The sequence below is a fragment of the Tachypleus tridentatus genome, chromosome 4, assembly GCF_004210375.1.
Source record: "Tachypleus tridentatus isolate NWPU-2018 chromosome 4, ASM421037v1, whole genome shotgun sequence".
Taxonomy (NCBI): Eukaryota; Metazoa; Arthropoda; class Merostomata; order Xiphosura; family Limulidae; genus Tachypleus; species Tachypleus tridentatus.
In genome coordinates, this window is record NC_134828.1 from 58,383,447 (window position 1) to 58,438,068 (window position 54,622).

General features: G+C 33.3%; 1 protein-coding gene across 2 annotated transcripts; it reads right to left on the reverse strand.

Moving 5' to 3' along the window:
• Positions 1-9,637: 9,637 nt before the first annotated feature.
• Positions 9,638-44,809, reverse strand: LOC143248352 (uncharacterized). Of its 2 annotated transcripts, XM_076496714.1 has the most exons (7): positions 44,548-44,809; positions 39,089-39,196; positions 33,004-33,289; positions 30,259-30,564; positions 17,566-17,690; positions 14,982-15,449; positions 9,638-10,908 (listed from the first exon to the last, which is right to left on the reverse strand). In XM_076496714.1, exons 1-7 carry the CDS (start codon positions 44,575-44,577, stop codon positions 10,612-10,614), a joined length of 1,620 nt encoding a protein of 539 aa, XP_076352829.1. In that variant the 5' UTR covers positions 44,578-44,809; the 3' UTR covers positions 9,638-10,611. The 2 variants fall into 2 exon arrangements, with proteins under 2 accessions (XP_076352829.1, XP_076352830.1); XM_076496715.1 differs by lacking the exon at positions 39,089-39,196.
• Between the last annotated feature and the right edge of the window lie 9,813 nt (positions 44,810-54,622).

Genomic DNA, 54,622 nt, shown 5'->3' on the forward strand with positions numbered 1-54,622 from the left:
GCGGTGGGTGGTGATTACTAGCTGCCTTCCCTCTAGTCTTACACTGCTAAATTAGGAACGGCTAGCACAGATAGCCCTCGAGTAGCTTTGTGCGAAAGTCAAAAACAAACAAACAAATGTTTCTAGCCATCTAGTGGTAGACTCAATTTTCCAAGTTTTTCATCTGGGACATTTAAACGTTTCTTGACAAACATATTTTTATTTAAACCTAAAATACGTTGCAATCTGCTGTTAAATTTAAAAAAAACTCTCAAATCAATAAGTTTATTTGAAAAGTTTATACAATTTATATTACATTTGTAAATATGCTTGTCGGTATAAAACAAGGTTACTGACGGTGATGACGAGAAAACTTTTTTGTGAACCTGACGATGACCGAAGAACGTCGAAACGTTGTTCGCTCCTCCACATAAAAAAATTTTCTCAACCTAAACTAGCTGTTTTTACATAAATAAATGTTACTGACAGAGTTTGTTTAGAAACGATCCACTCTACTTGTTTTGTGCTATAACTTTTATTCGAATAGCTTGGTATATGATGTTATTTATAATGTTATTTAGAAAGCCTTTTTTCTTCAAATACATTTTAACGTCTTCAAAGTATTTATTAAGACCACCTTACACACTAGTGATCCTACAAGTACTATAAATCAGATTCTTAATCAAAATTGTTTGAAACAAATATGAAATCAAACAATTAAAATAACAGTATCAACCACCAAACATCTTCCTGTGATAAACTTTAATGTCATCATCTCTAATTGTGTTCTTATTAATATATTAAGATCACAGCTCCACGAAACATTTTATAGAGTTAATTTGTTTTTTCGAATAAAATGAAGTAAAAGGCATTGCATTTTGAAAAATCTATTGTTACTCCTTGTACAGCCTAGATAATATTACCAGTTTAAACAAAACATTGGTGTTCTCTTTAAAGCAAACTTGATATATCCATTTTAAACAACCTATTGTTGCTCCTTGTACAAATAGCTTAATACATATTACAATTTAAAACAATCTATTACTCTCTCATGTACAGTGAAGTTAGTATCATTATTATAATATAATTTACAATTACAGTATACTTTCATTGTCTTAAGTCTTTTAAGTTGTTTTATTTTGTTCATATTTCATTTAACTTTAACTTCAAAAGCAAAAAGTACAAACATTTCCAATCAGTTATTCCTGACTGTTTTGGTTGAATATTTATCTCTCCAATTCTTTAAAATTTGGTATGGTGTCATGGTTCACTTACAAGTTGCATTAATTCAAACTTAAGTGCTTGAAATGATTACAAAAAATTGTTTGATTATATCTAGGAATTTCTGTCAAATATGGGAAAATTCCTTTCTTTCTACAATAATTGTCTGCTCAAATCAGGCAATTTAATGTGTCGTAAATCTCGAACTAGTTACCCCTTCACTGATTGACTGCTTTAGGAAAGATGGAGAGACATTGATGTCACCAGAGTGGGGTGCAACGTTATTGACACGTTGCTAGATACGTGTGACAACGGAACGTCAGAAATGGTTACATTATAGTTCTACAAAGTAAAACCATATGTGCGTTGCTGGGGGTACATTGCTAGGCTGCAATGACGTGTGAAGATGATGTCATAATACCACAAAGTAGATCAACATCTCTAGATTTAATACAGTTGGTTTAAAACACTGATTCTTCAGTTCTATTTTTAATTATCTTCTCTTACCATTTATATTTAAATATTCTTGAAAAGGAACACTAAACACTAATTCATTAGTTCTATATTTGATAACATTTTCTGGCAATGTAAATCGTTAAAAAAAGACACTTGTTTAAATATGATGCAATGATTTAAAATTTACTGTTTTATTAGTTTGACTTGATGCGATCCATATAATTTGACAATATATTTCGTTCTAATTCATGGTACTTTATAGTTTTATTTTACACAGATTTTACAAGGATGGGGGGTAAGGTAATATTCTACTTCCATGTATGATTACATCATAAACGTCTAGATTGAATTATATTAAATTTGTTATTTTGACAATAGCCTTACTGTCTTTAGAATTTTAACAAATCTGTTGTTTTGCTGTCACAAGTCAATGAGACAACTAATATTACAAACGTATTATCCATTATTTTAATGAGAATAATTCATATGATACAATCAAAAAGTAATAAAGAAAGGACTTAGTGATTATCCATCTAATTCATAAAGCATTGAAACTGCCTAACATTAAAACGCTATTAGGAAATATCACAGGCATATAATTCTGGACACCGTCGTCAAACTAGCTAATCTTCGAATGCTATGAAATACGCAGTTTGTCTCGTGGTGAAATGGGAAAAGTGAACAGAGAAAATGAAGATATAGAAAGGCGAGAAATGTCGTTTACATACATGACAAAGGTCTATTCTGAGTCGGTCAAGTCTATTTTGCATAAAGTAAAAGTTAATTATAATATATTGTCACTATCTATGTATTTATGTCATGTTTGATATTGAAAAGAAACGGTTCAAGCTCTACATAATGTTTTCTACATAAATGTATGTTCACCATACGTTAAGTAAGTAAAGGTTTTATACGGCACTGAATATCAAAGTCAGTAAACCTACTTCTTTCACTTCACATAGTGATGCAAATAAGTAAATGTGTATTCTCAATATTTAACAGAACATTTCAGTTAGTGTACAGTTATTGCATACTTTATATTCAATACTGTACCAGAAGAATGGTCAGAAGTTCAAACGGTTTCTGTCGGGTTAGAATAACTTTTCAAAATGAAATATCTATTCAACTCTAATTTATAATAGTTACATAAACATATTAATTTGTAGGAGATTTACTTACACACCAGTATCACATGTTATAATGGTTCAAAAATGTTTCTAAACAGTGTTGTTAAGTATTCAGATGGAATATTTTATAGAACGGGTAGTTTATCTACACATACAACGCATACTTCACTACCTTTAAATTGAATGTCTAATTAATAAACTCTGTAGTAAATCATTTTTCTACATAATAAATGTTATTAATTATTAACTTCCTTCAGTAGCACAGGAGTATATCTACAGACTTACAATGCGAGAGACCTGGTTTTGATACCCATGGTGTGCACAACACAGATAGCCCATTGTGTAGCTTAGTGCTTAACTACAAACAAAATATTATTAATTACTGTTGTAGAACAACAACATCTTTATTTTTGATAAATCTTTGAGGACTGAGCTTTATTCTACATCACTTACATCTATGTATGTTCAAAACCACCTTGTCAAGTGGAAAGTACAAAGTTGAATGTATGTGTATTATTTTTAACTGGCATCATCAACACTGAAAGCAAAGAATCACCAAACGACACTTCACCTTTATTATCGATATATCGGTATGAACTAACAGAAGAGGGTAATCGATATGAAGGAAAATTTAATGAAAATAAAAGTTAAAGAGAACAGCTATACCACACTGTTGCTATTTATGTATTTACATCATACTTAATATTGAAAATAAACGATTCTAACAGTATTGAATAACATATTTTTTACATAAATATAATGTTCATCAGAATTTGAGTAGAATTTTTGAATGTCAATGAATTTAAAAGACAGCAAATAATGAACATGTGAAATGTATGAAAATTACGATTTCATTACACGATACAATGAATTATGTTAGTAAGTACTACAATACTGACATGTTAGCTTTTTCCAATTAATGTTGATAAATTTTTTTACAAATTAAGACATATGTTCATATGTTCTGTTTTTACTATATCCTGTCTTCTCACGTTTTTGGGGTTAATCTCAGTTTTGTGGATTTCCTTATCAGCTTGCTTCAAAAAGGTTCTCAATTCCAAATCAAATTACATCAAATATTTTCTTGTCATTAACTTCAATTATATTAATGTTACTTTGACAAAAAAGGCATAAATATATTTTAAAAAACTGTGGAATTTTTAGAATTACTTAGAATTACATAAATATAGAGCAAATTTTTATTCAAGCTTGTAAACACAAAGTAAGACAGAAGATTCCATTGATGAGGATATTAGGCGGTATATGTCGTTTTCAAGTATAACTATTTTTGAAAATCATGAAAGGCACAAAACCATTGGAATTCATCTCTCCCACTTAATTATCACTTTTTTTTTGTTCTTGATATGACATAGAGAACTATGACATTTAGGTTTTGTGAGGTTTTGATTTTCTGAATGACGATATATATACTTATACTGTCATGATATAAAAGACTCTTTAGCATGAATGTTTTATTATCGTTTAATTTAATTTTATTACAGGAGACTTAAAAGCAGACGATTACTGGAAGTTGTGTTTGCAACTCATTGGTGTCGAGAATATAGTGAACAAATAATTAAGTAATAGACATATGAATAGTGTAAGATGATCGTGGATAGACAGGTTAGACGAAAAACTAAAGTTACGAGAAAGTTTGCTCAAAATAAAGTTAATTACCGTGGAAGGAAAAGGCCTAATTGTTAATATAGACCTAACGGTTAGTATGTTTGAGGAAAACTAACAGTAGAAAAGGAGATAAAAAGAATAAGTTATTGCGTCAAAGCGTGGTTCTAAAGTAATTGAATCAGCCTGAGTGCACTTTGACAAAAGGAACTGTGGATATTTTGAAGAAGGGAGACTAAATAATTACTGGAAGAGCGGTATACTACTGCGGTAAGTCGCGGCAAGTTGTACGTGAATGATACACAATATACAAGTGTGAAATAGGAAAGGTAGTTCGGCTTGTTATCTGAAATTCTAAAGTAATTGAACAGGCATAAGTGGACTTATTAAAAAAAAAAGAGAGAGAGAGAGAGAACCATATGGTGTTTATAACATCTATATGATCTCTATAATGTAAATAATTTGTTGTATATACGTTCAAGAAGTTCCGAACATATATATTATTTTAAAAACAAGTGGAATGTGTACTTGTCATTGTTGAATTTATCGCCAATTATTAATTATAATTCTTCATAATATAAATATATAGTGTTGTTGTTGGTCTTAGGATTCCTATAAAATAAGTCGACCTAACGTCTGATATGTGTGTGTTTTTTCTTATAGCAAAGCTACATCTGTCTATCTGCTGTGTCCACCGTAGGTAATCGAACCCCTAATTTCAGCATTTTAGCGTTGTAAATCCGAAGATTTACCGCTATCCTAGCGGGGGACATTACAGGTAGTGTTATTACTAGTTTAAACTGAGGTTGTCCCGATGAATACGACACTTGTTTGCTTGTAGAAGGTCCTCGGTCACTCAACACTGAACTTGAAGGTTTGTAACACTGAAATTTGGCGTCATTCCCTTTGGTAGGTTATTTCCAGGTTAACGAACGAACCGACTATACCTTTTCAAGAAACAAGGAAGGTAAGGCTGTCAGTTTTCACTGAAGGTTTAAGAAGACCAATGGCAGAAGGTGAATTTTACCATTATAGCTTCAGCAAACTTATAAAAATCTACGTGTCCTGGTCACTTAATTGAAGGAGGACAGCAGACTGTTGCTTCTATACAGCTTGATGGTAAATCCAGCTTTTTGGGGAATGGAAGGAGTTTATTACGTACATGTAAGGGCAAAACGGCAAGAGATCGAGAATCTGGTTGAAATAGAAGTGACAGTAACTGGTAGATTTCATGGTATATCAGCAACCATAAGCTAAACCACCAGTCTGTTTAGTGGAACACTAAATAGGTTTCGGTGAATGGTGATAGGTGTATTGTAAGTGATAAAGCAAGTCTCTTGTTATGTCTGGGAGAGGTTGCTCACAGAACAAAAGTAGGCATCCCAAACTTGATTACAATACTGAAATCCTCAGGATGTACATACTACAGAAAACAATAACCAGCTTCACCTGCACAACTGTTGAGCTGATGTTTCATGGGAGAGTTATTTGATGACAGCCAGTTTAGGCCTATAAACAGCAGACTGTATGAGTGCATGTGATGGTGGGAATTATTATACTTCCATAGTGAATAAGAATTGAGGACGGCAGTAACACCAGAGTTGGATCCATCACACTGAGTCTGAGAGCTGGTACATGAATGCTAAAACATATGAAGTGACTAGTAAAGGATTGTCCAAACAATCTATACCTAATGCAGTAGCAGCAACTCAGTGACCTGTTGGTTGAATATTCTGATTTTATTCATTGGACCAGATGGCTAATCTGATTGAACAACAGTAACTAACTATCATAGAGTACTATAAAATATGCATCTATTGACGTAACTGTCATTTCAGCTTCCATGAAGCAATAGGGATGTATGCAGCAGGGACATACAATGGACGTTAAAAAGAATGATCATGCAACTCTCATAGTCATCTCTAATAGGGATTGCTTAAAAAAAGATGTGTTTTGAGTTGATTTTAGGTGGGTGAAATGGTAACTCATATAAGTACCTTTTTTTTTTGTCACGAACAGATGAATATTTGAGTGCATTGAAAGGTTCCTGTTAATTCGAAACTTTATAGTAAGTATTTGGATAATGGATAACAAGAGCAAACCAAGCACTGCTCGCATCATGAAGAAGAGAGTGTATCAATTTTGTATCATGTAATTTGTTATGTGTAACATACTCAACACTTTTTACGGTCGTAGTAGCCCTTCTCTAAATCCTTTTCAATACAGCTCCAAATCTTCTCTAACCAGCGATGTATACAATGAAATTATAACCTACTTAGTATTTTGTTTAATATTTCTGTACATACAATCTAAAATCGTCTTTGCTTTACCATGAACAACAGCACACTGCTTTGATGGCTTTAAAGACTAATTAATCAAAACAATAAGTTTATTTTCTTCCAAAACGTAGTAAAGATGATTCCAATCAAAATTATACTTATAATTCAAATTATTGTATCTCACTTGCACTTACCTTGCATTTAGTACAATTAAAACTATCTGTAATTTATTCACTTAAGTCATCAAATTATCTAGCTCATTTTCTAAACATTAAGCCCTTGTAGACCCTTGCTAATACAGCGGTAAGCCTGCGGATTTATAACGGTTCGATTCCCTTCGGTAGGCTCAGCAAATAGTCCGATGTGGCTTTGCTATAGGAAAAACACACACACACACCCTATTTGTAGCATTAAATCAATTTGACTGAGGTCCATCCTGCTAGTATTCTATTCAATTAGCTAACTTATCCACTACACCTATAATGATAATTTTTAAAAAATATTTTATATGGCACTTCGTGAAATGCTTTCTAAACACCTAGATACACGAAATCCACCTACCTTTACCCTCATTTACATAAACAGTAATATCTGCAAAAAATATCACAAGATGAGTAAGGGAAGATTTTGCTTAGTGGAACCATAGTGACTATCCAACAAAATTTTAAAACTTCCTTAATAACTTTGCAAAGTTTTTTTATTTGATTTAAGTAGCCTTTCATACCACTGTTGTAAGTTTTCATACCACTGACTAATAGGCCTAAAATTCCCAGGGCAATTTTGATTACCTTCCTCGAAAAAAAGAGCAACATTAACCAAATTTCAACCCTTTGGAATCTGCCCAAGAACGTACAATATAGAGTAGTAAGTGACTCAATATGCAACTCTTAACTTCTTTTAAGATCATTGAGAAAATATTATCTGGATTAAGATCCTTTCTTTTTTTCAAATAAAAATTCAATTTTTTTAAGAAACTTAGAATAATGTGATAATCTTCTTTTCATTCTGCTCAGATCCCGAATACTAGCTAAATCTTCATTAGTAAAACTAGAAAAATAGAATTTGATGACAGCCATCTCATATTTATTAGACACAAGCCTTTCTTTATCATCCCTCAAACACCCTATTACGATCTTAATATTTTCTTACACTTAATGTATTTAAAAAAATACGTACTATTAATGTTTACATTTCCAGCCAACCTTTTTCATATACCTTTTTTGGTGTCCTAGTTTCCTGTTTGGTGAATCCTTTTCGTTGTCTATAATGTTAAGTCCTTTCCGTCATTGCTGTTAATTTAAACTTCTTAATTTTTTAAGCTTTTCCTTAATTGCATCCTTTATATTCTTTGTTAATCATTCTGGTTTTTACTTTATGAATTGACAGTTTTAGACAATATTTTTTTCGTATATTCTTCTTAATTTCCTAATTTCCTTTTTGATGAACCTTGCTGATCTTCCTTAATTTTCTAAGTCTTTTCCGTCATAGTTGTTAATTTAAATTTCTTAAATTTATGACCCTTTCTTACATTTTATCTCTTATATTATTTGTGAACCCATTTTTTTACGTTCAAACTTTTTACTATGAGAAACTTGTTGATCTTGAATATTTAAAAATTAATGTTTTAAGTTATTCTACGTTTGATAAGACTCCTCCTAGTGGCCTACTTACAACGCTAGAAACCGAGTTTCTATACACGTTGCTGGCAGAGCAGAGATAGTCCATTGTGGAGCTTTGTGCTTAATTACAAACAAACCAACATTTGGTAAGTGTTTCCAATTGATTCAACTGCTCAATTCACAACAGATAATTCTCGTTATTTCTTTTCAAAATTTACTTTTTTAAATTTGCAACCGAAATATCATTATTCCTGATTTACATATGCAGTAAAATATCAACTTTAATAGAGCAATGATCACTTGCAACCAATATTACCCAAGTTCCATTCTTTCAACAGTTTCTGTATTATAAGTTAAAAATAAATCTAAATTGTCGTTTTCCTTAGTGAGTTCCCTGACCAATTGGTGAAGTAATTCATCCTGAAAGGTTTCTAAAAAAAACTGTCTCCCTCATGGCTTATCTCTGAAATTATCTAGGCTATATGCCTGAAATGAAAAACATAACATTTCAAATCTTAATCTTACTGTAGTATTCCTCATTAATTTCACCACTTTTATCTGACGGTCTGTAATAAATTCCCACTAAAAGCCCTACCCTTATTTCCACTACCAGAAACCCAAATAGATTAATTTTCTTTAGTGACATCTTTGATATCAACAACTTTAAAAGTATGTAATTCACATTTTACATACAAATCCGCTCTTCCCTCCTCTTTAGCACTCTTTTGGTAATCAGTTTCAATTCCTTTGTTACATTGGTTTTAAAACGACTTTACGTCATGGTAAGGATATTCCGAGTCTTGTCCAGATGCTATACCACAATAGTTACAAAACAGATTCATTAGAAAAAAAAATTTTTTTTCGTTAATATTGGAACACATTAAATAAGGTACAGAAAAAGTAATTGAAGCAATTATGTTTCGTAAAGTATTTGATTAAAATGTCTGGACTTTGTGATTCTCAAAGTACAAAAATAATGCATTTTATTTTATTAAAATGTCTGGACTTTGTGAATCTCAAAGTACAAAAATAATGCATTTTATTTTATTAAAATGTCTAGACTTTGTGATTCTCAAAGTACAAAAATAATGCATTTTATTTTATTAAAATGTCTGGACTTTGTGAATCTCAAAGTACAGAAATAATGCATTTTATTTTATTAAAATGTCTAGACTCTGTGATTCTCAAAGTACAAAAATAATGCATTTTATTCACAAAATAGGTGCTATAGATTTGATGTATACATGACAAACTATTTGAGTAAATTGAAATAATTTCTACATCCAAAGACTGACGTAGTTCCTTTTCGGTAAAATCGAAATTATAGCGACGAGAAAGTATAGTTTCTATTTTTTTATTAATTTTAATATAAAAGTGTATTTTATTATTATCCAGGACATATGATATATTCTATATTTCAACGGCATATGAGTCAAATATTGGAAACAAACTTGGTCCACGAACTTGTTATACGGAAATATGTAGACTAGATCCACTTGAAAGCTCTTAAAGGTTAAGCTGTGTTACAACTATCATTATGTTTTCTTAAATATTGTACAATGTTCTAATAATATCGTTACTTTTAATGTTTTATAATCATTATCACTAAGTACGTATCCTGATACAATAGTTACAATTTGGTAAATAACAAAGTTGTAAACGTTTTCAAAGAAGTGAAATATACAAAAGATGGAAATACAGGCTTATTTAGATACTTAATCATATTATGAATTATAACATGACATACAATGAAAAACTGAAACAAACATCAATATTTACCCGTTTTTTATATATTTCTTTGCAGAGAAGAGCAAATATGATTAAAACCATGGCCCAGAGTTTTTATGTAATTTTTATACCATTATACATTTAAGAATCTAGTGTGTAACACTTTTTTATCCAATGTTATTTCTATGCGATGCTTGACGTACACCACAATTTTCCTCTTATCTTGTCCTCTAAATTAGTAAAAACACATGTTCTTGATTTTTCCAAAATCTTAATCGTTTCCTGTCTATTAATTTGCTATTTCGCTTTCAGAAGTTTATGAGTTATGAGTTTTTATTCTCATCTCAAAGTTCTGGTAATATGAGTTCTTTTGGAATGTCTGCAACAATGCCATTTTATCTTTTTTTCATACATGGCGGCTTCATTTAAAAACATTCTGGCTTAATCTATGCAGAAATACGTACAAATAGCAAAACATTTGTCTGATTTCTAGTATGAAACATTTTCCTATAATGTCATTCAAGAATTTTTGATACTTCGTTTTTTAGTTGCTTCACATCGGGGTAGAAAACATTTTTTCTAATCTGCTGGTATTTTATTCATCACTCTTTGAACTTCTACTTCTGATTTTGCTCCAGAATCAAATATCACTTGAGAATGGTGTGGTGTATATAAACTGGCTGCAAGATGGTGTTGTGTGTTCTGAAGCACAACTTGGTATAACTGTTCATATTTCTTTTGTAAATTAGTCCGGTTATTTAACAGACGTTCTTGTTCGGAACACAAAAATATTTTATCAGATTGTAGCATTTCAAGCTCTTTAGTAAGTCCGACAATCTGATCAAGTTTTCGCTTCCGGCAATTCTGTGCTGCCACCTGTATACAATACAAAGAGCACTTGTCATTTATGTGAAAATTAACAATATCATAAAAACAAATCTTGTATATATTGCGAACCGTAGTGTCTGTCCGTACGTTTGTTTGTTTCTTGTTTGAAAAGCCCCTCAGTGGCTCAGCGGTATGTCTGCAGACTTACAGTGCTAAAAACCGGGTTTCGATACCCGTGATGGGCAGAGCACAGATAGCCCATTGTGTAGCTTTGTGCTTAATTAAAAAACAACAAACAAACCGTTTGAAAAACTGTTATTATTGAGCATAACTGAAACATTTGTTTAACTTTCACGCAAAGCCACACGAGGGCTATCTGCGTTAGCCGTCTCTAATTTAGCAGTGTAAGACTAGAGGGAAGGCAGCTAGTCATTACCGCCTACTAAATATGGCAAACTCTTTTACCAATGAATAGTGGAATTGACATTCACAATATAACACCCCCACGGCTATAAGGGCGAGCATGTTTGGTGTGACGGGGATTCGAACCCGCGACCCTCAGGTTATGAGTTAAATGCCTTAACCACCTGACTACCTTTAATTCAGCCTAATAAAGATAAAATGTTAAGTTAAATATTAAAGTTATATATTTTTTTCTTTACATATGCTGTAGACTAGATTCTTATAGAAAAATGTTTCAATTAAACAAAGGCATAATCCTGGCAATGGAATGACCAAAGCATATTGGTTTGAGTCTTTGGCTAACGAACAATCGAAACTTCAAAATCGTGATAGCAGGATCATTCAAAGCACAATTCTAGCATTAGAAGGAACTAAGCATTTTGTTGAAATTATACGGGTATTTAAAAAAATTTAGTTTTCATTCTAGAGTTAAGATAAAAGATAATGCTTAATATTTAAATCATAGAAAGCCAAAAGAAAAAAAACCAAAAAGCATAATCCTAGCTACCTGTCATAGCCAGATGCTTAGAACTTTCGACTCGTAATATATGGATTGCAGGTTCGGACCATCTTTACCTTATATATTCGGCCTTTCAACCATATGAGCGTTATAATATCACAGCCAATCCCACCGTTCGATTAGAGTAGCCAAATGGTTAGCGGTGTGTGGTGTTTTCACTGGCTGTCTTCACTCTAATTTATTACTTCTAGATTAAAGACGATTAGACAGCATACATTTGTGCAAAATTCAACAAACTAACATTCTTAGCAGAACGTTGATCCAACAGTAATTTCATGGTATACAACTCAGATTTCGTTTAACTTTCGTCTCTCTAAATTGCGCAACTGATTTTCCAAGACGTCGAGCATCTTATGTTTATTAATTCGTAATTGTCAATTTGCTGTTATGAAAGTATAATAACACTATGTAACAAAATTTTTGCTTTTTCTTGTTCCTGGGCAGAAAGCGTTATTTCCCAATTGCTTATGCCTAAAGTAAATGGAAAAGACCAATTTTTCTCTTTAAACTTTATTTTGTGACCTGGGTAATGAAATTTTCAAATTTACTTATTTTCCAGAACATTCCAGGTAGATTCAGTGCTGAGTAGCTGATAAAGAATTTTCTAGAATGTTGTAGAACTTACGAGAATTTTCAAGAACCTTTAGAATTTTCTAGACCTTTCCATAGTAACATATATGCAGGTGCTCATCACACACCACTTCAGTTTAGTTCTAGCTGCCTAAGTGAACACATAGACCTATCTGATTTTATCAGATATGGCATCAAGAAACTGCAAGCATTATCCAGACGCATTCTGCTACGTATTGGTTGATTTATCAAAACAAGAGCGAAAAACTTACTCTGTGACAGCATCTATTAAAATGTGTGAAGTCTACAAGGCATATTTCGGCATGCCTGTCGGGGTTCAAGACAAACCCTAGGCACCTCATTTTACCTGTGAACGCTGCAAAAAAAAAACCTCTAAAAGGTAAGACGGGCAGTTTTTGCTTGCTTGAACAGTAACATTTTATATTATACAAATTTTATACCTTCTAAAACTTAAATATTTTAATTGATTTATTTTTTAATTTCCAACAGTATAACGAAAATATTACATATAAAATATTTTGCAGGAACCTCTTACACACTGGTTGTGGATGAAATAAATTTATTCTTCATAATAACAATTTTATTTTGCTCTTTTGCAGGATGGTACAGAAGTGAAAAGAGATCCATGAAATTCGCTATTCCAAGAATTTGGCGTGAACCCACTGACCACGCAAGCAATTTCTACTTCTGCATGGTGGACCCTTCCAAACGTCGGGCTGGCAACAATGCATTTGCTATCATGTATCCAGACCTTCCATCATCCATCGCCCCAGTGCCACACTACCCTCAGCTCCCTGTACCCACTCCGCCAGAGAGAAAACAGCTATCCTCAGAATAGAGTAGCAAATAAGAAGAGGAGGTAGACATTGAAGATCCAGATTACAATTTCAGAGGTGCAGCTGGTGAGAGAAACCCATTCTACCCCAACCAAAGAGACCTCAATGACTTGATCAGATATCTTGGTCTAACAAAGTCGAATGCCGAGCTTTTGACATCTAGGCTCAAGGAGTGGGATTTGTTAGATGAAAGTGTGCAAGTCAGAGGAAGCATCACCAACATTTTCAAGCTTCCACCAAGATATACTGGACTTTGAAACATATAACGAAAACATGATGGGAGACTATACTTAGGGGCTGATACGTGAAAGTGATTTACATTACAGTCGCAATTTCGAAAAACTACTCACTTCTAAATATTTTTGTATGAATTTAGTATAAATACATGTAAATCTTGATTCATATGTTGTTTTATTCTGACCTTATGTAAATAGAAATGTGCAAATTTGCTCGTTTTTACATAAAAAATAGGTTCATTTCTAAATTTCATTATCCAGGTTACAAAAGCAAAGTTTGAAGGGAATAATGACCATTTACTGTACTTTTACAAAATACGCAATTAAGGAGTAGCACATACTACCCAGGAACAAAATTTGTGTTACATAGTACAATTGCACAAAAACATGATACTAGAATAAAAAATAACAATAATAACTCTACGGGAAGGAGTAAGGGAACTCATACTCTATTGTTTATGGGTGTGTGTTTGTATTCTTATAGCAAAGCCACATCGGGCTATCTGCTGAGTACACAGATTGTTTAAGGAAACCCTATGTCGCTGTAGATTCAGAAATTGTAGTAAAGCTTTACAAATGAAATTTATACCAACTTGTTTCCAGTTTTGTTTTGTTTTTGTTGAGAATGCTTACTACGTATAGCTATAGAGTTTGTAATTTTGTGTACTGTATGCTTCGAATATTACACATGTAGTTTTCGTTTGCCAATTATAAGCGAAGTTATCAAAAACTTCAAAAATATATACAGGTTAACACACTGAACATACTGAATTTATATAAATATTTCTTGATTAATTTTTAAAATGTTATCACCTATTTCCGATAAAACTAGTAAAACGTATTTTATCAGAGTAGTCGAGTGACTTTTGATTGTAGTATTCAAAGCAGAATGGTATTGGAATATATTTACAGTTCAGGGTTTATTTGTTTTTAGCGATGTGATCTCTCTAAGCCAGTGAGGGTACAAACCAAGGAAACAAGGGGGTTAAAATCAAAAATGAAAAAGTTCTTATTTCTAACGAATCTGCAAAAAACACAGGATCATTCTAAGTCGTTAAGATAAAATCCTACTGCATAAAGTTAGCCACAGTTCTAGTGTCTGCGTTTTGAATTTAGAATTCTCTATAAAATTAAAAAAATTAAACCCAAACCATGTAGAACATTTAATGGAACTTATAGTTGAATTATGAGATTGGAATTTTAAGATATCTCATTGTTTGGACAGTCTGAAAACAAAGCTATATTCATTACGATCATTACTACTTTAAAAACCTCCACAGCTGCTTAGCGGTAAGTCTCGTTGCCGCCTCATTGTTAGTTTTGTACTTACCAACAAACAAAAACTTAAAAATACTTAGAACTTAATTCTTTATTTATCCATGCTTTTAGAAATTTCTTGTTAAATTTTTATAGAATAAAAACATATACATAATAAAATGTTTTAAAGCACACTGAAAAATTAAATATATAACTCACTTTGTTCTTTCCTCGTCTCCTTATGTCTCGTATCAAAGACAACTGAGCTTCAGTTAGCTCGTATTTGGAAAGCTTTTCATTGAACTCGTCTATTGGCAAGACGATTATATCTTTGTTTGATAGAGGGAGTTTTAATGCTCTGGATAGTTTTTCATCCCTGTTATCGGATTCCGTACCGCTCAGTTCAATGCTCTTACGAGTACTGCTTTTCTGGAGAGAGTGAGTGCCATCTATCGAGAGAGGGCAGTAATTGTCCTGAAGAAATGAGTCAACATGAAGCGCGTTCGACCCACTGGCCAAAACGTCTCCCCAACAGCTTTCATTGCCCAGTGTTGGAGAACTGTTCAAATTTTGGTGAACAAACGTATTCGATAAATAGTTATTCCTTTGATCTTGTATATCAAAATAATGCGGATCAATTACTGGTTGATTCAATTGCTCAGCCTCGATAAAACTATCTTGACTTCTCTGTAATAACGTTCATTGAAATATCATCGATTAGTCAGTGTCCTAATATTAGAATTACAACATGATTCACTTTTAGTTTAAGTGACATAAATGTAAAAAAGTATAATATGAAACTTAATTCATAGTAAATTTATGCTGAAAAGTTTAATTATATTTTCTAAGCTTTTTCTTTAAAGAACATTTGTAAAACTATAATAATTACAATTTCAGCTTTCAATTTTCATAAAACAAAAACGTTACAAATTTGTTTCTTTCCATAACATCTTTTAAAGCTTGTTTCTTATTAAAATTAATTCAAGTTTAAAAATTAACAGTGTTGGTGGGAGACCGGAAGGTCTCCATTTTTTGCAAGGAAAGGATGTGGTATCATTTGCCCGGGACAAGATCAAACAGACCTATTCTCATATCAATAACATTAAAAATAACCTGTGTTAATATCTGGGACCTTATTTAATCTTCAAGTATAAGTGTATCTAATTTATCGCTTAAACCTACCACACATTGATAATTCAATGGCTTTTTACCAAAAAGTCTGTATTTCTTTTCTGCTATTAAAGGATGCTGACGTCCCATGCATTGCAGACTACTATGAGTTCTTACAACTTCTGACACCATGTGGCATGAACGAATATTTTGCTCTACTGAATAGACCAAATTTTCTTGGTCGCGTTGATGCGACGAAGTTTCTGAATAAGTATCAACCCATTTCTACATAAATGTAAACAAAAATATGTATATTATACTTTTTCTTCATACTCACTACTTACTATGACTGTTTAGTCGTTCTGTATTTCGCACAAAGCTACACGAAAGCTATCTGCACTACTCGTCCCTAATCTAGCAGTGTTAGACTAGTGGGAAGGTCATTAGTTATCACCATCTTGTCTTCATAGGTTTCTTCTATAAATTTGATAATGCCGAAAAGTATAATATTTATAATTCATTTAATGCCAACACTCCTAGACAGAAAGAATTTCCAGCTCTTTCCCTATGTGCATCTTAGTACAGTGGAGTAATGGCATAGCTGTCTAAATATGTTCGCATATATGCGACTAAAAAAAACAAATACAATGGTGCCATCTTTTGTGCTGAAATACAAGACCTCAAATGTCAGAAGTGGTGATTGAGTCTTGTGAAGCGTGGCGTTACCTATCAAATGTCACAAAAAACAATTCATAACAAATCTCATACTTTGGGTGTTCAAGATTCAGACGATTACAAAACTAACTATTGTATTTACAACAACCGTTTCTTTAACACAGAACACAATTTACAATAAAAGTACTTCCTCGTAAAAAGAACACAACTTTCACTAGACTGTACGTGAGGATTTGATTATATATTTACTAATATGATGTGCATACATAGTACTAAAAGTGGAGTTTAAAAAAAAGTTGTTTTAACAATAAAGACCACTTTTAATATATATAAACACTTTACAATTTATATTAGCAAGAGTGACGGTCCTTCTTTCTTTCTAGTCTATTATTAGTTCAAAATTGAGGAAGACTATGTGTAAATATTCTAACACACTTTGTATCGCTTTATTCGAGAAAAAAATTATGCAAAGAAACAAACCTTTCACTTCTTAATGCCTTGATATCTACATGAAATTTGCCTAAATACGGAATAGTTGTGTATTTTCATTTAATGAGCTATAGAATTATAAAGCCGGCATGGCTTAATGATTAGCATCCTACTTTACAGATGATCATAGAATCCAATGTTCTTTTCATGATGTTGCTGAACATGCTTCTCTTTTTAGTTTCTGGCGCATTATAAAAAGAGACAGTCAACCTAATTTTATATAAACAGCCAGAGAAAGCCTTTGTAGCAGCGGGTGTTACTGGCTAGCTGCTCTTTCTCTGACCAGTTGTTTAAACTTACAGAAAGTTATATCTGAGCCTTTCGTTACTTTTGATGAACAAATGTTTGTTACATTACACTATAGTTTATAAAGGATTGAATTAGTGTCATAGAATACACGTGTGAAATAAATGGCAAAAGCGCTTTTAGTGACATTGTTTCGAAATGCACAAACACACAGAGAAACAATATTAGATGTACCAAGACCAGTATATTGTACGAAATCACATCCTAAAATATTGAAACTTACAGCTTTGGATAGCGAATGGAAGCGGTTTGGATCCAAAGAAGGTACAGCTGAATCGCCGCTGTTACCCACACTTTTTTCCACACAACCGAACTGCAAATTAAGATGTGAAGGAAAAGTATACGAATCTGTAAAAATAGAGGGGAAAAAAAAGAGTTATATTTACAAAACCGAAGACACGCTTCTCTAGTTTTATCTCAGCGCTTCAAATATCATCGTAATTTGATTCTTCATTCAAATTAAATGTTTATTTTTATAAATACTAAAGTTATAATAGTTATTATTTTACTATCTAAACTGTGTGGTGAAAACCTTTTACAGTACAAACCGAAAGTAGGTATTTTAAATTCTTATTTTCCATCCTGTTAAGCAAGGTAAATGTAATTATGAAGCTAAAATTATTTAGTGAAAATTACAAACAGAGATGTTTGTTTGTGGGAGTGTTTTCTTATAGCGAAACTACATCAGGCTATCTGCTGTTTTCACCGAAGGGACTTGTTTGTTTGGAATTAAACACAAAGCTACATCAGGCTATCTGCTGCTTTCATTAAAGAGACTTGTTTCCTTGGAATTAAACACAAAGCTACATCAGGCTATCTGCTGCTTTCATTAAAGAGACTTGTTTCCTTGGAATTAAACACAAAGCTACATCAGGCTATCTGCTGCTTTCATTAAAGAGACTTGTTTTCTTGGAATTAAACACAAAGCTACATCAGGGTATCTGCTGTTTTCATTGAAGGGACTTGTTTGTTTAGAGTTAAACACAAAGCTACACAATGGGATATCCGTGCTCTGCTCACCACAGATATCGATATTCGGTTTCTAGCGGTTTGGGTTCGTAAACATACCACTGTGTCACTAGGGAGCAAGTAGAAATGAAGAATACATAAGTACATTTGTATGTATATATAACACATAGGTATATAGCTATTAACAGGTAGATTTCTTTGACATTTCGCACAAAGCTATATAATGGGTTATCTGTGCTCTGCGCACTATCGAAACGCGGTTTCTAGCGGTATGAATCCGCAGACATATCGCTGTGCCACTAGGGGACGATTTCTTACTAGGTAATGGCTCCAAAGGTTTTACTAGAAAAGAGGCAAGTTCAAAATTATACCTGTCAGCAGTGGAAATTATTAGTCTAACCTGATAATCATCAATGTTTTTGCTTGTTTGTTTGTTTTGAATTTTGCGCAAAACTATACAAGAGCTATCTGTGTTAGTCGTCCCTAATTTAGCAGTGTAGGGCTACAGGGAAGACAGCTAGTCATCACCACCCATCGCCAATTCTTGGGTTACTCTGATACCATCAAATAGTGGTACTAACCGTCACATTATAACTCCCCCAGGGCTGAAAGGGCAGGCATGTTTGGTGTGATGGGGATTCCAACTCGCGACCCTCACATCACGCGTTGAGCACCCTAATCACCACGTCATGCCAAGCCCCGTCCTTGTGAACGTTAAGAACCTCAAAGAATGAGAACTTGATGGCCTTAACTTTTTAAATTGATATATTTGTAATTTACTTTCTCTAGTTCTGTTCGAGTCTCTTTAAATATTTACAGTCTCCCGCTGGTACAGCGGTAAGTTTATGGATTTTCAACACTGAAATCAGGAGGTTCTATTCCCTCGGTAGACTCAGCAGATAGCCTGATGTGGCTTTGATATAAGAAAAGCACACACAAATATTTAAAAATTTAATTTTATTACTATTTATTGTATGTTATTAGTATAATCAGCTCCATCTAACATGACTATATTCTTTATTTTATTTGGCTTAATTATTAATATATTATTCTTAGCTATGTTTTTAATGTAGACGTTTGTAGTGTATCCTCCAGTGGAACAGAAGTTTGTTTGTTTCTTTTGAATTTCGCGCAAAGCTACACAAGGGCTATCTGCGCTAGCTGTCTCTAGTTTGGCAGTGTGAGTCTAGAGGGAAGGCAGCAAGTCATTACCACCCACCACCAACTCTTGGGCTACTCTCTTACCAATGAATAGTGGGATTGATCGTTACATATAACGACCCTACGGTTGAAAGGGCGAGTATGTTTGGGGTGACAGAGTTTCAAATCCGTGACCCTTAGATTACGATTTGAGTCTCTTACCAACCTGGCTATGCCGGGTTGGAATAGGAATAAGTCTACGGGCTAAAATCTAGTGTTCGATTCTTCACGGTGGAGGCCCGGCATGGCCTGGTGGTTAAGGCGTTCGATTCGTAATCTGAGGGTCGCGGATTTGAAACTTTGTCACCCCAAACATACTCGCCCTTTCAACCTTAGGGGCGTTATATATGACGGTCAATCCCACTATTCATTGGTAAGAGAGTAGCCCAAGTGTTGGTGGTGGGTGGAAATGACTCGCTGCCTTTCCTCTAGTCTTACACTGCTAAATTAGGGACGGTTAGTGCAGATAACCTTCGTGTAGCTTTGTGCGAAATTCAAAATCAAACAAACAAATAATTCACATTGTACATAACAGACAGCCCTATGTGGCTTTGTTTTGAAAAAGCTAAACACATTTCCTTGGGTCAGCTACAAGCTTACAGTGTTGTTTGCTCAGAGGAAGGTTTGAGGTCATGTGGTGGCTTGTGCCTTATTGAGCAGTTTGTAAAGTGTAGACGTTTATTGAGTCTATTACTAAGTTTCATTGAGTTTGAAATGGTAAAGTATTCTTTGACTAAGTTTGTAAATCAATTACTTTGTTCTATGCTGTAATTATTGAGTTGGTATTCCAATGGAAAAATAGATATAAGAAGGAATTAGGAAGTATATGGAACTGTTATAAAAGTGTCTAATGTGAATGTGGAATTATCATTGGTCATTAGCTGAGCTAGTTTGCGAAACTTATAGTTGAAGAATTAAAACACTTTTGCTGTAATAAAGTTACTGAACTTTGCATTTGTGTTTTTGCTGAATGATCCAGGAAGAGTTCACTGAACAAAAAACAGTTAAAGTAATGGTGTCAGAAGTGCGATTTAATATATATAAAAATAAAATAAAGAATCGAGACCAGACCTTAAAATGACATCAATTATTTAGCATGAGATTGAAAAATTAATAGAAATAATGAAAAGTAGAACGATTGATAGGAAATGATTTGAATGTCGCGCAATGCTACTAGAGAGCTATCTGTCCATAATTAACAAATGATAAACAAGAGGAAAGGCAACTGTTCAATACCATCCACTACTGAATCTGGACCTTCTCGTTTACTAAGAAATAGTGGGATTGAACGTCGCATTATAACGCCCCAAAGCAGAGAAGGCTAGTGTGTTCGGTGATGAGTATTCAAACCCGACACTCGCAGATTGTGAGTTAAACGATGTAACCACTAGGTCACGTCAGGCCACAATAAATTGTTAAAATATGTATAAGTATCAGGAAGTAGTCACGGGAAATTAAAAGATCAGGTAAAAAGACATAATGAGAAGAAATATACAGAAAAATAAAATATCAGGATTACATTTGAAAAACTGAAAATAACAAACAAGTCGAGTAAGAAAGAGACAAAAATTAAGATAGGAGTTATAAGGACGTTACGTAAGATTAAAAATTGACAGAAAATAGTATAAAAAATGTAATTGACAAAAAACAAGACGAAAAAGCCAGAAAATGTACAGAAGGTTAACAATAACAAGATCTAAGAAGTACAGAAGGATTATAATAAAAAGATCTAAGAAATATAGAAGGATTGTAATAACAAGAACGAAGAAGACTTTAGGAAGTGTACAAAAGGAGACCAATGCTAGTCTAAAGCATCTCGAAACTGAATTGGCAAATGTATGTATAAAGCTAAACACACTTCATTGTGTTCAACCAAGAATTCCAGCCTCCAACACTATTAACTATGTAATAGTTTAACCCATTTGAGCTACACTTGTTACCATTCATTTCATGCCACCTAAGACTACGGGACCTTCAAGAGCTGCTCCATTATTTTACGATATTACGGGACTTAGTGAAGCATTTCAACAGCATCACCCAACTGAGATGCCAACAGTTTATGATAATTTCCAAGGTGAACTGATGCAGTAATCAATAACAAGCAAACTAGTCATCTCGATACACATTTAGAAAAAAGCATCTTCAACGATATTAAGCTGCCTTCTAACTGATAACCTTAACAACTATGGATGTGTTATAAAAAAAAAAAAGATTTGGAATTCCACGTCAGAAGGAAATGTCTAAAACAAAGTTTAAGAGGAAAGTAAAAATAAATGGATCTCTACATTTACCGAATAATCCAGAAGAGTCCACCGAAAAAGTCTTTAAAAAAGAAATACACAGAAAAGTATAATATTAGGATTAAGTTTACAAAAACTGGAAAAAGAGACAAAATGGACATAAGAAGTACAGACGAATTATAATAACAATATTTAAGAGGTAGTGAAATTAAAGTGCTTTAGGTTAATCTAACCTGTAAAACTTGACTAGTGGTCTTATATCGATGCTAGATGTAAAATGATGAATTTCTTTACTCATTAATAATTGGTAGATGTTTTAGTGGGTGGAAGTATTTTAATTAAACTAAAGCAAAGTAGGCTTGTGTCTTAAAAGAAAGTTGTTCAGCTGGTGTTGAAGTTTGAACGAAATAAAGCTACAGATAAACAGTTTAAAATACAACCCAGAAATCACATGACAGTGAGATAAAATGGAGTGGAAATATCAATTTTTTCTTATGAATATCCTGAAGAACTTAAAGGATTAGTTAGTTAGCTTTTTTAAGAACAGAATAAGTAAAGCATGGGATAAAAATGTTGAAATGGCAAAAGGGATACTGTTTAAAAAAAGCAGACGAAAGCTTTCAGGAAAATTTCTTCCGAGGCTTAACAAGGAAAGAAACTATTATTAATGTCGAAAACAGGGATATTACAATTATGGCTGTGACGAATAAGCCGCCATCGAAAGTAAGTCAAGGAGATAACATCCTGAGGATGAAAATACTTTATCTACCACCACTGAAGTAAGAAATTCATTATTTAAAGAAACCAGGCTATAGATAAATGGGTTCATTAACGGAAAGCCTAGTATCATATTGATTAATATTGATTATCCAGTTACTATTGCTTGACCTATTCTGCTATTGAAAAAAGCTGGAAAACTTCTCCAGAAATGAAGGAAAAGAAAGATAGGTTGATGTGAGCAGAAAGTAGTTATAGAAACGGAAGAAGTTAAGCCGCTGGTTAAACAAAAAGGAAACGTCTAAATTATAAACATAGTCTGCGACAGTATTTTCATGTTTATTTAATTTTTTATGGCTTGATTCTCATCCTTACTTATATTTATAGGCTTGCTTAAAAACTGTAGTTCTTAAACAACGTGCAAGATTACATTTTATGTGGAATGATAAATGTTAAGTTAAGAGCCAATATCCCTTTTTCTTAGAGTTGAAACATAATTAGACAGGTAGCATATTACATCATCAGAAAATCAGGAATTCGATTACCCTCGGTGGACTCAGCAAATAGCCCGATGTGGCTTTGCTATAAGAAAACACACACATCATCAGAAGATGAACAGAATTCTCTCTTTTTAATTTTCTTAACCAGTTTAATTTGTTGTATTTTACAAACACTTTATTATTTTCTTCATTTATCCTGCCAAGTAAATTATTATAATCTAGTTTACTATTCTTTTAATAATGAAGACAATTATCCTAATTGGCGTCTAATTGCTTTGCGAGTTATAATTTTTTGCTAAAATGTTGTAATTATTTTCTAAAGTAGAAGTTTCCGGTAGGACAGTCGTAAGTCTATGGACTTACACCGCTAAAATCCGATGTTCGATTCCTGCGATGGTTATTGAAAATAGCATAATGTAACTTTGTTCCAAAAGACATGCATATAAACTAGACTTACTACTGTGATGATGAACTTAGAGAATAGACATTTTAAAATGAACAACTTTAGAGTTACATTGTCAATTTTTCGTTCTTCAAAAATATAGATCTAAATTATTTTATATAATAAATGTACTTTTATAATTTCTCTAAATAATGATTAAGTAAATCGTTATATCTTTTGATAATTAGAATGGTAATAGTTCACGTTTTGGAAGTCCGAAACGTAAATTTTAGCACTAACAAAATATCATACCACATGTAACTGCAGATATGAAATCGACGTCATTTTCCTGAATTTATAATCATACATTCAATAAAAGCAATAAACATATAAATAAAGCATAATTTAAAGTTATCGCAGTAGTGAATAATAAACAGGAGTTGCAAATTAAATTGGCAAAAAAATCTTAGTTCGTTTGTCTTTAACCTTGTAAACGATTTTGCTTTGTGAACGCGAATAGTGGTTAATATAGTAGTTGGAATAGTATTATTACTATTTGGTAGTTTTTTTTTACTAATAAAACATTTATTTCTGCGTTCTTAATTATACTAGAAACAAATAACAAACTGCATATGAAGCTTAGGAGTATACCTTAACGTGCACTCATCTTAAGACACGCCAAAAATGATTTTGTGTAGTTAAGGTTACACTGAGGTTAATCGTACTTCATACTTTATAAAAACGATATTCCATGTCCTTCCTACCCTTAGAATTAATCTTCATCGTGGATCATGCTCTTTCTGGTAAACGTGATAATTCACTGTTGCTCAACGTCACAATTTATATTGTATAAAGCTTGTGTGAAAAACAAGGTCAAAGTTCTACCATAAATACAAACTATCTACAGGCACTCCACTGTATCTGGAAGTTACCTCTTAGATAAACTTTAAGCAGACAAAAGACAAGAAAGTAAAGCAACTGTTAAGTTAAAGGTGCAACTAGTAGCTGCTCTTGGGTATCAAATATCTGTTTACCATCTTATGAATGATACCAGGAGATATGCCCAGCTTTATTACAATAATTTTCTAGGTTGAAGGGCCCTCTTTCGAAACAATGGCACTCCTTTCGCAGATAAGAACATTGACTCGGATTGATTTGGCGTGTGGTTTTGAAGCGTTTTGCTGTCCTTTAGTAAAAGATCTGCTCTGCGAGTTTCATCGTTTCTAATGAGAACACGAATGTTATATGTCCTATAGGTCTGTCTCGCTCATCAAACTTACTCTAAAAATATTTCTCTGTAAAAAGTTTTTTATATATATCTGCCAGTTATGGCATGGCATTGTTGAAATATCAGGATTTAATCATGAGATAAGACTTGCTTTTAAGGAGATGATCTGTTGCTTTCTCACATAAAACTTAGTCAAATAAATTGTAGTAACTCTGCGTATTCAAGACTTCAAACTTTCCAAGATTTTCATGTCATTCAGTTTACTTTATCTGTGTATTTTTCAGTTATGGGATTAGAAACAGCCTTAAGGAATTTTAAAAAGGAAGAGGAAAGCAGTGATTAATAAAGAAATAATTTTCATCACTTGTTGTAAGGTATTGTTATAAATAGTTTCGCTTGAGTTACTTGCTGACGGTAAGTATTTTTATAAGTTTCAGCTTTTTTAGTAAAAAATAATTTCTGTTTAAACAGATACAATGTTTCAACTGCTTATGCGATCATATCTAAGTACACAGGTTCGTTTGTTCATGCTTTGCGTATAACAATATTGTTGATATCTTTTAATGATTTTACAGTTTTTCATCTATATAGTTCAAACATGTTTATGACTTACAGTTCTAATTATATTTTAAGGGTTCTTACATATCACTTTATTCATTGAGCAAATTGTAGTATTTAATAAATGTGACTGCATTAAGGTGTGGAGAAACCTATTAAATTAGAGTATATATGAAAAACTCAAATATTAACTTTACAAACAAGTATCATGAATTAGCGAAAACAAGTGTTAAAAACAGTTTAACTTTAACAAATGCAGAGCAAAATAGATTAATTCAAGTTAATTTTATTACTTTGAGATTTTATGTCCAAAAATACATAAAATGAACAACAGTTCTGGACATCGACTACGGATGCATCCTTATATCAAATATTCAAGCTCAGAAGTAAAAATTAATATACGGTTAAAAATCTGTAGAGAAAATTTAAAATGAAAAGTTAAAAGAAAGTTTGTTCGTTTGTTGTTGAACTTCGCGCAAAGCTACACGAGGGCTATCTGTGCTAGCCATCCATAATTTAGTAGTGTAAGACTAGAAGGAAGGCAGCTAGTCATCACCACCCACCACCAATTGTTGGGCTATTCTTTTACCAACGGAAAGTTTCTCAGTGTTGTTATTTACAAATGTTCTGATATAAGATGCAATTACTTTGCAAATACATCATTATTACAAAATACAGCTTCAACAGTTGAAACTAGAAATATAATTAAGCTAACAAAGATATTTGTAAAGAATCCAGTTTTACAAATTAACAATAACTTTTATGAACAAAACAAGGGGTTAGCAACAGGATCCGCACTTTCACCATTTATATGTGACTTATACATGGGTGCATTTGAAAGAAAAGTCATAATTGTGCAAAATGTAAACTTGATGTTTGGATAAGGTATTTCAATTACACATTCTTGATATGAAGGTTTGATAATAAAGCATAGACAGAGTTTTCATGCTATTTGAATAACATAGAACTTTCTATACAGTTTGCATATGAACTTAAGAAAAGTAATAGTTTGCCTTTCCTAGAAGTATTAGAAAACGAAATGTACAAATTACACCCTTGTGCAAATTAATTGAAACAAGACGGAAAATTACGATTTTTTCAATTTTTTGCGTTTTATTTCTGAGAATCCAAAAATTACTCACAAATTAATACATGATATGACCGCCTTTATTTTTCAAAAGATCATTAATCCGCTTTGGAATCGAGTCCACGATTTGACTGCAGTCTTTACAAATTTTGTATCACAGTACCACCCCTCAATTATGGCCTCAATTAGCTTATCTTTCGTAGTACAGTCTTTTCTCCGAAGTCTTTCTTCACAAGTCGCCCAAAGATTTTCAATAGGATTTAAGTCCGGAGAGTTTCCAGGTCAGTCCAGCACCTTTATTTGCGTTGTAGTCATAAAATTCTTTACAAGTTTCGATGTGTGGCACGGAGTCAGATCTTGCTGAAAATGCCAGATCCATCTAGAAATCTCTTTTTCAATTCTGGAACGACTCTTTTCTGCAAAACTTCGATATACTGTGGTTTTCACATCATACCCTCTACGATATGTAAGTCTCCGACGCCATAGTAGCTGAAAAAGCCCCAAAACATCTTCTTCAAGGGATGTTTTACAAACTGATTGATGTGAGATTCTCGAAGTTTCTGACCTGGAGATCATGCAGACTTCTTTGACCCTGTACGAAGAAATAAATCTAATCACTGAATAACACCGTTATCCATTGTTCTTGCGTCCAGTTCTTGTATTTCAGACCCCATTGATATCGTTTTTTGTCTTCATTGAGTTGGTAAGAAGTTGTTTTTTGACTGGCCTCCTTGCCCTTCTAACGCAATTTCGAATGACGTAATATTCCTCAAAATTTCGTCATATATCCCAAAAATGGATCGACCCTACTGCAAAACTCAGCTAATGACGCCGTCTGTGTGAAAAAATGACTATTAAAGGAAATCAACGGGTCCAGCGAGCCTACACCGGCCGCCATGCTGAAAATATTGTAAAATGACCATTTGCTTCAATTAATTTGCACAAAGGTGTAGTTTATAAAAAATATTTTTGTTGGAATCATTTCTCTTTTTTTATACTACCACATTAGAAACCATGTCATGCTGAAAAGCAAAAAAAATCTCTTCCTTTTGTGTTTATGCTGACAGAATTTTGAAGATGTGTACAAAAAAGAGGACTTAAAAAGAGTTAATATCAATGAAATATATAGCAGTTGAAAGAAAATTTAACTAGAATGTTGTAAATAGAACAGTTTAAGAAATTCACTGATGTAGTAATAGTGGATCAAATTATTTATTTTAAAACCTACTTACGATAAAATTAAAAAGGGAAGTTTAATTCTTCCATATGATCCAGGTTTAATTACTAATCTATTTAAAGTATTTAAAAACCCAAATTCTTTCACCCCATATTTAAAAAGATATATATAAGATAAAGCAAATTTTATATAATACTAAAGATAATACATAGAGTTAACTAGAAGAGCTGTAAAGTGAATGTAGAGCTACTTATATTCGGCAGACAAAACGCAATTTAAAATATCGTTTAGCAGAACATGAAAGTTGTCTAAGAAATAAAAAAGACTGAATATTGGTCCATAACAGACTGTGTACGAATAATACAACATATTATAAAAAAACTGTAATATTAACTTAACCAAAATGTATTAGAAACAATAATATTTGTGAATCTGTAGAAATAATAAAAGTATACAAAAATCGCAAATCATCGCATAGAGACGAAAGTCGTCAAATATCTGTGTAAGAATGTGGTGGAACTTCCTCTAAGAATTATGTAGCAATAGCCAACCTATATTAAAGTTAAATGACCTAGTTAAAAGGGTATAAATATAACACTATTATGTCTTATAATTTAACTCCTGATAATGAAGTTGAAATGTCGAAACACGTGGAGTAAATTATTTGAAGGCCACATATTGATTTGCACTGAGATTATGTTTAGTTCTGTTTTTAGGTTTATATATTCAAGACTGCTGATATGGGTATTAACAGGTGGTTGTGGCACTTGACTCGTAATCTGAGAGTCGTGGATTCGAATTCCCGTCACACCAAACATACTTGCCCTTTCAGCCGTGAGAGCATTATAATGTTACGGTCAATCCCACTATTCGTTGGTAAAAAAAGTAGCCCAAGAGTTGGCAGTGGGCGGTAATGATTAGCTACCTTCCCTCTAGTCTTACGTTGCTAAATTAGGGACGGCTAGCGCAAATAGCCCTCGTGTAACTTTGCGCGAAATTAAAAACAAACAAACAAACAAACAAAATAACTACAGACAGTCTTTCAAGTATTGTTACAACATATTTAATTAAAGTGTCCTTTTGGATTTTACTCCAAATGCTTCTAATACACTTCCATAAAGTTTCTTTGGAAGTAACTCTTGATTTAAAATTTTGATCTATCAAATCCAAGATATGCTCATTTGGGTTGAGATCGGAGTTTTGTGGGGACCATCAAATAATTTGAATGACTCCAGCAGCGTCTTCATTTATTAAGTAATTTCTGCATATGTTAGATGAGTGTTTGGAGTCACTATCTTCTTGGTAGTAGAATCCTTTACCAATAATATGCAAACCACTGGGTATACCATGACGAATGAGCATCTGATGGTACTTACTGGTTCATTATTCCATCTACTTTGAAATTTTTTCCTACCGCCTCATTAGAAACACACCCCTAAACCATCATACCGTTTCTCTCTTGCTACATGGTAGATGCTATGCATTGAAGTAAATATCGTTCACTTTTTTTTTTTACGCCGGACGTACAACCTATGCTTTGAACTAAATATTTCAAACTTGGACTCATCCGTTTATAACACCCTTTTCCATTTATCAACAGTCTATTTTTAAGCAAACACCAATTTCTTGACAATATTTGAAGATCGAATTAAAGGATTGCAAACTGCTACACGACCAAATATTACATTCTCGTTGAATATTCTTTATACTGTAGATCTGTCTTGTGCTACAAGGTCGTTTATCTCATGCTTGAAATCAGTGGCAGTCTTTCTTCTGTTATGAAGGCTGCATAAATATGCAAGATACTTAACTTCAGTATCATTGAGTTTGGGTGTTCTGCCTCTTACTTTCATATTTTCAAATTTACCTGTCTCGGTCTCACCATCTAAGGTTTATTTGACAGTGTGTGGGTGGCATTTTAAGTTTGCAGTAATTTGCCAGAAAGTTCAACCAGCACCATGTAAAGGTTTTATGCGAACTCTCTACTGTATTGGTAATTCTCTACGCTCTTTGGGCTATGGCATGACAACAAAACTTAATATATAGTGTTAAACAATGTTTTACCAAATATCGTTTTTGAAGTGCTATTAAACTGATTTATTTTAGCATATACCGGTACCACATGTTAGTTCCTTGCTGACGTCTTTCTTTACAGTTGAGACACTGCATGGGGTACCATTACAGTTATGTTCATTCATGCAGAACCCTAACGACATGTTATTCTCACAAGTATATGGGAATTATAAAGTATAATAAGTGTTCTCACCCTGACTCATTCAGTTGTCAATAGGGATCAAACATTAATGGCATGGAAGAATTTGCCCCATAAATTGAAAAAAATGGCAAATATTATGTTGTCCTAACACTTTTGTACAGTGCTGTATGTATACTTAATATGTCAGTGTCTGTATATATACATAATTCGCTATTTCGATATAATTACATATTTATTATATTAGTTACATTATGTGTGTGTGTGTTTTTCTTATAGCAAATCCACATCGGGCTATCTGCTGATCCCATCAAAGGGAATCGAACCTCTGATTTTAGTGTTGTAAATTCGTAGACTTACCGCTGTACCGACGGGAGGCGGTATATTTATATATATATAAATATATATGTATATATCAGATAAATTGATATATGTATACTTAATATATTTGTGTATGTTTGTATATATATGTGTGTATATTTAAAATATTATAGTGTGTATGTACACGTATATCAAGTAATTCACATATTATAGAAATTGATATGTGGACACATTAACATACGGGTCATTAAACCTATATCACAACGGAATTCTAGTATTTCCTACATCACTTAACTAACACTAAATGTGAGTGTCTATCATGTACCTTCAGCATTATCACTGACGTCCACTATATGAAGATCATCATCCATCAGTAGTTCAGGAAGTGGATATTCTTGGTTGCTAGTCGGAGGTTGCGGGGGGGTGTTTAGCTGATCTAGAGTGAGACTGGTCCCTGTACTAGGCAGCTGTAATGCTGGAGGTACAACAGCGGACGTATTATCACCACATACAAATTCTTGGAAGTCATAGTCATACATCACACTCATCATCCCTTCTGCAGTCGGGTCTGTACCATTAGTCAATGCAGCAAGGGAGACTGCCATCGCTGTTCCAATGTTGGACGTACCTCCTGCTCAAAGAAAGATAATCTCGAATGTTTAGGCTGTTATATTATTTTGCAACTGAAAATATATTGAAACAACTCGTGTATCAAACTCATATTCATACAGCAGCATTACAAAGAACTGAAGATGTAATTCACTCTGAAAAACCTATTACATATATGCACGATAAACACTAGTATTTTTGACTACCCTTATCCGTGCAAATGTAATTCATATACATTAAAAACTGTGACCTTGCTTGAACCAAGACTCAATCTGTCAGTGTCTATAATGTCGTTATAAAAATATAATTAGTCACATGAAATCGTATTTTATGAACTTTTAAAATCAAAATAGCTCGCATCTCCAATGAACTCGAACAGTTAGTGAAATAACTTTAATATGTTTACCTGTATTAATGTATATAAGAACATAGTATGTTTCTATGCAAACTTTAAACTGTTTGAATGGCTTAATTAATGGAAATGCTGAAATCTCTGCAATTGAAATTTACATAGCAAAAACATTTTAGAAAAAAAAATCTTTTTTTTTTCAAATATAATGTTGAATATATATTCAAACTTAATAGTGTAATATACATCATACAATTCAAACATTCTCTGATTAAAAATCAGATCTGTTCTGTACAACAATGATTAAAAGTTATAGCTAAAAACAAAAACAGAATGTAACAGCAGCATTAGATGAAAGCAGTGAGTTTCCCTCCAGTGTAACTAATAGGCATTTATGGTTGCCAAATGCGTGCCTTATTTTTTATATATTCTTAAATTAATTGAAGATTTTAAAAAAGGATAACTGTTAATAAGAATTTAAGACTTGTTCTTGAAATTGGTATTTTGTTTTCTGTCTGTTTTTTCTCCAAACTTTTAACTCAAATGTAAAATTAGAGAAGCTATTTCATTAAACATTTAAATTCATTAATAAATAAAAAGTCAGGTGTTGATTTGCATTTATCGCAATTTCTTTCAGTCATATGACTACGTCACCTTAGTATATTTAATGTGTTGTGTCGTAGATGGTCGTAACTTTTTATTACCTAATGATGCAGGTAGTGAAACTTAGTGATATTTTAAAGGTATTTTCTAAACCTCGTTTTTACTGTTTTTAACTTTTCTATAGTATGATGAACGAAGTATCTCTGTTTTGTTTGTCACTGGCTATAACTGAAAAAAAAGAGGCTAGTTTAAAAAGAGCTGCCTTACGAAAGTAGCACTTAAAATAAAGCGTATACAGTTTTGCATATAATCTATTCTATGTGATAATAATGAATGAATCTAGACTGGTTCACGTATTATTGATTTAATTATCACACGAATATACCTATTTATTATAGATAAAAGCAAGTAAAATACAGATGATTTTATATCTTCATTACTTGAGACCAGTGTTTCACAACGTTGCCACATCATGTTTTACCCAATTTATCATTTTCTTCTTGTATTAGTATTCCAGTTTAGAAACTTAAGTGGAAAAACCCGATCTTCTGTGTGTGTTTAAACCTTTAATTAATAGGTCAGCACTATTACATGTATTGTTATTAGACTTTCGAGTATGGCCAAATATTCCGTTGCTTGTATATTTCTGTAATCGAATGGACGAAAATATTTTATATGTAAGATGCTGACGTAGTGTTACTTTGGTGTTAAATGTGAATCTCATAGATTTACATCTAAGGCATGAAGACAGGTAATCAAATAAAAATGTATACGACAGGTGACATCAAAGTAGTACGTGTCTAAAATAGTAAAAAATGTAGGAGAGAACAGAAGTGTACCGATTATTAAACGTATGCGCAACACGTGTCGTAGAGATTGTGTCACACAAGAGTTTTCAGCTAAGCTTTTCATAAGTTAGTCAGATTACAACAAGTAGCTTTGCGACATCTACCAACTGGATGAATTAATGGCGGAAATACGTCATATTTATTTTTTTCATTTAAACTTTTAATATTAAAAGAAAAACACAAAAACAACAAATTAGACAACGTAGCCACACCTTAAGTCTATAATATAATGATCTTTAATTCACTTTTTAACAGATTGTGTTATAAAGTTATTGTAATTTTCTTTCTGCTAGAACATTTTATTAAATTTATAATGCTATAATAACTGAAATAATTGTTATTTATACATATTTCTTGAAACCGTATTATCTATTTTACGTTTCTAACCTTAAATTAATGAAATTCAAGTAGTAATTTACAATTATATTTAGTTCGTTATATTCAGATAACAGTTTATAAAAATGATAAGTCAATAATATTATACACAATATTATTATACACAATATTTTATATATTTTTTATCATTGACTGTTAGTTATTAAAGCTTCTAAAATTCTGAACAATTTTATCGCAGATGTCTTTGTTCGTCCTTTTATTAAAAGTCTATATTGGAGAAGCTCAACTATTTCTAATGACTAGTAATATTTTCCACTATACTTACCAGCACAAGAGATTGAATAAGGTAGTTCCTCAGTTATACCTGTACTTGGATGGTCATTAGAAATTAATCCATTGGACGAAACAGACCCTGAATAATAAACATCGTTAATGTTGGTTTGGGACGACAACAAAGCAGACGTGGAAGTAATACCCATTGAGCAGTAGCTTCGATTGGTGGTAGTGGTAGAAAATACTGTTCCTAGCTTATCACTGTTAGCCATTAGAGAAAGACTAAAGGGGGAAGACATGTCATGCCAGCATTCTCCTGTCACGGGATACATTTTTGTCTGTAACGAAAAAAGAAAAAGAAAAAAGGAAACTTCAGTTTAATTCGTACTCTGAATTTTCCTATAAATAACGTTATGATATTATTTAATTTTAAAACCAATCGTATTCCAGACAGAACAACCGAAATTATTCATAAAAGTAATAACAGTAAGTTTTACCTTTCTAGAATGGTTATTTTACATTATGTGATTGCAACTGTTATATAAGATACTTTTTATAGAAATAGTACTATTTTCTTTTTCACGGGTGTTTTCTCGGAGTATGCGAACTTAAGTATACATTTCTACACCTACTATACCTGAAAAACCACTTTTTGTTTTATTCAAAATTCGGAATCAGTTGTCAAGATATTAACATTGAACTATTCTTAGCATAATATCTCAAGCATTTTGTAAGAGAAAAATATTATTTTCTCTTTTTGTCAGTAGTTTGTTGTGAAGAAAACTTAGTATCAGAATTATTACTGACTGATATAATTAATATCAATCTTGATTAATTATGGTAGTTACCATGCTTGTACATAAACTTTAAACAAAAATATATGAAACATCTTGTAAAACAACTGGTAATTTTACCATATCATGGTACTCGTTATATTGGAAAACATTACGTTTTTTTCATATATTAAACACGAAAATCCCCTAGTTGTATCAAGATCCACGCAAAATGTAGCCTTAAAGGTTGGAGTGAAGAAATGTTATTACATTAAAAGTGTGAAATCACTGAAATCTTAATAACATAATCAGAATACGTAGTTTAGTTTGTTTGTTTGTTTTAATTTCCCGCAAATTACACGAGAGCGATTTGCGCTAACCGTCACTAATTTAATAATGTGAGACTAGAGGGAAGGCAGTTAGTCATCACCACTCACCGCCAACTCTTGGGCTACTTTTTTACCAACGAATAGTAGGATTGACCACAATGTTATAATGTTCCAACGTCTGAAAGAACGAACATATTTGGTGTGACTGTATCCACAACCCTCAGATTACGAGTCAAGCGCCCTAACCACCTGGCCAACAGCATAAGTAGTTTAATACTAGAACCGTTTTATTTGAATGAACAGAATTTCCATATTGTTATTGTTGTGCTGGTTTAACGAGGTTGCTAAAATGTAATCCGTATGGTTTGCCTAAAACTTGATTCATTGACAACCTGATGTTTGTTATTGAAATATTTACTGATTCTTCAATATAAAAATAATAAAAAACTTTAATAAAACCGCGTAATCTATCAAAAATGTGGTTCGTGTCTATTTTAAGCTGACACTATATGCTAACATTTTTCAACCAACGTGATTTACCAAAGTTACTAAAAAACTCTCCAAACTGGTATGTCGTGTTTGTGAAGTGCCTCTGATGAGGTTATAATGAAAAGGATGTGTTAGTATATGGTTGATAGATATAAATAGCACTGATTATTTAGACTTTTGTGAAGGAAGAGCTTCTGCCTGACGCATAATAAGCATCAAACGGGACATTTACAAAAAATAATAATGATAAATATTTCAAAAGCTTAGATTTTCTAATCCTGTACAAATTTGATATCCAAAGTGTATTATTTGTTACGGATATTCCAGCAAAGGTACAAAAGGGCTGTCCTTAATTTTGAGATGATAGACTAGAAGGAAGGCAACTATTCAATAATAGCACTCACCGCCAGTTCTTGAGCTACTTTAATCCAATAGTGGGATTGTTTCACTGTCACACTTATAACGTACATACAGCCTCATATTTCGCGGCAACGGGACGTGGATTATAGACAGCTCGGTACGCTAATCGTTACCCTACGCCTGCTACATAACATGTAACAGGTAGGTGAATTGTTTTAAGTCCATCTCCTACATGAATCGTTACTCCTATCATGACACAAATCACTTTTGACAAACAAAAGTGTAGAAAAATCGTGAGAAATGTACTTGAAACGTTTTTATATTCATGTGAGCTTCGATTGGTTTGGTTTGTTTTAAATTTCGCGCAAAGCTACATGAAGGTTATCTGCGCTAGTTGTCCCTAATTTAGGAGTGTAAGACTAGAGGAAAGGCAGTTAATCATCACCACCAACTGCCAACTATTGGGCTACTCTTTTACCAACGAATAGTAGGATTGGTTGTGACTTTATAACACCCACTCGACTAAAAGGGCGAGTATGTTTGGTGTGACGGGGAGTGAGCTTTCGAATTCTACAGTCTTAACGTAAACCTAAGAAGGCTGAAATGGGAGTGTTCGAGCTAATTAATTAAATGCATTAATACAATATGGTTTTTAGTGGCACTTCTTTAATAAATCTAGAGGCATAACCATCATTAAGAATAAAAGTCGTTTCGTAATATTTATTCCAACTCTAAATAACGAGTATCAAAGCTAAGTACAAATTCAATTTATATATATATATGTATATAAAAAAATTCACAAAAGTGGGATTATGGATAAAAGCCATTTGTTTAGAAGACATGATACATAAAATACGTTGCGAAGATGTATTGAAGTGGTAAATAAAATAGCTTCGATCAACTGGTTAAAGTCATGTCGATAACATATTTTTGAATCATACCAGAAAAACGCATTTTGTATATCTTACAAACTACAGTGTGCTTATAGACACTATGTCAAAACTTAGGTCACAGATATTCTTACAAAGGGAGTGATCACAAAGTGGAGATATCTCACAAATTGGCCTGTCCAACCAAATCTTTCTATGATTTCTTCGTTACGTCTTCGACATTAAATGTTGTGACACTTTTTCAAATAAAAAGTATGCTTCTTCTGTTCTAGTTAATTTCATCTTGAGTGTAACAAACCAAAACTCAAATTAAAAGTAAGATCGTTTTGTATTCCACTTCTTGTGAATACTTTAATTTTTTTTTAAATAAGGGTAAAGAATGGTGTATGATAACATATTAGCCACAAAATATATACTATATTTAGTTCCGACCAGCACTTTTGTTTAACACAAAGCAACATGATAATTTATCTATTCTCTGTCTTCCGTAGTATCGAAACTAGATGTTTAGCATTATAAGCCCTCAGATTTGTTGTTACGTCACTGAATGGTTCATGCCGACGTAGTACAGTTGAGACGCTAGTTGTATTGTCAGACTGTTTTAAACAACAACTGTTTCGGTGTAAAGTGAATTATTTAAAAGAACAACTTTATCAAGCAACCACAGCGTCAACGAAAGTAATTATATTTATCTAATGCCTAAAGTTTGACACTAAATCATTATGAGATCAAGATTATATGCTGCACCTTTCAGCTAATTGACATCATTAGTGATCAATGAATGTTAGTTTAACTGAATCTGTTTTCTTAATCATAGTATGGTCATTCAAGGTAAACCCTAGGCAGGAACAAAATCATGAGTTACACCAACACAATTGATTTTTTCACAATTAAAAATTCAGTAACAGAGATATATAAGACACAACAATATGTATATGTACATATATTAAGCCATATAATGTTTTCCATTTTTGAAACTTTTGTACTTTTAAATTTTTGCGCCTTAGGCCTATTTTGTTTGCAATTAATATCAACTGTTTTTTGTTTTGTTTTTCCTTAAAGATGTATAAGAGTTTTCTGCACATAGCCGTTTTTAAGTTTGTACTGATAAATTAAGAGGAAGCTAGCAAGTTAACAGTACACAATGCCAACTATGGGGACTTGTGTCCTACTGCATAGTAGGATTAAACCACCATCTTTCTTTAATAGCACACCTACATTTTGAAAGCCCGTAACACGTTCTTGCAGCAACGTTTTCCAAATGACTAACCGTTGGGTCCACTTACATTTAGGCCACTTCTAGCTCCCTGTAAATGTAGATATAACTACACGTAATAGCTATTGCAACGTATTCTGCTCTGAAGATTCAACTGTTGTACATGAATAGAACATAGTTGATTAAGTTTAGTGCATACAATATTTTATTTATATAGTGCATAATGGGTACAGTGGATTGCTTTGTAGGCATAGACGGAACTATCAACGACTATTATGTTAACTTAAGTCCGCTTACTAGTACCGCTGGTGCCAAATGACGTATATCAACCTACCTGTTGAGACTGGATTATAGTCAGTAATTTTGGAGTCATACGTTCCACATGTATAGCTAATGCTGAGAATCGCTCACATAAACCTAACATGATCATTAACTTCGAATGATATTTATTACTAAAGATACAGCTGTGTTTCAGTAATGTTAAATATGCTACGTGTTTTATGTAAAACAATTAGTGTTTATATCAACATGATATAAACCCGGTTTCCAGCGTTGTAAATACACAGACATATTGCTGTACCACTGAGATGCATGTAAACAATGTCAGAAGAAAACTGAACCAATGCCAGATATTTGAATAATTATCAAAATTAATTTCAAATAACAAGAGAAGAAAAAGTTACATAATGTTAGGATATATATTATGTACAGTGGTCTTGAGAAAACTCAAACAATGCCAGAGATATATGGAATTTACAGAAAAATCTCAATGTCGTGGACATGAACACTTACGTGGAATAATTGTAAACAATATCTGGAGAAAAACTCACATATTCTCAGGGTTATATACAGTTATCAAGATAAAAATCCAAACAATGTCAGGAATATGTATAGTTATCAAGATAAAAATCAAAACAATATCAGAGATACAGATACAATTATCAGGAACAAAGTTAAATATAGTCAAGAAAGTAGCTCACATATTGTGAGGAGCATACACAGTTGTTAACGAAACATCCAAACAATTTCAGGCATATCTCCAGTTGTCATGAAAAAAGAAACTCAAACAATGCTAATTATGTATACGTTATGTTTTATCAAAAATGTTAGGCGTGTTGATTTCTAACGCTTCTCCAGATTTCAATCTGTAACTTTTAAAGTCCTATACTGCATATATAAATGATGTTTGAGAAAATCTTTATCTCTGGTTTTCTACACCAAGTAATAAGTCCTAGTACTGATCCACAAGCCTCTTGAGCATTGAGCTGTGGGAGGCAAATTTTTTTCACAGCTAAGATGTCTGGTATTACAACGCACGAGCGCATAATGATGTTTTTTTTTTACGTTTTCAGAACGAAAATGTCCATTTTTGATTAAGAATGTGTTTATTTTCGTTTTCTCTTCGGCTAAAAGCAGAAAATTTGTGATCATAACACAGTACATCTGTTGATTAACCAAAATCAACTGAAAGTAAAACATATACTTATGTATATGTCTGACCACTACCCCGAGTATTTGCTATAATCTTATTTTCTAAGCAGTAACGATATACTCACTCATGGCGTGCGACGTAACTCAGGTTATTGTTTCTATGGGAATACATCAAAGTATTAAAAACGTTCCCGACCTGAAAGAACAATTTTCATAAGCATAAAAATCATTCAATCAATAATGATTTATTGTATCATAGAAATGTCTCAAGTCGTATCGGAATATAAACTTAAATAACTCGTGGAATTTACCAGAACTACTGCCTGCGAGTTCCCGTCACGTGTAGCTTCATTTCGTTGTATTTTGAACTACCGGTAGTCTTAGCATACTTCTTTGTTTGTTGTTAAGTGCACAGTGGATTATTTGGATCGAACTCTGAAGTTTATAGCTAAACCACAGGAAGACTTTAGGAGGTTTAACTATCATAATGAATCGAACTGTTTCTCTTTAAACTAAGTAAATGGGGCGAATTTACACGTTTATTTCATTTCTTTGACTTCATAAGCTATTATATAAGAATTTCCATGTTCAAATTGTGCAGCTTTGTGCTAAACGATTAACAACTAAATATACTTATGTACATATTTACTTTCATTTTCCCTCCGCTGGAACAGCGGTAAGTCTTCGGATTTACAACGCTAAAATCAGGGGTTCGATTACCCTCGGTGGACTCAGCAGATAGCCCGATGTGGCTTTGCTATAAAAAACACACAAACATAGATACTTTCCTTCAATGAAATCCCGATAAGTCAGATCATTTGTAGTACAGAATTTAAAAAAATCCTTAGAATAAAAATTTAGGTGACAATTACTATTTTCGTTAACGTCTCACCAAATGAAGTAACAGATTGGTTCTGAGTTTCAAACTTCCATTTTTTTAAAACATTTTTATCAGTGTATTTCTATATTTACCCGGAAATGCAGCTTTTATGTAAGTTTTGAATATGTTTATGGATTTAAAAAAGTGTATTCCTAATATTCTTGTTGTTTGTCTATCTTTTCGTGGTTGTATAATGCGATAACTTCGTCATTTTACACTTTATTTAATGTTTAACTTAAAAATAGTTGCATCCAGTCAAATTTTAATAGCAACTAAATCCAGATGTTTGTTTGCGGTGATAGACTAGAGGGAAAGCAGCACCTGTCTTACAGTTTTGCGGCAACGAGCCTTATGCACCCTCGGAATTACAGTCCAAGCACGGTAACCACCACTCAGAAAAATTAGGTGTTTTAGCATGTGATTGTCTAAATTTGCCGTCGCTCTCTAGATGTTATTTCTTCTCTTTTGACGTAAAAACTTTAAATGATAACTCTATTGTCAAATGTGTTATGAAATATTTTGTGTGCATGAGCAACTAATACAAAATATGTTTTGTTTGGTTTTGAATTTCGCACAAAGCTACTCGAGAACTATCTGCGCTAGCCGTCCCTAATTTAGTAGTGTAAGACTAGAGGGAAGGCAGCTAGTCATAAGCACCCACCGCCAACTATTGGGCTACTCTTTTACCAACGAATAGTGGGATTGACTGTCACATTACAATGTCCCCACGGCTGAAAGGGAAAGCATGTTTTGGGTAACAGGAAATCGAACCCGCGACCCTCAGATAACGAGTCGCACGCCTGAACACGCCTGGCCATGCCAACAAAATATGTATTTACTTATAATGCAAGATAAATCTAATTAAACAGCTGTTTATTTATTGCTCTTCATAAACCAAATTGCACGTTTAGGTGAGTTGTACTCGGGTATTTGCATGGGCTATATTAAAAATTAATCTAGTTTTCGAAATATTTGGTTTAATAACAGCTATTTAAATATGAGCAAAAGCGATAAGAAAAATACTACAGCTAAGAAAAGTGATGAAACTATATTATTATTGTTATTTCTCAAAGCAACCTAAAAACATACAACCTTTTATTTCAAATTTCTCAGTTTGCTTTATAGTTAGGGGATTTATTTAATGTAGAGCTCTGATCCCACTACATATAATAAAAAAGAAAAAAGTTGAAACGGACTACCACTAATTTTTCTCTCAACATAAACCTCGTCGTAACTAGTGATATATTAATATTAAAGAAACAAAACAGTTGCTTGTGTAAATAAACACAGACTTCTTTAAAAATTGTCTGTAATATGATAAAAACTTGAGACACAAGGATAACATTGGCCTTTACAAGCACGAGGCCCATGTAGCAGATTCACCCAGTCCAGAATCATGCTGTACGAGAGCAGAAGATTTAGGGTACTTATCCCTCAAGTAAATGTTTTAAAATTAAGGTTCATGTTAGTTCCACAATTGCTATTTTAAAAGGATATAAACCACGTACAGTATTGCACATTTTCAATAAATAATAATAGCGAAAACATTTTGATTTAATCAGATTTTTAATTCACCAGCAAATCGAAAAATGTCCTTCAACTTGGGAGCCTTTCTTACCTGGAAGAGCGTGAGACCCAAAGCAGTCACTTGGCTTGTCTGTGCTTACGGCCAGCACTGCATAATCTGGGACTACTGTCTGAAGTATGCAGTTGTTGTCTGACCATACGTTACGACACGAATGTACTCAAACCTTGACATTCAACTGCACGAGTTTAGTCCTCATTTGTTTTGTATATGCTCGTATCGGAGATTACTTACGTTTTCTTATGTCGGGTCATTATGCATTTTATAAGCGTTAAATATGAAATGTTACTTTCAAATTACTTTAATATGTGAGAGGAAATTGTTTTCAGCATTTATATCCATTTTGTATTTGATAAGAGAATTCACATTTGTTTTATAAAAGATATTGGGCAAAGAACCCAAAATTAGTGATTAAGATTGTACTATAATTACAGCATGTCCTGATATTTTATCTCCGCGAGACATAGTTCACATTGTAGTATAAAGACTATTAACCAGCCACCTGGTAGAAGCAAAGCTCTATACTGAATAGCATTTAACTTTAAAGATCTGATCCTTGTTCGCATGTGGCCATTACATTTTGCGCTGAGGATTTGACATCTTATGTATATAGAAATAAAGCCCTTCGTAATTTTTCTTTTGTTTGTTTCTGAATTTCGCGCAAAGCTACATGAGGGCTATCTGCGCTATCTGTCCCTAATTTACAAGCGTAAGACTAGAGGGTAGGCAGCTAGTCATAACCTCTCACCGCCAACTCTTGGGCTACTCTTTTACCAACGAATAGTGGGATTGACCGTAACATTATAACGCTCCCACAGTTTGGTGTGACGGGGATTTTTCTCATGGAAGCTTTAGCTAGAGTAGTAACTATTACTTAGGAAAGGTCTTTTACGCAACAATGAATGGTGCAACTCCGTTAGAAATACTACAGTAGCAGTGATACCATATTGAGTTGCGAAAACTAACATATCATAGTAATGATCCGACATTCATTTGGAGAAACTATTATATGATAACAGTATTACCACAATCAGTTGAGAAAACTAATACCTATTTTGATACATCATCTAAACATATTATATATATTGAGAGAGAGTCGTATGGAAAATATTTCGTATGGGAAGAAAGAAACTTAACCATAACTATGCTATGTTAATACACATGTGTAGGATTATTTGCTGTCTCCATCTTTAACTTACTAGTAATATTTCTTTTTCTAAGTATAATGAATGGATACTGAGCCTGAGACAGACAGCTATAGGTATTACGTTACATGTAGCTGCACAGATACACTAATCAATCTAGTTGTAACTGGCTAATACATTTGTAGCTCACTCCTTCAGACGCCTATGTGTATCACATGAAGAACTTCAGAGAGAAGCAGTTTCTTCCGGTTGGTTTTCTGGTAGATATACGAACAGTAGAAGAAAACAAAACAAAACGCTATTTATTTAGAAAGATAGACGGATAAGTTTAATTGCTTCTGTGAAACTACGAAGCACTAGCTATTCGATAGACGGATTGGAAATATAATCAGATAGCTAACAAGAGGACAGATAAGACAGTATATAACACGTCTTAGAACAAACTCTAAGGCTAATAGACGGACATATAAGATAATATACAACATACATTAGAATAAACCCTCAGACTAACAACTTGGTAAAATACGGACTGATAAGATAATACATAACACATTTTACAATAAACTCTCAAAATAACAGGTAGTTAACAAGAGGACAGATAAGAGAACATATAACACACCTTAGAATAAATCCTCAGACAAACGGGTTGTTAACGAGACAGGGATGTAAGATAATATTATTTATAAAACTATGAAGAACATGGAAATTTAGTGTTTTGTTTACTGACACTCAAGTTACTTTGTGAAGTAAATCTCAACAGTTACGCAGTCCTCAGTGCTGTCAAGCGCTTGCTAACTGAACTGTTATACAGTTCTTAGTGCTATCAGGGTAATCAGTTAGAAGAACTGATGTAGAATTCTTAGCGCCATCATACACTATGTAACTGAATTGTTATACAGTTTTAGCGCTATCAAGCATAATGTAATTTAATGTCTACTTTTTTATTAAGAATAACGTAATAAAGTGAATATCATAAAATTTATTTTACTTTAAGTCCTACTTTGTATAAACCAGCACGTAATTAGATTTAATTATATCATACAGTTCCTTAAAGTAACGTATTTCCATATCATTCGGAAATTCTACGTTAATAAATATTTTTACGCATATCTTCAACAAATGAAAGTGATATTTAGCAGTAATCTGATATATTTTTAAAGTAATGTTACCCTTGAAACTGTTTTAGTATAATGAATTTATTGAGCAAATCAAACAGTGAGTCCGACACGACTGTTTCTTTACAATTATATTTTATAGTTCGAGAATGAAACTTATTGGGAAAATGTGTCTTAAAGTACATAACATACGCCGGAATAATGATTAACTGGCATAGCATGCCTCACAAAGTAACTAGTGGCTGGAACTCATTTATAAGACTGAATCTATCTTTCCTCACAAGTACTGTGACCGGAAAGTCTCTTCAGGACTAAAACTACCTTTCTTCGAAAGCATAGCGACTGGAAAGCCTATTCATGACAGAACTTGCCATTTTCAAAAACGGACAGAAACATAACAAATGTAACAAGTACATCTACAATACTTCTATAAATTGTGTAACATTAGTAGTTAGTTTTTCATTGCTAGATTGGACGAAAATAGTTGATTAAACTGGATTGTTATTCAGAGTTACCAAGTTATGTGTTTACTTGCCTAACGTTATATAAATCTTGAATTTCTATAGTTACGTATCTCGTTTGAGCAAGGTTGATTCATAATTCAGTTAGTAAAGACAACTTACGCATTCATTCGTTCAGCAGTTCATCTCCGTCTATAAAGTTGTTGTTTGTGACTAGATAACTGTTTGTTTAGAATTGAGCACAAAGCTACACAATGCGCTATCTGTGCTCTGTCCCCCAAGAGTATCGAAACCCGGTTATTAGTGTCGTAAGTCCGCAGACATACCGCTGTGCCACTGGGGGTTATGACTAGATAAAGCTGAGGTTATCAGGCAAAATACAGTAAATCAATTTCAGGAGCACATGCACGTTATAACTATTTAAACGTTACAACTACACTTAGTAACGTGTATGTATACGAACATAAGCTAAATCAGTAATGTTGATGAGTTTCAGGTAAGTCTATATACATTGATATTTGTAATTTTTTGCTGTTAAAGACTTATAAAAGACTCATTCAGGTTTTGAATTTTAAACGTTTCCGAAATAGTTATAACTCTTGAAATGCATAAACTGTTTATTCAAGTGGAGATTTCTTTTTTCAATTTTGAAAAAACAACAACTTCAAAACTCGATTTTATGCCATTAACAAATATGTCTCATTTTTTCTTTTTCTGAGGGAAACTAGAACTGTGTACAAGAGCACCAAGGTTGCTGACACTGGTGTTATGGCCTTTATTCTGAGGGAGATGCCAAGTCAGAGTGATAAGCGGCTATATGTGAGCCATCTTCCAACTTAGTAAGCTAGCAGCTTTAGAGACGTTTAATAGATGGGAAGGTGGTACTGGTCCACATTAAGCGGTGTCAAGATATACCACTTACCTGAGGGTTGGCGAACATTCTAGACTGCATCTCTCAGCCGACAGATGTGATAGGAGCACACCCCGAGCAGCAAGTGGTCGTACTGCTCATCAAAAACTGTTCGCAGTGGTCACGCTTTGATCCTAACTGTTGTAAGGTGAATGATAGGTTAAGCTCGTGGCACGTAAACTTCGCTACCAGGTGCGCGAGGTGAGAACTCGCGACTGACGGCGGGTAGAGGGAGGTTCCAACGCTCGTATAGCCAACAGTCGAGCGAGTGGGGTGTCCCTTAGCCTAAAGCCTGAAAACACTTGCGCAATACCAGGAGTATATTTCTTATTTATATTATATAAGGCCGTGGAGCTGCTAGGGTAGGTTTGCACCAGCCGCAAGGCCAAAAGCTTCCGTCCACAGCTTCTACGTTAATGATCATTCGATGATGAAATGCACCGACATATCTCGGTTGCGCGAGGTTGATTCATAATTCAATTAGTAACGACAACTTACACATTCATTCATTCAGTAGTTTATCTCCGTCTATGAAGCAAGTTTGAACATAATAAACATTTGTGTGTGACTAGATAAGGCTAAAGTTATAAGGTAAAACATAGTAAATCAACTTCAGGACTACATGCACGTTATAACAATTTAAGCGTTACAACTGCACTTAGTAACGTGTATAAACATAGTAGTACAAGTCTGGTTTGTGTGTGTTTTTCTTATAGCAAAGCCACATGAAACTATCTGCTGTGATCACCGGAGGGCATGTGTGTGTTGTTGTTTTTTCTTATAGCAGACTCACATCGGGCTATCTGCTGAGTCCACCAATGGGGATTTGGACCCCTGATTTTAGCATTGTAAATCCGTACTCTTATCGCTGTATCAGCGGGGTCCTACCACAGAGAATGGAACCCCTGAATTTAGCGTTGTAAATCCAAAGACTTCCCGCTATCCCAGCGTTTTACGCAATACAAATTAACCCAGTAACATGTGAATACACTAATACCTACTAACCCATTGACATGTATATACATTAAAAATAGTAGCCATTAGAGAATATCTACACTCATATATTCTAAGCTAATGACGTCTATCTACACCTACACGTGTTAACATACTAATGTGTATCTATAAGAATACAGTTGAACCTACTAGTGTGAATTTATTTACATTAATACGTGTTAATTTAGTGTTGTGTATTCCTACTAATATATGTTAACACAGTAGTGCATATAACGCAAGAATATGTTAACACAGTAACGTATATTTTAACTAATATGTTAACTGTATAAGACACTTTGGAGCTGACGATATATTTTAGAAGCATTTATGACAAACAACATAAGTTGCATAAAATCACATAAAAATTGAAAACTTTATCTGCATTTTAACACCAACAAATCTTTTATGCTGTCAGTTGCTTGTAAACATAAATTCTGTCTTCAGGCTATAGTCACTGTTAAAAGAGAATTTCAAACACGTGTGGAATAACAAAATTAATTACTATTTAACGGAGGAAGTAAACTTGCCCATAGCGGTGAATGGAAATATCAAATAGCACCACCGACCCAATGCTAGAAAGCCAGGGGGCGTCACACGTTTTGTTTGACATGAATTTAATTTTGACGTTTTAAGTTGAGCGGTGCTTTATGAATATTTATAATCGAAACGTACTCAACATTCTGATCGTTAGTGCTACCGTCTGACGAAAGAATGCCTTACACAGCTATTCAGTTTACTTTATTCGAATATTTTTGTTTGCTTCGGATATTCGTGCAAACATACACAAGGCTATCTTCCTCAATCGTCCCTAATTTTCAAATGATAGATTACAGACATGATAGCTAGTCTACTCAGCAGCATCCATCTCCATCCCTTGTGCTACTCTAATCAGATATTAGGATTTGAATACTACATTTACAATGCACTGTTGTATTTTTTAAAATAAATCATGGACACTCGAATCAGCAGCTGGGTACGATAAGTTCTAGAAAGTATAAAATTAAAACAAAAACATGTTAGTGTTAAATTCAATGATGAGGATAAACGAGGCTTCAGCTCTTGAAATTTTGGTTGGTTGTTTTGAATTTTGAGCAAAGCTACACGAGTGCTAACTGTGCTAGCTGTCCCTACTTTAGCAGGTGTAAAACTACATGAAAGGCAGTCAGTTATCACCACCTACCGCTAACTCTTGAGCTACTCTTTTACCAACGAATAGGGGGAGTGATGATAACGTTATAACACCCTCACGGTTGTTATAAAGGGGGAGCATGTTTGGTGCGACGTGGATTCGAACCCGCGACCTCAAGATTAGGAATCGATCGCCTTAACAATATGATCATGCTGGGCCGGGAATGTAGAACTTTATTTTGATAGTTTCTAATAACGTATTTATAGAGACACGTTTAGAAAGTTTTGACTAATACGAGTAGGGTTTCTGGTTTTCGGTTTTATCGGTAGTTAGTGGAAAAACACCAAGATTTTTAGAAAGTTTTTTAAAGATTTGTGGCTTATTTGTCCAATAAAAACTGTCCTTTAACAATGACTGGTTTACGTAATGACCTAAGTCTACAGGGTTTGATACCTGAAATAAAATCGGTGATCATGCTCTAATATACAATAAACCTCACATATTTATTTAATTTACTGGACATACAAACTGTAGTTACTTTTGCGTCAGGCCAGGTGGGTTAAGGCGTTCGACTCGTAATCCGAAGGTCGTGCGTTCGAATCCCCGACGCACCAAACATGCTCACCCATTCAGTCGTGGGGGTGTTATAGTGTTACGGTCAATCCCACTATTCGTTGGTAAAAGAGTAGCCCAAGAGTTGGTGGCGGGTGGTGATGACTAGCTGCCCTCCATCTAGTCTTACACTACTAAATTAGGGACGGCTAGCGCGGATAGCCCTCGTGTAGCTTTGTGCGAAATTCAAAAACCAAACTACTTTTGCGACTGCATTACTTTATAAATTTACCCTAAAGGAAAAGAAGCATATTTCGCCATTGTCAGGAGGGGGCTGTTTTTATAACTTCATATAAAATATTAACTGCTTTTACAAAGCATTAAGCTGCTTTGTTTGTGCAACTACCGAGCTTTGAACCCCGCCATATGCAAGTATTCGAAAGAATTTTACTTTATGTTTTTAAATTAAGCGATAGTGGTTTATCTGTTACAGGTCTGAATATGAAAAACTATTAGATTGTGATACTTATCCAAACGCATTGTTTAATAGGTGATAACATTTTCATCTTCTTAAAACCTACGGAAAGGTACGTAGAATTCACTTTCTGTTAATACTGTAGTTCGAAAGCTACTGTACATAAGCTATATATAAGACTAGCATTAAATATATTTTGATTTCATTTATAAGCACTTACTTTGACGATATAAGTGATCAAGACTGTCTATTTCTTATTGGTCAGCCTAATTCATATCATGAAATTTTAAGTTCGACTAATTATTTTTCTTATATATTTATGTAATTAGTGACCGACATCACTAGCTGACCAGAATGCTTAGAGTTGTCTTTTTTTTATAATTATATGCACAACATATTCTGAACTTGATACTAACAACAAATTATAAACACGGGTCGTCTTTCATATCTTCTTACAGTGTTTTAAATATTAGATACTCAAATTTCCATCGGTACCGTGTGAGTATTAATAACGAATAGTTCCCCGCTGGGATAGCGGTAAATCTAAGGATTTACAATGCTAAAATTAGGGTTCGATCCTCCTCGGTAGACACAACAGATAGCCTGCTGTTGCTTTGTTATAAGAAAAACGCACACACACTCAATGAATAAATATTAAGACAACATACACGTTTTCGGGAAACTAAAGTCTTTGATAACAGTTAAAAAGTATAAGTTTCTTAGTTTAATTAAATCATGAGCAAGTAACTTTGTTTTCTTTGCCACAGCTTGTAGCGAATTTAATTGCAGACTAGACCTTGCCATAGCTCCTATAGAATTTAAATCGTATGTTAGTAGCCCATTCCTTTGCGACAGCTTCTGGTGGAATTAGTCGTGAGCTAATAACTTTTTCCTTTGCCATATCTTCTGTTGGATTTAAAACAAGAGTTTGTTTGTTTTTTTATCGAACAGGCACATAGTTACTATATAATAAATTATGGTACACCCCATTGTTCTATTTTGTTTGTAATATATGTTTATGTTGTCATCCAATTAAGTTTAAAATATTTATGCATTATGATGTGATTATGTTTTGAATTTTGCGCAAAGCTATAGGAGGATTATTTGTGTTAGCTGTCCCTGATTTAGCAGTGTAAGACTAGAGGAAAGGCAGCTAGTCATCACCACCCGCTGCCAGTTCATGGGTTACTCTTTTACCAACGAATAGTGGGAATGACTGTCATATAATAACGTCTTCAGGGCTGAAAGGGCGAGCATGTTTGGTGTGACGGGGATTCGAACCCGCGCTCCTCAGATTAGGAGACGATCGCCTTAACCACCTGTGTATGCCGGGCTGGTGCGATGGGGTTATATTTAGTAACTTGGTTGAATTTTGATAAAGTAAATAAATTTTATCATATTAAGGTTGTTATTGCTACTAAAATAAAATTGATTTTTTTTCACGTCCCATACAAAAAATCATTCAATAATCCTCTACATATAATTAGTTATTCTTAAAAAAAAATGTTTGGTAGAAAATCTAGATAATATAAGGTGCGATCTAATACAATTAGAAAATTGCAGTATAGTTAAATACGTAGATGTATTACTTTACGAACATCATAGGTGAGAAAATCAAACATAACATACTTGCAATAATTTCAGTATTACTGCTGAAAATACCACTGGCAAGAAAACACCCAGCTGATGAATAAATACAATGTAATTGTTGAATGTTTCAGTGTTTTTTATTTGTGCATTGTTTTATAACAATAAATACATGATAATCTGTTATATAAGAACAGTTTTGTTAATTCATGTATAACTCTTTAATCCTGAGCTATACTATTAAGTCTGTTTTGATCAGATTATATTAATAATTTATTGTTTGCTTTTTTCTATCTCTGCATGAATAGAACTAAAACCTTCTCTTTCGTTTTCCCTTAATACCTAGAACCAGAAGCCATATTGAAAATTTAGTGTGTTCATGTTTCTTTCATAATATCATTCTGCTATTTATCTTGACATTTTGCTCTATAATTTTGATTTATCTACGTGATTTGTGTAGTTGCATATACTGCCACTAGGTACATTATTCTCATCTATAAATGCCTAATAAAAATTAAGCCTTATCTAGCATACATGCTGCATACTCTTTTAAGTCGTATATAAATATACGTTCAATTTGGGAGAACAGAAGACAAATAAACACACTGTATACATCACTGACATGTTTTAAACTTCATATTAGGAATAAATTGTCAGTAACATACATTACGTGCGAAGAAATATCCATTCTGTTAAGTCAGTACCACTCTTATGATGCCTTTAACCTACGTTTCCTTATAGATTTTAAAACTTTTCGCTTACGAACAGTCTGGAAAGTGAAATTATCTTCACTTCTATACACCTAAATCAGCTGAATCTTTTACAAAGCTGGGTATCTAATTTTTTGTTTTCATTACTGGTTCAAAAAAAGGAATATTCCTGTAGGAATTGTGATAAGGAATAATTATATTGATTATGTTCTATACTTTTCTCAGAAGTAGCTATCACATACACACATCTGTTGGAAACTTGTTGGACTCAGTACTTGTTGAAAATAGCCTGGTTGTCCAGTTTCATAGCTTTAAACAAGTAAACACTGGTGAACATGAAATGTTTGAAAAATTCAACAGTCTTGGTAAAATAAATAGAACAAGGATAAATGGTAGTTCTTACTTATCTTCTGGGCAAAACAATTTTCAGGGTGGTATGGAGCTTATAGTTTGCTAACACACTGCAGAGTTCTTTCCTATATTGGTATCAATTTCAGGCTTGAAGTGTAGTACATCAAATATTTGTTAATGTTTGCACGCAATTTTAGCTTCAAATATATTTTTCTGATAAATTATAAGACAATTTCTAAGAGTTACATGGCTTTTAGTCCTAAAGTGTGTCTTGTTGGTATAGGGCAAACACTTCTTAAGGTAAATGTGGGTGTGACATTTGTCTTTTGAATTTCGCGCAAAGCTATGGAAGATCTATCTGTGTGAGCCGTTCTTAATTTAGCAGTGAAAGACTAAAGGGAAGACAGCTAGTCATTACCACCCACCGCCAACTTTTTGGCTACTTTTACCAACGAATAGTGAGATTGATCGTACTTTACGATGCCCATAGCGCTGAAAGACAGAGTATGTTTGGTGTGACGGGAATTCGAACCTGCAACCCTCAGATTACAAGTCGATCTCCCTAACCATCTGGCCATGCCCGGCCCATGTGAAGTTCGAAGACATAAGCCATTATACCTTGTAAGAATGTCGGGGATGTTAAGTTTAAAAGAAGACTCTGGTGTAGAAAAATAAATTTCTTAAGGTTAACGTGGGTGTTAAGTTTGAAGCAAGACTTCTGGTGTAAATCATTACACTTTATAGAGTTAATGTGAGTGTTACGTCTTAGATATATTTTTTCATGTAAACATGATACCTTTTAATGTTAACGTGGTAACATGGGTTTTAAGTTTGAAGGCTTCTGGTACGGCATATTATATTTTCTAAGTTTAACGTGAATGTTAAGTTTGAAGTAAGATTTCTTGTGTACAGCAATGTATAAGGTAAAGTGGGTGTTAAGTTTGATTGTCACTCTTCAAGTCTGGCTTGTCTGTTTCAGGTCAAATCCTTATAAAAATGGCACAACCTTCACTTGAGGTATGTCTTGTTTATATAGGACAAACACAGTATAAAATTATCTTAGATTTTAGGCTTGAAGTTTTGTTTGCTATTTTAGGAAAAACGAATTTTTAGGTGTACCTGCATTTTATATTTGAAGCATGTGTAATTCATTCTTTTCTGGAAAGTTCTGGGCTTCGTTATTTATAATTTTAAAACATTTGTGCCATAAAACACCAAATCAACCAACCAACCAACATTTGAGTAAAAATAAATATTACATTCAAGAGATATTTGATGATTTGTATAGAAACCCCAAAATATGTTGTGTTTTTCTGGATAGGTATATTGGAATACCACAGCTTATTATTTTCATGGAACATATATATCTTCTAATTATAATTTTTTTCCAACTTAACAGTGTCGGTTATAACATGTTCAGTTGCTTATACAACCATTGTGAGCTTCATGTTGGAACAAAGGTTCCATCATAAACTACACCACAACTATCATTTGTACTAAATTAATTCTTCTACATAAACAGTTTGAGAAAACGTCAACCTCTCAACTAACTGGCCAGCATGACAGGAGGTTAAGGCAGTCGACCTGAGGGTCGCGGGTTCGAATCCCCGTCACAGTAAACATGCTGGCCCTTTCAGCCGTGGGGGAATTATAATGTAACGGTCAATCCCACTATTCGTTGGTAAAAGAGTAGCCTAAGAGTTGGCGATGGGTGGTGATGACTAGTTGCCCTCCTTCTAGTCTTACACTGCTGAATTTGGGACGGCTAGCACAGATAGCCCTCGTGTAGCTTTGCGCGAAATTCAAACCCAATCCAACCAACTACTTAGTGCAATGTATAGCCGCTAGGTGGGCGAAGTACTGCTTTTGTAGGCTGTGACATGTATATGAACAGCCACCATGTGAAGCTGTAGTTTACAATTAAAATTACCATTTACAATATATCTAAAAAATAAGTTAATGGATGATCTTAACCTGAGCATTTGTTAACCGTCAAACTATCGGATGATAAAGTCAATAGAAACACGAACTTTTCCCAAGTTGAAAATTAACACTCCTTGTCACAGAAATTGTTCGGTATGCCCGATGAGGTAATTAGTCTTCACAACAAATAGAACATGTTTTAGTAATTTTAAAACCTGTAAAACAGGTCTCAGTTTGGAAAGTACTAAGCATGAGATGTAATAAATTATCATGAAACATATCTTTTTAGAAAATTAATTAACACAAGCTAAGAATTAATGTTATGATACACAATAAAATAGTATGTGAGTATATCTTCGTCTCCGTATGATGTCCTTCCTCTGTGGCATAATTTATTTTATATAATTCAATAAGGGTAATGTTCTAAAAATTACATATTATATTTTTCAAACAAAATAAAACTTGGATCTACGTCATTACCCGTGCTACAATATAAACTCATAGTTCGTTATATTGAAGAATTTTTGGACGTAAAAGAGGTAACGCTTTTAAAGCACTTTCCAAATAATATTTTATTTATTTATTCGTCTCCAAATTACGCGCATAGCTACATAAAAGCTGTGTGCTTATAGACATCTCTTCTTTCAACCTGAAAGAATGAAAAAAAGGTAACGGGTCAGAATCACCCATAAGTCATCACTCAGGCTATTCTTGGCTGACCAAACAGTGCTATTTCACCGTCACTCTTATAGTCATGGATATGTATTGTGAAGTGTGTTCATACAGCAAGTATTAGCACACCATGAATCATTGTATTCACATACTGGCTAAGCAAACCACTCGTACACGCTCATCCCTAAAAGCATACAAATATTACATCTTTTTATGTAAATTGTTATTTGATGAATACAACTGTTATGTTCTAAAAAAAATTACGTTACTTTTCTGGTTCAGTCTGGTTATAGCACAATAACAACGATAATTTTAGTTAATTAATGTTAATTAGTGAAACGAATTGATTGAATGTAGTAATATGCAGAGTGAGGCAAAAGCTCCTTGCTATACAGCTGATACAGTAAAAGGTTCGTATAGTTTGCATTATACGGTTTACACTAAAGAAATATTACGAAGAAAATTGGAATCCATTTAAATTCTTTCATCTTTCTACAGTTTGCTACCCTTAAATTAGCTTCATGGCCTAAAGGGGTATATGGTAGTAAGTAAAGCTTCCCACGCCGCTTGACCAGTGAGAAATGACCTGAGCTTCCACTGGAATGTCCTTGGATAAGCGGTTGTATTCATTCACCTTTATTTTTATTATCATTCAAATCTCTCTTGCTTATCTCTGAGTGTGGTCGGTTGATTTTGGTTTACGTTCTCTCGTTTTCGTACGTTAAGCATCCACTTATTTATATATAGAGGTAATACACAACCAACAAAAAAGTTAACAATTGCTAAGTTGAGCTTCTTGTATAGACGGATGTATTTAACAATTGCAAATTTGAGATTCTTATGCAAATTAATATATTTAACAAGTGGTAAGCTGAAATTCAATAGATCAGTGTTTTGAACAGTTTCAAAGTTGAACGTCTCACACAGATAAATGTTTCTAAGAACAGCTATGTTGGCCTTCTGATATACATTAATGTAATGAACTGAGCTGACTTCTGATGCAAATAAGTGTATTTAATAATTACCAGTTAGGGTTCTTATTTGGCCTTTTATAGATCAACGTATTTAACATTTACTAAATTGAGTTTTCATATAGATAGGCTTAGCATGGCTATGTGGTTAAGGTGTTTGACTCACGATCTAACGGTCACGGGCTCGAGTTTCCGTCCAACCAAACATATTCACCCTTTCACACCTGAGGGTGTTATAATGTTACGATCACTCACACTATTCACTAAAAGAGTAGCCCAAAACTTGGCGGTGGGAGTGATTACTAGCTGCCTTCTCTCTAGACTCACACTGCTAAATTAGAAACGGCTAACGCGAAATTCAAACCAAACTTACGTATATAAATGTACTTGAGAACTGCTAAACTGAATTTTTTATGTAGGCAAATGTATTTAACAATTACTAAGTTTTGTTTCTTATAAAGATGGATGTAATTAACGAATAATAAGATGTATATACGGTCGCAGAAGATATTGTGTTTCTTATAGCAAAGCCACATCGGTCTATCTACTGTGTCTATCGAGGGGAATCGAGTCCCTGATTTTAGAGTTGTAAATTCAAAGACTTATCGTTATCTCACCAAAAGAAGCAGACAAAAGCAACTGTGAAGTTAAAAAAGAAAAAAAAACCCAATTAAAATGCGATTTCTTTCTTGTTAATTATTGTATTTAAAAATATACATTAAAG

What these genes read in the sequence shown, in the direction of transcription:
- LOC143248352 (XM_076496714.1), bottom strand. Translation starts at nt 44,577, where the DNA reads ATGCAGTCTAGAATGTTCGCCAACCCTCAG. An exon ending in TTATTCAATCTCTTGTGCTG is followed by an intron (nt 30,565 to 33,003) that starts GTAAGTATAGTG and finishes TTCTTTGAGCAG; the next exon opens with GAGGTACGTCCAACATTGGA. An exon ending in TCCATTCGCTATCCAAAGCT is followed by an intron (nt 15,450 to 17,565) that starts GTAAGTTTCAAT and finishes ACGTTATTACAG; the next exon opens with AGAAGTCAAGATAGTTTTAT.